The sequence below is a fragment of the Oncorhynchus mykiss genome, chromosome 15 (genome assembly GCF_057628025.1).
Source record: "Oncorhynchus mykiss isolate SJ-2025 chromosome 15, ASM5762802v1, whole genome shotgun sequence".
Lineage (NCBI taxonomy): Eukaryota > Metazoa > Chordata > Actinopteri > Salmoniformes > Salmonidae > Oncorhynchus > Oncorhynchus mykiss.
Genome location: NC_143036.1, coordinates 26,694,793 through 26,766,881, shown reverse-complemented (window position 1 = coordinate 26,766,881; position 72,089 = coordinate 26,694,793). Strand labels below are relative to the sequence as shown.

The following is a 72,089-nucleotide window of genomic DNA, read 5'->3' as shown; positions in this document are numbered from 1 at the left end:
TGATAGCCTGTCAATATACAGAGGGACTTACAATGAAATCAAATGTAAATTGACTCATAAACGATGAATAAATAGCATAAGTAGAATATGGGTCCATCCCATAAAACAGCAGGTTTTTAACCCTAAAAGCTCCAACAAGGGATCCTTCTGAAATTGTAGGACTTTGTCAAGCTGCTAGTTACTGACAAAAATGATAACGCCTGAGATAATATGGAGGAATTAAGAATAATATATATTTTGTATACTATTGGTGTGAGGCTAAACTGATAAAAGACCCAAATTTGACACAGAGGTAGATGTATGTACACTGAACATATATAAATATGCAGCCAATACAGATTTGGCACTAGCCACTATAACAAAAAAAAGAACAAAACATTGTAAATACATATTTAGCTTCCAGTCAATGTCTCTATACCAAGTTGAGAGTCATCTTTCAGATGCAATGGGAACTGTTGATAGCCCATAGTTAGTGCCAGAGTAAGTTCATTGGACAATTTCTCACCCTGAGTTTCACAGAAATGAATGACAGAAACACGTTCATGACAAGTTGCTATGGATGAAATTGACCAAATAACTGTAAAAAAAAACATGAAAATAAATAGGAACAAAACACATATTTTTAAACATAAATTCGACTATACATTTTTAAATATATTATTATTTGGGGGAATTAAAATATTTACTTGCATTACAAAAGATGAATAAAAAGATATTGCTTGACAGACAGTGTCAGTCACTATGAATTTGGGGGGAAAAATAACTAATGTTGCGCTTTTAGGGTTAAATCTTTTTTTAATGTTCTTTTATACTCTGTTTATGGTCCGATCTGATACAGTTTATCAGGTGTTATTTGTATTTGTATTTGTTCAATTTTGTATTTTTTTCTGGTAAACAAGTTGAAAGTTGAAAAGGTGTCGCAGTAAATTTCAAATAATGCATTTTGTTATCTGTTAATTGCATTGTGTGTCATTAGAATCAGTTCAGATTAATAATGGCTTAGTCCCCCAGTTTGCCAAATAACATTTTGGATGGCATTTTAAACCATGCCTAATATTGGATTGAGCCTCAAAGGTCATTGACAAGGAAGACATAGACTCAGTCATTAAAACGTGGATGTGCCAACGATCATTGGTCAACATATTCTTTATGACGCCGGTGATGACAGAAATTCACCCTGTTATCGTTCGGATGAATCATGTCAATGACAATATAGTCCTGTGTATTGGGATCCTCATGTCACCCTCATGTCAGTTCACCTAAAGACCCCTTTAAGCAGCTACTGAGAAGCACTCAATAGATAAGCTAGCTGCCTATCTTTACACTACATCTTATCAGTCCTGTTTGTATCACAGTACCTCGCACATCCATTCCAGGGCGTATTAAGTCTAAATGAAATATGGGGACAATTATTCAGTGCCAGATATTAGAAGTCTGTGAGATGTTGTAAGGAATGGGCGGCTGTAGTGGATGATCTTATACAGTAGTTTTAAGAGCCTCCGTGTAACACCGAATGACTCTGTCTCTGTTTCTGTTGACCTAGTTCAATTTTCTTTTTCAATTACCTGTGGTATATTACCATCACAGCCATTGGTATTGTGGTATAAATCACTGGGACTGAACCCTGTGGCTATTGCAGACAGGCAGGCACCCCACTGGGTGATGTAGAGCTCTGTCTTGTCTGGAGCCTGTCTCTCTTTAATAGAGTTGAGATTAAGAAAATAACACCAAGCACTGATGACCCACATTTGGACGACAACGAGGCCGTGCACAGCTGCTGTGCCACTTACACAGACCAAGTGTATACTTACAGCGACACCAGGTCGGGTTCAGAGAGGGAACATCTTAAATACGGAGCTTAATGTATGCTGGACTATCAAGGCTGCTCTTTTACCAGATCCTAATTCTCGGAATTAGGAAAAAAGCCTCCACACACTAGATCACCTCACTCATTTCAGCAGCTCCTATAAATTCTTCTAAGATGGAAGGGGGAAACGATTTCCTGACTCGAAAGCTTCTGTCAGATGTCGTGAGCTGAGTTTCCGTCAAGCAGTGGGAGGTCATTGACAGGGCTGAGGAGACCGTGCCGCTTTAACCTCTCACTGAGGTGTGAAGATTAATCTTCCCCCAAGAATGGATTGCCAACCCCGAGAACCATGGCAGAGAGAGTCACAGACTGAAAAGGCCAGGTGTGAAAACACCCTTTAATCAATAAGGAGCCTCTATCTGGTGTGTGCTCATTGTGTGAGCGCAATTATGCATCGTGAATATGACACGTTAGAGGGGCACAGCGCACCATTGACGTAATTGTTAACAAGCAAGGCCTCAGATCACTCGGCTGTATTATGTTAACAAAAACGCTCATGTATTTTGTGTGCAGGCGTTGGCGTTGTAACAGGAAGTTCAAATGGAGGAAAAGAGCTAGATTCAATCTGATCACCCCTTCTCAGCTGTGCAGCATTTGTAAAGGAAATGTTCCATTCGCGGAGATCGCCTTCATGGTAAACGCTGCATGTCGGTTCAATCGGAAATTACCTTTAAATGTCAATCGTGCCATAACACAGATCCTCTGTGGTCCAGGTTGAATTTGCAATCATTAAGAGTCTATTGACATATGTTTTTTTGTTGCATGAGCTGTGTCTCAATGCACCACATGTCAGTGGTCGAACTAAATCGGTGTTTGTCAGACCATCAGACATCCCGAAAATCGGTCATCGCAAGGAAATGTCTGTAGTGTCCGAACGGTTTGGCAAATAAACTAATATAACTACTCTATGGAAAGATGAGACTCACGAACACGATGGTCAACTCCACAAGTGTCGCGGGACTCATCTGAAGGAAATCTGTTACTGGTTTGAAAAGTTTATGGTAGCATGAAGGTAGTTTTGTGCATCCCAAAAAAGGGGTTAAAGGGATACTTCAGGATTTTGGCAATGATGCCCTTTATCTACTTCCCCAGAGTTAGATTAACTTGTGGATACCATTTTTATGGCTCTGTGTCCAGTATAAAAGAAGTTGATGTTGCTTTAATATCGCAGATAGATCGTATTGTAGCTTCCATCATTTCCGATCCCCCATATATTTTTGGGGTAAATACATACAGTACCAGTCAAAAGTTTGGTGTCATCTACTTATTCAAGAGTTTTCTTTATTTTTACTATCTTCTACATCAGCAGAATAATAGGGAAGACCTCAAAACAATGAAATAACACATATGGAGTCATGTAGTAACCAAAAAAGCATTCAACAAATCAAAATATATGTAATATTTGAGATTCTTCAAAGTAGCCACCCTTTGCCTTGATGACAGCTTGGCACACTATTCTCATTCTCTCAACCAGCTTCATGAGGAAGTCACCTGGAATGCATTTCAGTTGCATTTCAAGCCAATCAGTTGTGCTGTGAAAAGGTAGGGGTATACAGAAGATAGCCTGATTTGGTAAAAGACCAAGTCCATATTATGACTAAAACAGCTCAAACAAGCAAAGAGAAATGACAGTCCATCATTACTTTAAGACATGAAGGTCAGTCAATTAGTTTCTTGCAATCACAAAAACCATCAAGCGCTATGATGAAACTGGCTCACACGAGGACCGCCACAAGAAAGGAAGACCCAGAGTTACCTCTGCTGCAGAGGATAAGTTCATTAGAGTTACCAGCCTCAGAAATTGCGGCCCAAATACATGCTTCACAGAGTTCAAGTAACAGACACATCTAAACATCAACTGCTCAGAAGAGACTGTGTGAATCAGGCCTTCATGGTTGAATTATTGCAAAGAAACCACTACGAAAGAGCACCAATAAGAAGAGAATTGCTTGGGCCAAGAAACACGAGCAATAGACATCAGACCGGTGGAAATCTGTCCTTTGGTCTGATGAGTCCAAATTTGAGATTTTTGGTTCCATCCGCCGTGTCTTTGTGAGATGCAGAGTAAGTGAACGGATGATCTCTGCATGTGTAGTTCCCACCGTGAAGCATGGAGGAGGAGGTGTGATGGTGTGGGGTTGCTTTGCTGGTGACAATGTCAGTTATTTATTTAGAATTCAAGGCTCACTTAACCAGCATGGCTACCACAGCATTCTGGAGCGATACACCATCCCATCTGGTTTGCGCTTTGTGGGACTATGATTTGTTTGTCAACAGGACAATGAACCAACACACCTCCAGGCTGTGTAAGGTCTATTTGACCAAGAATGAGAGTAATGGAGTGCTGCATCAGATTACTTGGCCTCCCCAATCACCAGACCTCAACCCAATTGAGATGGTTTGGCATGAGTTGGACAGCAGAGTGAAGGAAAAGCAGCCAACAAGTGCTCAGCATATGTGGGAACTCCTTCAAGACTGTTGGAAAAGCATTCCTCATGAAGCTGGTTGAGGTAATGCCAAGAGTGTGGAAAGCTGTCAAAGGCAAAGGGTGGCTACTTTGAATAATCTCAAATATATTTTGATTTGTTTAACACTTTTTTGAATTTCTACATGATTCCATATGTTTATTTCATAGTTTTGATATCTTCACTATTATTCTACAATGTAGAAAATTGTAAAAATGAAGAAAAACCCTTGAATGAGTAGATGTCCCAACCTTTTGACTGATACTGTACTTACAGGGGTCGTACAATTCTAAATCAAATAGCTAAAGGATCCTTGTTAAAACAATTCCATGTGTTAGCTTAGTAGAACCCCCCCACCCACTCCATACTTGCCATGTTAAGTAAAATTTTATATTTTTTGTTCATATAGTTTAAAAAACAATATCATTTAAAAAAGACAAGTCGTTAGGTGCAGGCAAGGACATAAACAAATAGGTAAACAGGGATATGACTAAAGAGTTCATTCCCCCCCTCCCAGTGGCTTAGACTTTTAGAGGTAATTAAAGGTCAAAATTGACTTGATTTCCAACCTCAATGGATTGCTATTTCCGACATCTTTACAATACTATCCTACTCATGCCATATGTTCTTCCTGTATTTACTTTATGGCGATACATTTGGAAAAAAATCACACAAGGAATGTTTTGTGCAATAATACATTTGAAAAGTGCTATGTCCTTGTGATAGGAGAGCAAGAAGAGGAGAGACTCACTTTGTCAGTACTTTGTTGCTTTGAAAAGCTAGTTAAATAATGAAATGCCTCGGTTGACTTGCCTGAGTTCCCAGCTTTAATGAGGTGGATAACTGTGTTCTTTTTAATTAAGCTCCATTTTCTCTGACAACCTGGAAATAGATTTCTTGCCAATGGTGAGGGAAATGATTACAAATGGACTGTGATGGCCTAGGCCCTTTGCCCAAACGCATCACCCCTTAGTATGTTCAAAAAGTAAGATAAAATGTGACTTACTCCCAGTGTCTAATTATATTTATTTCACAACATTTAAGAGGATGCAAACTGTATCTACTGCGTAGTTTATCTGTGTGCAAAAACTGAAAAAAATAGCTCAACGTAACATTTCAAGACAGTGTTGTGATTATGTACGACATTGCATGTAGACTCCCACAACCCTGTCCACCAAAACACTATTGTATCCTCGCTGTTCATCTCAAATAGCTACACATATGACTGCTTGCATTGACCTTAAGAAAATAACTGCTTTCAGTAGATTTTCAGCATGGACAATTATATAGCATGGCACTGTATTGAGATGACGATCCAATACTGATAAACAATCCAGTACAATCCAGAGCAGTATTGTGCTCCCTTCGCTCTCATTCACTACACTCAGTGAGGTTAAGGTTTTATATTTTTACCTCTCTCTTAATCTCACTCGGTCAATTTGAGTTGAAATCAGTCAAATACACATCTTTTTTCTATTTACCACATTTTATTCCAATCACTTCCTGAATTGAGTTAAATTCAAATGGACCCCAACCCTGACACGTACACACACGAGGTGGAGGACACTGGATACATTTAGGCTGCACTAGCAAACTGCTCCTAAGCAAAATGAAACAAAACAGGCTTAACCCAGCCATCAGAACACAACAAAAACATTTTTTTTTGTTTTTTTCAATGTGTCAATCATTCTCGGATCATCTGGGTCCCACCACCTAAATCCAAAAGACTGACTTGAACATTCTCAATGTCATTCCAAAAAGTGATCAAATTCAACATCTTCTCACAGACTCCAACCGTGACTTCCTCTGCCTTTCAGAGATATGGATTCATGTAAACTCTCCAGCTACTGCTTTGATTGTTTGTGTCTGGCTGCAATGTTTTCAGGATAGACAGGATTGAAGGAGGGGGTCTGATGATTTACATTAAAGAACATATGTAAAGTAATTCAGTGGTCATGTGATAATGAACTAGAATGTTTGGGCCTAAACGTTACACTGTCTCCCCAAATTTATTTGACCCTTATTGGAATGTATAGACCATCTTCCACCAAAGTGATTTTTGATCAATTTTGTAACATGCTTAGGGAATGTGATTTTGGGAAAGAGCACATCTTAAAATGGGAGATATGAACAAATGTTGAAGACAACTATTGTAGTAAAACCCTCAAATGGATCACTAATACCGTTGACCTTACACAGCTAGTTACAGGGCCAACCAGGGTGACTTGTTCTAAAACACAGATTGATATTGTGTTCAGTAATAAACCAGAGTGACTAAATCCTTCAATGTGGACACTGGGCTGTCTGATCATAATCTAGTCAGAAAGCTTTCCAAGAACAGGTTTAACCTCTACTGTTAGAAAGCCTGATCAGCTCAGAATACCTAAGAGAGAATTAAATGATTTTGAAAACACAATTAAGGGAATTAACTAGAATGATCTCTTGTCCTATACAAAATGTCAAAGTTGATAGTCAGGTTTTTTTAAATTCCCAATACAGACTACAAAACAATTGCTTCTGATTTCTAAACTTTGAATAATTTGTCATTCTAGAGACATGAGGGTGCCATAGTCTAGGGTCTACACCAGAAGTTAATGGTTATAAGTAGGAGGAGTGTATATGGTGGATGCAGTTAAGCTTGGAATGTACGGAGTGCAGGGAAGACGGTCACATGTTGGCAGTCACTGATAAGGGTGGAGAGCTGTGAATTAGTGAGGAAGGGGATTGAGGTTAGGTCAGGTCAAGTTAAGGGAGAAGGAACAGTTTATTGCCAGTGTCAATTTCCTGCCGAGCAACAAAGATATGTTAGAGGAGATTCCACCCCAAATTGGGGAATGTATCCTACCACTGGTGGAACAATATCTGTCTTATGCCGCTGTATCAACCCAATGGGTGAATAAACTTGTTTGGAGCTTTCAGTGTTTCCATCTGATATTTAGAACCTAACACTTCCTAAAGAAAATCAAAAACAAACCTGGTCAAGAAGCACTTTTCCTTGGCTAAATGGAGAATTCTGGAAACTGATGAAAGAGATCATGCTCTAAATACTGCCCTAAGGTTAAAAATAGAGCATGCCAGATGTAGGTTTACCATGTTGAGAAATAAGGTGAAAGAAATACAGGCATACAGTGAGGGAAAAAAGTATTCGATCCCCTGCTGATTTTGTACGTTTGCCCACTGACAAAGAAATTATCAGTCTATAATTTTAATGGTAGGTTGATTTGAACAGTGAGAGATAGAATAACAACAAAACAATCCAGAAAAACGCATGTCAAAAATGTTATAAATTGATTTGCATTTTAATGAGGGTGTAACGGCTGTTTGAAGAAGTGGACCAAAGCGCAGCGTAGTAAGTGTTAATGATTTAATAATAGAACTGAAAACTGAATAACAAAAACAACAAAGAGAACGAACGAAACCGAAACAGTTCTGTCTGGTGCCGACACAAAAACAGAAAACAACTACCCACAAAACACGGGTAGGAAAAGGCTACCTAAGTTTGGTTCTCAATCAGAGACAACAATAGACAGCTGCCTCTGATTGAGAACCACACCCGGCCAAACACACAGAAATAGAAAACATAGAACACAAAATATAGAATGCCCACCCCAACTCACGCCCTGAGCAAACCAAAATAGAGACATAAAAAGGATCTCTAAGGTTAGGGCGTGACAGAAGGAAATAAGTATTTGACCCCCTTTCAGAAATATTTCTGGCTCCCAGGTGTCATTTATATAGGTAACGAGTTGAGATTTGGAGCACACTCTTAAAGGGAGTGCTCCTAATCTCAGTTTGTTACCTGTATAAAATACACCTGTCCATAGAAGCAATCAATCAATCAGATTCCAAACTCTCCACCAGGGCCAAGACCAAAGAGCTCTCCAAAGATGTCAGGGACAAGATTGTAGACCTACACAAGACTGGAATGGGCTACAAGACCATCGCCAAACAGCTTGGTGAGAAGGTGACAACAGTTGGTGCGATTATTCGCAAATGGAAGAAGCACAAAATAACTGTCAATCTCCCTCGGCCTGGGGCTCCATGCAAGATCTCACCTCGTGGAGTTGCAATGATCATGAGAACGGTGAGGAATCAGCCCATAACTACACGGGGGGATCTTGTCAATAATTTCAAGGCAGCTGGGACCATAGTCACCAAGAAAACAATAGGTAACACATTACGCAGTGAAGGACTGAAATTCTGCAGCGCCCGCAAGGTCCCCCTGCTCAAGAAAGCACATATACATGCTTGTCTGAAGTTTGCCAATGAACATCTGAATGATTCAGAGGACAACTGGGTGAAAGTGTTGTGGTCAGATGAGACCAAAATGGAGCTCTTTGGCATCAACTCAACTCGCCGTGTTTGGAGGAGGAGGAATGCTGCCTATGACCCTAAGAACACTATCCCCACCGTCAAACATGGATGTAGAAACATTATGCTTAGGGGGTGTTTTTCTGCTAAGGGGGCAGGACTTCTTCACCGCATCAAAGGGATGATGGACGGGGCCATGTACCATCAAATCTTGGGTGAGAACCTCCATCCCTCAGCCAGGGCATTGAAAATGGGTCGTGGATGGGTATTCCATCATGACAAAGACCCAAAACACACGGCCAAGGCAACAAAGGAGTGGCTCAAGAAGAAGCACATTAAGGTCCTGGAGTGGCCTAGCCAGTCTCCAGACCTTAATCCCATAGCAAATCTGTGGAGGGAGCTGAAGGTTCGAGTTGCCAAACGTCAGCCTCGAAACCTTAATGACTTGGAGAAGATCTGCAGAGAGGAGTGGGACAAAATCCATCCTGAGATGTGTGCAAACCTGGTGGCCAACTACAAGAAACGTCTGACCTCTGTGACTGCCAAGAAGGGTTTGCCACCAAGTACTAAGTCATGTTTTGCAGAGGGGTCAAATACTTATTTCCCTCATTAAAATGCAAATCAATTTATAACATTTTTGACATGCATTTTTCTGGGTTATTTTGTTGTTATTCTGTCTCTCACTGTTCAAATAAACCTACCATTAAAATGATATCTAAAAAATCTAAAAAAAGTTACAGGTTAAGACCATAGTAACACTGCAAAAAGACTATAAATCAATGTGAATGACAGTGTAACAGAATGCAGTCGAAATAGCAACAGCCTTCAATTCTTACTTTGTTGACTCATGGTATTGACCGAACACCTCCACTGGTTTCTTTGGCTCAGCGCCAATGAATGACACTTATCAAGACTGTCCACGAGAATAGGTGAGATCAGATTTGCAATGAATAACTTCAATCAAACCCACTCACCATAGAGGGGGAAGGAAGAATCAGTGGGGGTTAACAACTCACACCCTGTTGTCAAGGGAGAAGTTTCAGGTCTGTGCTCTCAAGATTCAAAGGGAAATTCTTTGTTTCAACAAGTAGCCTAGTGGGGCATCATGACTAGTGGTTAGAGCGTTGGGCCAGTAACTGAAAGGTTGCTGGATCGAATCCCAGTTCTGACAAGGTAAACCTGTCATTCTGCCCCTGAACAACAGTGTTAACCCACTGTTCCCCGGTAGGCCGTCATTGTAAATAAGAATTGGTTCTTATAACTTCTTGCGACTAGTAATCCCATATCCGGGAGCGTAATCATAGCCTCAAGCGCATTACCATAACGCAACTTTTCCTATTCTTGAAAATCGCAAATGAAATGAAATAAATATATTCAAACACAAGCTTAGCCTTTTGTTAACAACACTGTCATCTCAGATTTTCAAAATATGCATTACAGCCAACGCTAGACAAGCATTTGTGTAAGTTTATCATGACATAATGCCATGCTAGGCTCTGCTGGCAGCAGGCAACATTTTCACGAAAATAAGAAAAGCAACCAAATTAAATAATTTACCTTTGAAGAACTTCAGATGCTTTCACTCAGGAGACTCCCAGTTAGATAGCAAATGTTCCTTTTTTCCAAAAATAATATTTTTGTAGGCGAAAAAGCTACCGTTTGTTCATCATGCTTGGCTGAGAAATCGACCGAAAAATACTTAAACTATAACAGCAAACTTTTTTCAAAATTTGCTCCATAATATCGTCAGAAACACGGCAAACGTTGTTTAGGATCCATCCTCAAGGTGTTTTTAACATATGTATACGATAATATATCCGTCGAGGCAATTGGTTTCTCATAAGAAACGATTGGAAAAATGGCTACCTCAGTATTTTACGCAAGATTTTCTCCGGGAGACACCATGTGACCACTCGCTATATATGGTCCCTTACAGCCATTCTCCAATGGAAATGCCTAAAAAGACGTCACAATGCTGTAGACACCTTGGGTATGCGTGGAAAACGTAAGCTCATTCGTAGCTCATTCACAGCCATATAAGGAGTCATTGGCATGAGGCGGTTTAGAAAAATGCGGCACTTCCTGATTGGATTTTTATCTGGGTTTCACCTGTAACATCAGTTCTGTAGCACTCACAGACAATATCTTTGCAGTTTTGGAAACGTCAGAGTGTTTTCTTTCCAAAGCTGTCAATTATATGCATAGTCGAGCATATTTTCGTGACAAAATATCTTGTTTAAAACGGGAACATTTTTCATCCAAAAATTCAAATAGCGCCCCCTATATCCAAGAGGCTTGCCTAGTTAAAAAGAAGAAAAAAAAGCTGAAACTGACACGTTCGAAAGCAAATTCTGGAACAATATTTCTAACATAGAATGTGGGGAATAGTCAAAGGGTTCTATAGAATGCTAATGTTATTTTGTGATGTCATTAAAAATGTTAAAGGAAATACTGTAACTTGGAAAGTATACCTACTACATATACAAAGTTTCAATACTATGCATTGTGCATGTAATATGAAAAATGTGTTTTTGTTAAAAGAAGGATGTGATGAGAAGATAAGAGAATTGTTTTCCATAAACGTTGCACAGTGAGTAGTCCCCGCCCCAAAGTGAGGTTAGTGAGCTAACCGGCCAAAACCGCCCCTTTCAAGCAATCTGTATAAATAATGGGTTAAAAAACAGACCAGAAACACACGAAGCTGCACGTTTAAAGTGTTAAAGTGGTTTGATCTTTGAATCTCAACACGAGGTTGAGACGATAAACTCACCTCCCGGACAATCACTGGCTGATTAGCTGTCCTAAGTGAAGCATCTTCAAAAGCTAATTTAAGTAGGACCATCCTGTTACTCTGCTCAAACCATCGATAAGGCTGGCTAGCATATCTTCAAAGAAACCTCTTCAAGAGTGAATGGAAGGAAAGTAAAATCTGTAGTTCTGTTCAGGACTACACAAGTCACCGGATACCGGACAACAATAGAATACTTTTTGGTAGAAAAGTCAGAGCCTTACAAGCGTGCCGCAAAAAGGCCCATCCCTCTTTCCAAGGCTGCCCTGTTCACCGAGACACCCCCGGCGAACCCAAGCATTTTACTTAAAAACATTCACGATTTCTTACTCAAAGCGGGCGGCAAGCGTGTGCAAAGTAAATGGTTACAGTAGGTGAGAGTAGTTTCTGAATGTACCTATGTTGTGTCTGTCCCACTCCCTCCACTTTAACTTCTTGGTGACGGGGCAGTATTTTCACGTCCGGATGAAATGCATGCCCAAATTCAATTGCCTGCTACTCATCCCCAGAAGATAAGATATGCACATATATATTTGGATAGAAACCAATCTGAAGTTTCTAAAACTGTTTGAATCATGTCTGTGAGTATAACAGGGTCACTTGAACGAGGGTCACTTGAAGTGTACTGTTAGATAGAGGCGCGTGACCAGAAAGCTTGCTTCAGTTTGTTTTACTCCTGTATTGAACACAGATCATCCCGTCTTCAATTTTATCGATTATTTACATTAAAAAATACCTAAAGTTGTATTACAAAAGTAGTTTGAAATGTTTTGGCAAAGTTTACAGCAAATGTTTGAGAAATTTTGTAGTCACGTTGAGCAAGTTGGAACCAGTGTTTTTCTGGATCAAACACACCAAATAAATTGACATTTTTGATATATATCGACGGAATTAATCGAAGAAAAGGACCATTTGTGATGTTTATGGGACATATTGGAGTGCCAACAAAAGAAGCTCGTCAAAGGTAAGGCATGAATTATATTTTTACTTCTACGTTTTGTGTTACGCCTGCAGGATTGAAATATGCTTTCTTTCTTTGTTTACTATGGTGCTATCCTCAGATAATAGCATCGTTTGCTTTCGCCGAAAAGCCTTTTTGAAATCTGACATGTTGGCTGGATTCACAACAAGTGTTGCTTTAAGTTGCTATCTTGCATGTGTGTTTTAACGAAAGTTTGGTTTTTATAGTAATTTATTTGAATTTGGCGCTCTGCATTTTCCCTGGCTTTTGGCCAGGTGGGATGCTATTAAATCACACATGTAAGATACTCAATTAAAGCTACACTCGTTGTGAATCCAGCCAACATGTCAGATTTTAAAAAGGCTTTTGCCCATCAGATAATAAGAAGCTATTATCTGATGATAGCACAACAGTAAACAAAGAGGGTAGCATATTTCAACCCTGCAGGCGGTACACAAAACGCAGAAATAAAATATAAAACATGCCTTAACTTTGACTAGCTTCTTTTGTTGGCACTCCAATATGTCCCATAAACATCCCAATTGGTCCTTTTGTTCAATTAATTCTGTCCATATACAGCGGGGCAAAAAAGTATTTAGTCAGGCACCAATTGTGCAAGTTCTCCCACTTAAAAAGATGAGAGGCCTGTAATTTTCATCATAGGTACACTTCAACTATGACAGACAAAATGGAGAAAAAAAATCCAGAAAATCACATTGTAGGATTTTTGATGAATTTATTTGCAAATTATGGACAGTGTGTGCAAATTAAGTAAGATTAGGGAGGTAAGGCAAGAAATAGGTCGCAGTGGCAAAATAATTTCAATTTAGCAGTAACACTGGAGTGATAGATGTGTAAGTAGACATACTGAGGTACAAAAAACTGTAAAAATAAAGAGTGATCCATCACAAGATCACTACAGGACATAGGCAAACATAAATAATTTAATGGATTATCAAACTGTTCGGCTATGTGTTGTGTAAATTCCGTTATGACCGTAGTGTCAGCACGGCTCATAGCATGAGTCACATTGCATGCAGAGAATAGCTCAGAGAATCTCTGTACGTTTTCAACGATAATCCCTAAATGGGATTTGAGAAACCACCAGAGGAGATGTGTAACAGTATAACATTGGTCCGTCCCCTCGCCGGGCTCGAACCAGGGACCCTCTGCACACAGACAACAGTCATCCACAAAGCATTGTTACCCATCGCTCCACAAAAGCCACGGCCCTTGCAAGGGGAACCACTACTTCAAGGTCTCAGAGCGAGTGACGTCACCGACTGAAACACTATTAGCGCGCACCACCGCTAGCTAGCTAGCCACTTCACATCGGTTACAGATGCATCATCCCAGACACGATTACCGGCTAAGTTGTTACCCAAAATCACATTGACACCGTCAACGGGCAGAAAGAGACGCACTCCAAGGGAAACCTCACCTTGCACTAGGTCAGATATAAGTTTGACTTTGTGCAAGGGTACAGACAATGTGTTCAAACCTGTCCTTAGAATCAGGACACTGGTTTCTATATGTGTCTCCAGAGAAAAAGGCAGAACTGACGCCAAAACAAACAGTTCAGAGGCACCAGTGTCTCACATAATCTTTATTGGCACTTGCACATCACTTCCCAATTGGGAAACATAACCCTCTGACAAAAGGCAAATAATCCGTACTAAAAGGTTTGGACAAGTCTTGAGCTTGCACAAAAGGATTACATGAGGAACAGGCCCAGCTAACGCAACAGGTTTTACATTTGTGCTGACCAATCTGCTGACCTTTTTACCAAGGACAAGACATTCGTTCTTCCAGTGGCCTTAACCTTGACAATAATTACAGATTTTACTTACATCATTCTGTTCACATGAACCACGTTTGGATCTAGATGGAAATGTGTCGTTACCAGAACCAAAGGAATTTGCTGAACGAAATCCACTTGAACTGTTCCTCTGCCCCCAATCTTGCACACGGGACCCTCCAAAACTGCCGTTGTGGGTCAGTACGTACTCATCTGCCAAAACATCAGCTTCAGAGGCAATCTGTATTTTGTTCATTTATATAGGTAGAAAGATGATCAGGGTCAGATTCTTTAATATTGTTTGAGGACAACCAGGTTGCACAAATCTTCAAAACTAGCGACTACTGACGCAATAGTAATTGAGTTAACAAATGCCGTGAACTCAACATGGGACTGTTTTTCACCTTTCTTCAACGTTCTGAAACACTGTCAATACGCTTCAGGGACCAACTCGTAAACATGCAGGACAGCAGTTTTAACCTTTACGTAATCATCACTATACGTAGAGCTAAGAGACGAGTTAACCTCCTGAGCTTTACCGGTCAAAACACTGTAGCATCAAAGCACGGCCTGCATCAGGCCAAGCCCGGGAGTCTGCTACACGTTCAAATAACGTAAATAGATCAGGATCCTTTTCAGTAAATTTAGGCAACAACCAGAGATTACCAGCAACATCAAAAGGCAGATAATGACCAAGGGAAGAGCATCTCATTGGGGAGCTTGAGTCGTCATTCTCAAACGAAAATCCACCTGAAGGCTTGCCTTCTCTGACAAGTTCTAACCGCTGATGTTGCACCCGCACTTTAACTTCTTCTGTATCCTGCTTCAACCTTTCCAAATCAAGTTATTTTTGCTATTTCAACCTTTCCAGATCATAGTCATGATTTATCTGCAATAAAAGTAAATCCTTTTCTGCTCAAATGCACTAGACAATTGGTACAGCCAATACAGCTGGACTAGGTTCACTAAATTCTGACTTCAGCAGCTGAAAGCAAATTAACTGACAGAATTGACCTCACTATCCTTGAGACATTTGTCACTAATCTCAACATGATAATATTCACGCAACTTCAAAAACTGTTCCTTCATAAACTACATAAGCAACTCTTCAGGAGCATGGACAAAATCCTTAGTCAACCCCATAATGCTACTACCAAATGAACAAATTAGTAGCCCAAAATATGAATGGCCCTAATGAGCACATCGACTACAGAAGTACATAGCTGACTTAACAGTGCAAAAACAGATGAGTATTACTTGAGTTTCCCCCAAATGCTATTCAACTTAACCCTAGTCTTCGGTGGCTAACAATGTTTCTCCTGTGTTCCCATTTAATTAGCTAGTAAATAAATAATTAAACCAATTTGTGTAGTACTGAACAATAAGTAAGGCTCTGTTTTTTGCAGATGCAAGGAGGTTACGACTGTTCACAATGATAATATGATATGAGGTTAAGTTGACTGTTCATTGATGTGATAGGTAAAGACCTTTTAGCGTTTCATTCTGAGAAAGTAACTCTTTACAGAACCGCTCTCGTGGTGCCCCAGATACAAATGCGTTAATTGTTACATGATTAATTTAATCGGGTAACAATTAAACATAGTTAAATAGATAAATAACAGTCTTCAGATTGATGAAGTCGAGGCATGACACACTCATACTGTCTTCATCATAAGGGAGGTTTCTAAGTCAGAGGTGAACAAGGTGATTAGCTCATTAAGAAGTCTAAAGCCAAAGATGTGTATGGGCTGGACTCTATCTTTCTTCAAAACAACAAAGAGTCATTGGCCCTATTACTAAGGTCACCAACAAATCTATTGGTCATGGTGTGTTTCCAAGGGTCTGGAAGTCGGCCATAATAATGACCATCTTTAAATCAGGTGACTCTGCTGACATGAGTAACCACAGGCCAATTAATATACTACCTGTGGTGTCAAAGGTAGCTGAAAAGTGTATAGCAGAGCAATTGATTGCCCACCTCGACAAAAGCCCCTTCACATTACACTCCATGTAATTTGGCTTCAGAGCAAAACACTCTACAGAAACGGCCAACTGCTTTCTTCTGGAAAAATGTGAAGTCCAAGATGGACAAAGGGGGCGTTGTTGGGGCTGAATTTCCAGACATAAGGAAAGCTTTTGATACTGTTAACCCTGAGGTTCTCATCACAAAACTGTCCAAATTCACATTTGTGCCCCGATACCTTGAGAAGGATGAATTCATACCTAGAAGGCAGAACCCAGTGTGTCAGAGTGAGCAATGAGCGGTCACCCACTCTCAGTTATGATGTGGGCGTGCCCCAAGGGTCAATATTGGGACCCATCTTGTTCAGTTTGTACATTAATGACATGCCTTCTGTCTGTACTTGGTCTGAAGTTCAAATGTATACAGATGATAGTGATACAGTATATGTGCACGCAAAGAGCAAACAAGCTGCACAATAACTCACTACAGTAACTCACTGCTCATGTTCTTCGCAAAGAGGGCAACTAATGCTATTGAGCCAGACGTCTATGTGTCAGGGGAGAAGCTCCAGGTGGTATCTCATTTTAAGTACCATACATGATTCGAACCTCTCTATAAAGCAGGTGAAAAAGGTAACTCAAATAACCAAATTCAACCCAGCTAATTTCCTATTCATACGAAATTGTTTGACTACAGAGGTAGCAAAACTGTACTTTAATGCTAAGATACTCCCCTACTTAACACCGCCTGGTATAGAGGTCCTGACCGCCTGGTATAGAGGCAGGAAGCTTGGTCCCAGTGATGCACTGGGCCGTACGCACTACCCTCTGTATCGCCTTGTGATCGGAGGCCGAGCAGTTGCCATACCAGGCGGTGATGTAACTAGATGGTGCAGCGGTGATGCTCTCGATGGTGCAGCTGTAGAACTTTTTGAGGATCTGAGGATCCATGCCAAATCTTTTTGTCATGTCTCCTGAGGGGAAATAGGATTTGTCATGCTCTCTTCATGACTGTCTTAGTGTGTTTGGTCAGTTTTAAATCACCTTTGGCTTGACCTGATCTTCCTTCCTCCTACTACTCTCCCCGTTCCTCTCAGTTGGGACTTTAAATGGTATTATTTTGAGTTTGAGTTTGAGTTTCAATTTAGTTTTACAGGTGCCTGTTTTAGCCAGCCGGCTAATTTTCAACCGCAGTATAAGGGCACAAGGTGAGACCCAGATGCGGACACGGGAGGCAGATGGTTTGAGACTTGATATTTATTTAGCAATACAAAAGGGATAGGCAAGAGAATGGTTGTGGACAGGCAAAAGGTCAAAACCAGTTCAGAGTCCAGGAGGTACAGAGTGGCAGGCAGGCTCGAGGTCAGGGCAGGCTGAATGGTAAGGCAGGCGGGTACGGAGTCCAGTAAACAGGCAAGGGTCAAAACCCGGGAGGACTAGCAAAAAGGAAACAGAAGCAGGAGTACAGGAAAACCGCTGGATGACTTGAAAAACATACAAGACAAACTGGCACAGAGAGACAGGAAACACAGGGATATATACACCAGGGATAATAAGTGACACCTGGAGGGGGTGGAGAAGATCACAAGACAGGTGAAACAGATCAGGGTGTGACACGAAGTCCCAGGGTAGGTTATTAAAAACAATTACAATAACAATACACACAAACAATGAGCAGTGAGCACATGCAGAGCAACATAGGACAAGCAACACATAGCACGCAGACAGAGCAACATGGGACAGGCAACACATAGCACGCAGACAGAGAAACATAGGACAGGCAACACATAGCACGCAGACAGAGCAACATAGGACAGGCAACACATAGCACGCAGACAGAGCAACATAGGACAGGCAACACATAGCACGCAGACCGAGCAATAGCACATAAAGCAACAAAACAAAATACATAAAAGCAACAAAGTGTTTCCACACCTCACAAGCTACAGAGAACAGATAACATGGAATGTAGATATACACAGATAGGAATTATGTTCACAAGTCTGATTGTCGTTTAGCCATGTTTTTTTGTGAAGGCGTGATAGGTGGCGCAGTTGTGTGTCTGATGGCCATGTGTTCCAGACGTGGGAAGCTCTCACAGAGAAAGCAGATTCACTAAAGGTGCTTCCCCCTAAGGCAGTCACCTCTCATGGCAGACCTTGTGGATCTGCTGCCATGGGTTTTGGTTTTCTGTGCAACAGAAGTACTAAGTGGATGGGGAGCCAGGCCATTTAGGATCTTGAATACAAGACATGCGTCTGTGTAGTGCACAGGATTTTCCCAACTCAGGAGCTCATACTTGCTGAGGATGTAACAATGATGGTGGCTCTTGGGCTTTCTTTCAATCAATTTGAGAGCCTATTTGTAGACATTGAATGGGTTTTAATATTGTACAGCAAGCTTGGGCCCAACAAGTCAAACAGTATTTTAAGCGGGGGACTACCATAGCATTGAAGTACAGTTTTGCTACCTCTGTAGTCAAACAATTTTGTATAAATTGGAAATGAGCTAGGTTGAATTTGGTTATTTGAGTTACATTTTTCACAGTTTTCTTAAAAGTGAGGTTGGAATCAAAGTGAGGACTGAGATAATAGTAATATAATATTCAGTGCTGTCTAATTTGAGCGTCATGAAGTCTGTTTCTTGTGATGTCCTAAGATACAGAGAGCTGTGAAAGCATGTCTACAGATGAAGAGATACCAATGATGAGCAGTGGTTCTCAATCCTGGTCCTGGGGACTCATTTCTGTTTTTGCCTTAGCACTGCACAGCTGATTCAAATGATCAACTCATCATCAAGCTTCAAGTGGTATTTTTTTATTTTATTTGTGATGCTATCCTTGATATGATCCTGCTGTTGTCACATGCTACACACGCACATATGGGTGCACATGCATCTATCTATTCAATGTTATCCCGATATGTTATAAGAGATATTATACTTCAGTAATCCACAATGACCTGGTGATGTAAAATATTTTATATTTGAGATTCTTCAAAGCAGCCACCCTTTGCCTTGATGACAGCTTTGCACACTCTTGGCATTCTCTCAACAAACGTGCTTTTCCATGCTTTTCCAACAGTCTTAAAGGAGTTCCTAAATATGCTGAGCGCTTGTTAGCTGCTTTTCCTTCACTCTGCGGTTCAACTCATTCCAAACCATCTCAAATGGGTGATTGTGGAGGACAGGTCATCTGATGCAGCACTTCATCACTCACCTTCTTGGTCAAATAGCCTAATGTTCGCTAGCTGGTTTGTTAGCTACCTGCAGATTCATGCAGGGTAGTAACGTCATGAGTTGGGATTATAGTTCATTGTTTAGTTAGCTAGCTACATGTCTTAACAAAAGACTCCACAATGCAAGTAACCATTTCAATGGAATATTAATGATATCACAGTGACAACTTTTAATAGATGTAGCTGGTAAATTCGCTCTGGCTATCTACTCTGATTTCAGAGCAATCTCGTCTGAGTGTGCAAGACCGCAGAATAACTTACGAATTTACGAACGCTCAACACCCGTTGAGTATGGCTGGTGTCAGTAAACGTTGGCAAAAAATAGTAAATTGTTGCCAGCGGCACAGTTAAAGCCACCAACGCTCTGGGTAACATAAAAACAGCCCAACCAGCTCTGCTAGGGCGAGTTAAATGGTCAGAGTGAGCTGTTCTCTCATTTGTGTCTGGAAGTAGCTGGCCAACGTTAGCCAGTTAGCTTGGGTGCTTGACTGCTGTTGTTAAGACAGAACTCTCTGATCAACCCTTAAAGAGATGGATGGGGATAAAGCTTAAGAGGGTGTGAACAATGCTGAATGGGTGTAGACAAAGAAGAGCTCTACAGTATGTACCAAAACATTGTTAGGCCATTTTCTCAAAAGTGAGGTTAGAAGTTTATCAACTTTCAAAGCGGAATTACTTTTCCATTGTTTCTCAACTGTAGTGTATGATATACCATTTTCTAGCTTGGAATCTCTACTTTTATCGAATGTAAAAAACACAATTTCAAATTTTGCTACTTATTAAGACCGAATGGAGACGGTCGGTCACATATGCTGTCTTCCTTGCTCCTCTGTTCTTACCTCTTTCCCTTTCTGTCTTCTACACTCTCTCACACCTCTCTTTCCACCTTCTCTTTTAAATGGACACCAGATGTGCATTGAAGTATATATTGAACTTGTATTATTAATATTTTTCATGATGCATAGGAAGTGTAGTGTACAGTTTTTGATATTCTGTTTCTGTGTATGAATTACAAATCAGCGTTTTACTAGTTAAACCATGTATCCAGTGTATTGCATAGTTGCAATGTGTAACCATTGATATCCCAGGATCAGGATTGGTAAACACTGTTGAAGTATATAATTGTAATACATACATGCAGACACAGCATCATTCAAAGACTGGAGTTTGACACTCCTGGTATTGGATATGACTGAAAAAGAATGTCTCACAGACCTTCATACCTGAACTGCACCTTTATTTGCCAAGGTAAAGTACATGATCAGTGAATATATTCTATGTACAGGCTACAATGTGGGGATCTTAAGCTTGGTAATAGCTAAATGTATACACGACTTGCATCCTTGGCACAAAGTGATATTATATTCTACTCAATCCACAGGCTTCATTAATGTCATTCAGACTGTTTTGAAGTTGATACAACTGGCAATGGTAGCGGAGGTTCCTAGCTAGGTTCGGAACTATTATTTATACCAAGCATTTTAAGGGCCATACACAGATCGGCTACATAGCTAGCTACACAGCCATAGGCATACATTTTTTTTTTTTATCCTCCACTGCACAATAAGCAAGAAAATAGTTAGCTAGCTACATAACTTCAGCTGCCTTGCATGGCAAATATCGTTTGTCTCTACGTTAACTGAACATATTTCTCTCAACTGTAATTTTTTTTGCCTGGTTCGTTATGACGTTATAATTACTTCTATTTGCAGTATTCTTGTAAGCCATCTTTGCTGAAGAAAGTCTCCAGCCTTGGGTAAAATAGCGTCAAATTCATCATGGGAACCACTCAATATGATTAGTTATCGCCCAGCGGTCGCCGCTGGTGATTTGCATAAAGTTGGGAAATGTTTAACTTTTTCACCTCCTCCCATGCCACCTTCGCACCACCCAGAGGTTCCTAGCCCTCTCTGCTTCTCACCACATTCCTTCCATTGAAAATGAATGGGAAGCGGTGTTTCACCACACGGCCCCGCGTGCTAGTGTATACGAAGGGTAAGCCTCCTGAGGCTCCAGTGTATGTGACCTCTATTTACCCCAGGTCACAGGAACATCTTGCCTTCTGGCCTGTGTACAGACTAACCTCTCTCCTCAAGTCCTCAGCCATGTGTAAGTGTACTGTAGGAGTGTGTGAGTGTGCCCGTCCTATGGAAAGCGCCTGCGTTGCAGTTACACTATATTGCACTAGAGTTTGTCCTCAACGGGGCAGGGTGACAAAGTCGGCATTCCCACGGATCTGCTGACGGATCAATCTCACAGCTCCAGTCTCTCTCCCGCTCTCCTTCTTCCTGGGAGAAACCCTTGCGTCAACTCGGTGGGACTGCTCTGGCTCCATCAACCTCCTCTTCTAATAAATAAGATCACGGTCAAAATGAAGAGCATTATTACCGCTGACATTTTTATCCCCTGCCTAGCTTATTTAATATCCAATTTGTTTCAAGGGATTCCTAGTGGAGTTGATCCTTTGGGTGAGGCTCACTGGGCTGCTAAAACTCTGTTTAGATATGTATGCTCTGTTTCTAAAGGAAGGGAACTACTTTATGGCTCAGGGCCTTATTGTTGCACATTCCACTGCCACTGTAATGTGATTAGGTATATGCTTGTATAACTCAGGGCAGGTTTTTCTATTTCCCAGGGAAAAGCACACACACAAAACAGAGGAAGAAAAAAGGCTTAGGAAAGCAGAGTTTTTTTCAAAGGAGGTTGCTCGGTACGTAGTTAAATTGACATTGCATTAAATATATTAGAGCGAGTGAGCAAGGGCGGGGGTGGCTAATCGAAAATGAAGTGCCCTGTCTCTTTATCAACATTATGCACCATTCACCTTTATACTGTGAACACTGTGCCTCAATAGAAATCTTGTCCTCTTGAAAATAAATACAGGGTCATACATTTCTTCCGTTATATGTGTAGGATTCATGCACACATGTTATATATATGAAGATGTGTATAATTATATGCCCGCCGTTCAAGTTGCTTTGTTCAGATTGTATCTGCTACTATTTACTTTTGTAAATGTGTGTTTTGTGTATGTGTGTACTGAATATGCATATACTTTTTCTCTTTGTCTACATCATTATTATATATATATATTTATATATAATGTGCCTAGACCCATTATGCACTCTAAATGATAATGCAACAGTGGAATCAAATTATTGATTCTTAATTTTCATATTAAATCAATGTTGAAATGTGTTCTCCTCTGCTTAGCGTGCAGATCTTGACAGCCCTAAGCCTATTGACCACCATGACTAAGGAGCTCCACTTTGGCTTGCAACCTTGACCTTTCAACTGTTCTTTCAAATAGCAGAGAGTATCTAAACACCCCTGGCTAAAACTCTGTCATTAAGGTCTTGTGGTGTCCAGCACTGTCTACTGCCGTCTTATCGGAAACCAATGCGGAACTCACTGATGAATTAAGTTTTAGTTTTAGAGTACAATCTGTGCAGTGCGGACGCGGTGATTGGGAGAGGATTTACAATTAATGGTACAGCAAAGGAGATCAATTGCAATTAAGTGTCTGAAACACACTCTGCGGCTGATAAGCATCCATGCTATCGATCACCATGCCGACTTGCGCTCTTGCAGACCCGAGGCAGTCTCCTCGCGGCAAACCTAATTGACCCCATGAGGTCAATGAACCAAGCTCATGAGCCGTCATGGCGGTGCAGTGCTCCATGCTGGAGAGGCATATAGCAGCACCAGTGTAGCACTACCTTTCCTTTGTAGTGCTAGCAGAGTCTGACTGAAGAAGAGCTTCAACTCAGGATGAATCGTTTACAAGGGGAGGGTTATGAGCATGGTGGTGACCACCATTTTGAACAGTTATGTTGAATGCCCGCATGTTGCATGAGGAAAAACATTGCTTCGATTCTAGATTCTCTGCAAGACTCATTTAGTCTCAAAGACTAAAAGGCTAGATTAAATCCGAACCACGAATGATCCTTGTTATAGTGCGACTGAAATGTTAAGGTCATTTCCAATTGAGCTGACATATGCAGTGTTTACCGTAAATGTAAATGCAGTCTCCGCGAACGCGCGAACATTGCCTTTACGTTTTTTTTATTGCGCTATAGTGAGGATCTTCCGCGATCCGGATCGAATCTAGGTCTAACCGAAGTCTGAGATTATCCCCCAGTTTAGGTTAAATCTCACATCTAGCCGTCGGATATTAAGTGAAGAATAACGCTCAATTCCTCTTTGCTGACTTTGATGCTGCAGAAGTTGACACACTTTAGCGAGTGTGTCCAGCCATGGGCTAAACTGCCCTTTGAGCGGCCCAGTTCTCTCCTTTTAAGACCGCTGACCTTGAGAAAAGCTTTGGCTTTTTACTAGCACCCCCTCACACGCTGGATCCTAGAACGTCACAATGTTGGCTGTTTTATTTTCTATCCTCAGTTCAAATAGTTATGTCAGGGCTTTGCAAGCTTTTTAAACGTCCTTTCTTTTCAAAGCTTTCTTTATGTTGGAGGACTTTGATAGGAAAAATTGCTGGAATTAAAAGCATTTTGTCAACATACATATCAATTGTAATACAAATACTTCATGGGTAAAAACTTCAGAAATAAAGAAAAATAAGCCTGAAATCTGAGACATGATGTCGAAGAGGAGATGGCATGTAATGTGTCTAGCCTGTAAAGAGTGGAATGTACAGATTAAGCTTAAAGGTTCATGAAGGAACCAATTCCAGGCATTCTCTACACTTTATTTGACACGGAATTCTATTAATGCAGATAAACAGTTTCATGTGTGCTACAGTACCAGTCTTTGCATGCAGATAAACAGTTCCCATGTGCTACCACTCTTTGATTGCACCCCAATGGGCTCCCGTTCCGATGTGCATCCTGACACTGTGCCGCCTTATTGACTTTGATTTTCCTCCTGTGGGAGAGGAAAGAGAACAGAGATCATCTTTTAAATCATCTTCACAGAGCAGTTTCCCTTTCATTTGGGTTTGTGCTCTGCTTGTAGCAGACAGGCCCTGGCTGTCTTCGTTATCTGTCCTTGTCATCATGGGGTTGCTATCAGAGTGTTCTAAATGGCATTATGCTACTTTCGGTAATACCAGAATTCACGCCGACAACACAACTATTGCAATTACCATAATTATTCTGATGATTGTGATGTTTTATTATTTGGTCCTTTTGTTCTTTGGCATCTATGATGCAACGGTGCAAAAGTGCATGGATAAAATATCCCAGTGATTAACTGTGCTTGTCCATTTGACTAGGATATTGCTAAATTCTAGCTAGTGTTGTCAGGCCATGTGCAATATACATATGATGTGATCAATCAGTCTTAAATTTACATGGAATATTTCATGCAATATCACAGCCATATACCCCCTACCACTGAAATAGCATATAACCCCTACCACTGAAATGTAGCTAGCCTAAGTGATAATCTAAGGCATATACTTGATGGTACGGTTGAACATGTCCACCTGTCTTTACCTACATAGAGAACAACGCCCCAAGCCAAGAGCTACTCCCCCGAAGACAGTGAACAAGATGTAGAACAGAGAACAGACGAGGCCTGGGCTCAGATCAAAAGGAAAGTTAGAATGGGGTAGGGATTTGCAAAGTCAATCCTTGCCACCCTGTTGGATTCAGATACACTGCTTGATGAGGTCTCTGGATCAATAAGTTGATGGACACTGAGATGAGGGGCAGGCCCAGTGGTTTTATGGACCCAGGCTCCTTTGAGAGCTATGGGGGAGGAACTCGATAGGGTGGCCGCCTAACTGTTTTTAGGATTACCCCACCCCCACACCACCTCTCACGCCTCCTAGATTTATTTGAATTAATTTGGTGCACACTATCGATCACCCAAACAACTCACCATAATGTAGCAAAGTAGTATTTTCTTATCTGAAAATTCCTAAAGCAGCCAATCAAATACATTATGCTGTTGTTTCCGCATGTTGTTAAAATCAAAGTCGGGATATCAAAGATTTCTTCACAGCCAACTGAGCATCCACTAAACTCGTTCCCTGATCTTGTTAAGCCAAGTGTGAATATAGATCTATCCACTTATCATAAACACAGATTGAGAGCTGTTGAGGAGTTTTGTTTACTTAGATGACAAAATTGCTCTGCAAGGCTTCAAGAAACCTAACATAACCTTGCCTCATCTTTTGTGAATAGACAATACAGTGACTAATCCAGATGTATTTATCACAATAACAGAACTCTGGTGGAGGTAAGGCAAGGATTACTTGAACTGCTAATGCACTGCAGAGAAAGTTGTTTTCGTTCTCAACATAATGGAGATTCTTCAGTTTCTGTCACCAGACTGTTGTCCCGTGTAGCTCAGTTGGTAGAGCATGGTGCTTGCAATGCCAGGGTTGTGGGTTTGATTCCCACGGGGGACCAGTATGAAAGCGTATGCACTCACTACTGTAAGTTGCTCTGGATAAGAGCATCTGCTAAATTACTAAAATGGAAGCTAAGAAAGTTCCTCTCAACCTCCCTCTGTCTGGCCTTATGAGGATGACTGAAAGCTCCAATTGGGTTTAACATATCAACTGACACTAAGTTTTGGGCCTGGCGCTACAGTGACTGCCAAAGGGACAAACATGCTATCCCTTTCCTGTTTTCTTTAACATTTTGTCCAAGTCTCTTAAACCCAGCAGTTGGATAAATATTCTGTTACAGCATAAAATGTGGAACTAAAGCAATTTCAATGTGTAAATTGCTGAATCAGGTATAGTATATTTCAACAAACTATTTTAAAGCTGATCTAGCATGAAATGCTCCTCAGTTTCAAACACACCAGAAGTTTTCCTATATCAATTTGATCTATAACCATTCTTTGTATAATTTATACAAATGAGGACTATATCTGGCCATGGCCAAGAGCATGAAAGTGCATACATTAATGAGACAACTGAAAGATTTTGTATCAACTGCTTAGTCTTAAGACCTTCTACTCTATCAAAATAGAATGTATATAATTCAATGTGATGATTGAATATCCATTCGAGAGTAAATGGGAAGTGTTTTCATTCTTCATCTCTTATTTTCATGCATACACAAATCCAGTGGCGGTTCTTGCTTGTATGGCTCCTCCACTCCCAGACATTTGGAACAACACAAATAAATAATCATAACATTTAAAACTATATATATATATACAAAAATAAGACTCATAAATATCAAAAAGAAGTAAGAAAGACAAATATATATATTTTTTTGTATATAAATACAAAAGAGATTCAAATTATTACACTATTAATTTATTACCTTGTCAGCTCTGGGATTCGATCCTGCAACTTTTCAGTTACTGGCCCAATGCTATAACCACTAGGCTACCTGCTGCCCTAAGCATGAAACACCACAAAAGACTCAATATATCACAAAAGATACAAAATATCAGCATATTATCTTTTAAGCAGAAGCATACCTATTTTTTGTGCATTTCTCCTCTTGTTCTTTCCTCTTTTTTTCTAACCTGATGGCTTAGACCTTTTCTTATCCGTTTGTGTGTATTTTGCACTCGAGCATCAATACATTACCCATCCCCCAACTCTGTCAACCAAGAGTCAAGACTAAACCAATTCACGTTGGTGGTGTGCAGACTGGTTTTATATTATTCTCAAACTATTTTGCACAAACTGGAAAACAATGAAACAATAGGTCTGTGAAACTATATATTCAAAGTATTATGACTGATTTGTGAATTATTTAGTAGCATTTCGTAGTGTGACTGATTTTACTAATTGCATTAGTACTGTACAAAGTTAGAGGTGCGCTATTTGATAGATTCCTCCGCTCCCCCTACCCCGGGCTTCCAGTGGGGAGACCTGAGGTCAACCTACCCCCGGCACCCTCCCCATCTCGTACTTCTGAGTGGGAGACCTTCCCAGGTAGTAGCCTGCCTAGCTCACAAACTAGAATCAGGGCGCCCACTCCGACAAGATTAATTGACCCACAGTCCCACACGGTGACATGATATCATTGATGTGACGTGCAAATAAGAGATAGAATAAACCAATCGTGCAAATGTCACCATTCAGAATGTTTTTTGACCAGGTGCCCCGTGCCACCCCCGGCAAGACGCCGCCCTTGGCGCCTGCCCATGTAGCCCATACCTAAAGCCACTACTGCACAAATCCCACTGAAGTGGCACCTGCAAGAATGATAGGAGTCCTGCATAACCTGAGTTTCAATATCACAAGCAGAGCCTCACACTGAATGTGACACTGTATTGTCAGGCAAGATCAGAATTGTAGCCAAGATGTTGACAGCCCCATGTTGTTCTCACATTACACCTACCACATAACACTTGTCCAGGGGCCTCACACTTACAGAATAACTGCTATTTTGTAGCTGTTATGTCTCTGTGGTATAGCTGCTTCTCAGACATTGGGTAGAGGGCATTGGCGGGACACGCTGGCTTATACATGTTAATGTCCCCTTTTCCCTATTCCAGTCTTGTTAGATTGATGGCTCAGCAGTGGTTCTCATTGATCAATCAGACACAATCTGCGTCTCAATTGAACCCTGGCCAGGGGGATTGTGCATTCTTTCAGGGGAAGCACATCCCTTTGGGCTATGACAGTGCTCCGCGCTGGATCGATTGTTTTCAACTTCTTTGTGTAAATACTTTGTAACCTTATCCATGAATCATCTACAGTCGCCCCGTGCCACAGAGTAGGTGACAACACAGCTACAATACATATAAACTGGAGGAGTGACAGAGCCTCAAAGTAATCTAGGTGGTCAAATCTGGAGAAGGGATTACGGAAACGATGAGGAATAATTATGTATTTCATCACAATGATGGATACTACCACACCCTCCTCTGTACAATATTTCCCCTGAGATCATAGAGAGGCTATAGCTTTTTGCTTGTATCTACTTTTGAGAGCTATTGTCCATGGTCCTTTTTCAATGCAATGACACCGACATTGAACATGGGAAGTAAATTATTCTCCTTGAAATTGATTAAACCTTCAACTGCAAATTCTTTACACCATGTATGATGGGAGGCCTTCTTGTTCAGAGGTAGATATACACATGAATTGGTATAGGGCCTTTTTCATAACTGTTGTTATACTCTTGTTTTACTGTATGTTTCTTACTCTGGTGACCTTTAATAATCCCATTTAACCATTAACAAGGTCAGGTGAATAATTTAAGAAATGCCTAAATCTAAAACTGGCATTGTTGTTAATGTTGTATCACTGTAAATGTTACATCTAACACAATGAAGAGAATGACCCCTAGGCTGCTTCAGCACTCTGTCCTGATTTGTCACACGTGTCTGCTGTTTCCCAGGGCTGGATACAAAGGCCAAGAAACACACAAGGAACACGCATTCTTTATGTGACGTCCTCATCATATTCAGTGCAGTGGAATGAATGGAATCTCAATGACTTTTTCAAAATTCTTCCCTCAGAAACAGCGGGACAATATGAATGGAAATCATAAAGGACAGCTCCTCTCCCTCCAGCAATGGGGAAAGGACCTTTTTCCACTGACCCGGACATGCGGAACTTGTGCACTCAGTTGCTCATTAACAATATAAATGCATCCCTTCAACCTCTGCGTTTTGGGGTTAGAGCAGACTTGTGAAAAGAATGTGAACAGATTATCTGTGTGATAACAGTAATTTAGAGCATTCATTGTGTGAGCCCAAAGCAGAAGTCAGTCATCGCAAAATAACATTGTTTTGCTTCAATCATAATTATTTGTCTTATAACAATGTTTGTCCAGGACCCAGCCTTGGGCAAGGTGATTTTTTCCTACAAGATGAAAAAAAGCTTGTTCAAATTCAACCCTGTTGCTACTCTCAATACAGCATCATATCATGTTTTATGTTAATATTACACAATATAATACCAATATCAAACCTTGTGATTCTAGTTTATAGCAAAGGATAGCCAAAGATAGAATAAAACTACATTCTGACAATGCAGTCATATTTCTATATTGATGTATTAATTATAATCTTGTGAAAGAACAAGAGTAAAAACAAAAGTGTTGGGCTAGCATTAAATGGTGTTGTTGTTGGCCCACTCTCTGTCATTCTAATGAGGGAGGCTTTATTAGACCCAGTCTACAATGGAGGTTGGAAATGTCACAGAACAGGTCCTGACATTTCTGTGTTTGATACGGAATCAAAATGGGAGTCGTGGAGTTCACAGCGACTGAACTAATCTGCAGTTACAAAATAACAAAATCATTGTGTTACGGCCTCAGAGGGAAGAATGCTGTTAATGATGCTGGCTTTTCTACTTTTTTAATGATGCATCCATTAACATTTTGGAATGCTTCCCTGTAGGTCTAAGCCCTTAGATCGCCATTTCTGCTAAGCTAACATATGGAATTGTTTTAAGATGGTCATAAAATGTATCATTTAGCCATTTGATTTGGAATTTTAGGACCCCTGTAGGTATAAAAAATCATTTGATAAAACATTGAATTTGGCCTTTACTGCTATAGCCATAGAAACACATTGAATAACACATTTGTACATGGCCAAAAAAATAAATAATAAGGAACAAGGTTTTGAAGTGTCTGTTGTCATGACATTGGCCTGGGGGTAGGTTTATGACAGTCATAAATACCTCTTCCCCCCCCCACCCCTTCCTCTCTCTACCCTACTGATGTGAAATTTGAAAACCCCTTGGTTAATAACATAGAGATTCTGGGAACATCAGAAGGTGGGGGGAAATGAACTATATTCTGGTAATCCGACCAATTGAACATATGGGGTGGTACTTAATTAATATTGTGTCAGTTCGGTTGTCATCTGAGACATTCTCATCGATAATAGGATGACATAAACTCTACAGTGGAAAGTCTACACATCAGAGTTATTGGATTCACATGGAATTGTTGTTCAATTTAAATGTTTGAATATAAAATTATTGGTGAAAAGATGAAACGTAATGTTAGCTTCCAAATAAGAGATTTGGGTTTTCACAAGGTTAGGGCTCTGCTCAATCAGTGGCCCGCCCCTGTGAAGAGACATGGGTTATAAAACTTTTCAAACACACCCTTCTCGCTCCACTATATAAAGCCTTGACGAAAATGTAACCTCCTGTTCCAAGTACATGAGGTCTGCAGCCTCTGCGTTAAAAGGACTAACATGTCAACTACAGAACTAAGCCAACCTCAGCTTGAGCTTTGGTTGCGAATGGAATGAACTTTGAACTCTTATTCACTACAGAAGTGATACCTCCTAGCCGTTGAGTTAGCAACAGTAGCTGCAAACGTGGGCTAGGAAAGAACAGACAGAGTATCCCGTCTACCACACAACGACGTTACTACAACGTATGCAATTTACCACCAGAGACATTCTTCAAAGGACTCGGTTGGGCAACACTGCCTTCCATCTACCACCAACCCACCGACGCGCAGCTCAGAGTAAATATTTATTGCATTTTCCTTTTCCAAATGGGCGGTAATTTAGAATACATAAGATATTTACGATAGCACAGCTTCTCCCTTTTGTTCTTCACTCTTCCAGCATCTTTCACTCAAACCCAGACCCCTTTCTTTTGTGTAACCAGCTGTCATATCTGTTCCGCTCGCTAGGGATGTTTTCCTTTGACGTAATTTGTAGTCAAGGTATAATTAATTCTGTGTATATGTAATTCTGTGTGATTAGTTAAGTATTCAGTAAATAAATAATTAAACACAATGTTTTATTGCTGATTCAACTTGTTAGCTAGGGTTTGTGAAGATAACCAAGAATTTACAACTTTCAGATGAGACTGAATTAAGGTGACGATAATTATTCACTGCTATTGATGTAAAATATTACTAGGTCTTTAAGAGTTTATTCGGAAGATAACAGCTCTATAAATATTATTTTGTGGTGCCCCGACTCTCTAGTTAATTACATTTACATGATTAGCTCAATCAGGTAATATTAATTACGGAGAAATGATTTTATAGAATAGCATGTCATATCACTTAATCCGGCATAGCCAAATACACGACACTGTCATATATCTGAGAGATATAATATATACAGTACCAGTCAAAAGTTTGGACACACCTACTCATTTAAGGCTTTTTCAATTAAAAAAAAAGTTTTCTACATTGTAGAATAATAGTGAAGACATCAAAACTATGAAATAACACTTATGGAATCAAGTCGAAACCAAATAAGTGTTAAACAAATCATAACATATTTTATATTTGATATTCTTCAAAGTAGCCACCCTTTGCCTTGATGACAGCTTTGTACACTCTTGGAATTCTCTCAACAAGCTTAATGAGGTAGTCATCTGGAATGCATTTCAATTAACGGGTGTGCCTTGTTAAAAGTTCATTTGTGGATTTTTTTCCTCCTTAATGCGTTTGAGTCAATCAGTTGTGATGTGACAAGGTAGGGGTGTCATACAGAAGATAGCCCTATTGGGTAAAATACCAAGTCCATATTATGGCAAGAACAGCTCAAATAAGCTAAGAGAAACGACAGTGCATCATTACTTTAAGACATGAAGGTCAGTCATTTCGGAAAATCTTAATAACTTTTAAAGTTTATTCAAGTGCAGTTTCCCAGACCATCAAGCGCTATGATGAAACTTTCTCTCATGAGGACCGCCACAAGACAGGAAGACCCAGAGTTACTTCTGCTGAAGAGGATAAGTTCATTACTGTTAATAACTGCACCTCAGATTGTAGCCCTAATAAATGCTTCACAGAGTTCAAATAACAGACACATCACAACATCAACTGTTCAGAGGAGACTGCATTAATCAGGCCTTCATGGTCGAATTGCTGAAAAGAAACCACTACTAAAGGACACCAATAATAAAAAGAGACTTGCTTGGGCCAATAAACATGAAGAAATGAACATTAGACTAGTGAAAATCTGTGCTTTGGAGTCCAAATTTGTGTCTTTGTGAGACAGGTGAACTAGGTGAACTCCGCATGTGTGGTTCCCACCGTGAAGCATGGAGGAGGAGATGTGATGGTGTAGGCGTGCTTTGGTGGTGACACTGTCTGTTTTTTTTCAAGAGGACAATGACCCAACACACCTCCAGCCTGTGCAAAGGCTATTGAGATAGTTTGGGGTGAGTTGGACCACAGAGTGAAGGAAAAGCAGCCTACAAGTGCTCAGCATATGTGGGAACTCCTTCAGGACTGTTGGAAAACATTCCAGGTGAAGCTGGTTGAGGTAAGAGTGTGCAAAGCTGTTATAAAGGCAAAGGGTCGCTACTTTGAAGAATCTAAAATCTAAAATATACTTTTTTGGTAACTACATGATTCCATGTGTGTTATTTCAAAGTTTTGATGTCTTCACTATAATTCTACAATGTAGAAAATTAGTAAAAATAAAGAAAAACTCTTGAATGAGTAGGTTTGTCCAAACTTTTGACTGGTACTGTATATATTTTTTACATCCAGTAATGGGTTACCTTCAGAGACTCTGCTGAAGCTTGTGTGCTTCGTAGAGTAGAACAACCGACACGTTCATGTTTATGAGAGTCTCCCCTTTCAATATTGTTATTAGTTTGTAGCTCCAATGGTTCGATCTGGACAGTCCATTTTGTAAGACCTCTTCGAAATGAGTTCAGTCTCTTGTGGCTGTTGTAGAGCCAATCAATGTTTGTGAGTCTCAACTTTCGATGGTGGTGACTAGGACTGTTGCGTGACCGTATTATCGCCACACCAGCGGTCATGAGTCATGAAGGCAGTCATTTTCCTTATGACTGTTTGGTCATGGTAATTAGGCTTCTCCAAGCTCTGTTTTTGCTGCTGGTCATTAGTAGCCTACCAAACTTGCTAACTGCCTGGTACTCAGCATTCTATTGTCCCTTTAATCACTCTAACATCAATGCAAATGTAATCAAAAATTGAATCAAACACTTCATGATCCCATGAGCACATGTTGCGCAACATTTCTATAGGCTATGCAATTGCGGAGATGACAGAGTGATGGCCTCTACTAAGAAGAGGAGGATCCCATTGGCTTTCTATGCACTAAGTGTACTGTATTTATTTATCAACTTTCCTAATAAGCCCATTGCTTATATTTAAAGCATGAGTATAGCCTACCTGGCTGGCATGAAAATGAATCACGTGAAAGTGTCCTCCATTTACTATTTAAGTGCATAGATTACTTTTTTTTAAAGACAAGATTAAATCTAACATAGTCTGATGGGTGACAATGTTAGCCAATCACTTGTGAATGATTGTGTAAAAAATGTTTTTTTTATGCTAGTGGTTGTATTAATTTGCGATCTATCGCATCTCACAATTCTACCAGACTATGTTTGGAATATTTGTTTCACAATGGGTGCGAGACCTAGAAGCCACAGTGTCTCGCACCCACTGTGAAATTTGGTGGAGGATCGGTGGTGATCTGAGGGTGCTTCAGCAAGGCTAGAATCGGGCAAATTTGTCTTTGTGAAGGATGCATGAATCAAGCCACATACAAGGTTGTCCTGGAAGAAAACTTGCTTCCTTCTGCTCTGACAATGTTCCCCATCTCTGGGGATTGGTTTTTCCAGCAGGACGATGCTCCATGCCACACAGCCAGGTCAATCAAGGTGTGGATGGAGGACCCCCAGATCAAGACCCTGTCATGGCCAGCCCAATCTCCAGACCTGAACCCCATTGAAAACCTCTGGAATGTGATCAAGAGGAAGATGGATGGTCACAAGCCATCAAACAAAGCCGAGCTCCTAGAATGTTTGCGCCAGGAGTGGCATAAAGTCACCCAACATCTATGTGAAAGACTGGTGGAGAGCATGCCAAGACGCATGAAAGCTGTTATTGAAAATTAGGGTTATTCCACGAAAAATTGATTTCTGAACTCTTCCTAAGTTAAAATATTAGTATTGTTTTGTTTTAAAATGAATATGAACTTATTTTCTTTGCATTATTCGAGGTCAGACAACACGGCATCTTTTTTGTCATTTTGACCAGTTATCATTTTATGCAAATAAATGCTCAATTTTTTTATTTGGAATTTGGGAGAAATGTTGTCATTATTTTATAGAATCATTTTAATAATAATAATTAATAATTTTACCCAAACACATACCTATAGATAGTAAAACCAGAGAAACGGATCATTTTGCAGTGGTCTCTTCATTTTGTCCAGAGCTGGATTTCCTTGTTAACCTCTCAACACAGAACAGCCGCATGTGCGCACTCCCTCAAATCGTTTGAAGAAAATATCCTTTCTATTTTTTTCAATTGTATTCTTCATACTATAAAATAACTGTGGCTTGTAGTCTATGTGTGTAAGCAAGGAGATGCTAAATGTGTTTATGTTAATTAACGGTCAATTACCTTGAGACCGACAGTTATTTGCTTGATAATCACCAGCTGTGATTTTGTGACCACCACAGCCCTAGTGGTGACATGGTTGTGGCTCACATTGTTAGAGTTTTACAAACTATTTTGTGATGATTTTCTTCTCCAGATCCGCTCATGTAGAAAAAGGCCACTTTCAAGAGCCCCATGTTATGGAATAGTGTAACGGCCGTCGTTGGTGGAAGAAGAGGAGGACCAAGGTGCAGCGTGGTACAGTGCCTTGCGAAAGTATTCGGCCCCCTTGAACTTTGAGACATTTTACCACATTTCAGGCTTCAAACATAAAGATATAAAACTGTATTTTTTTGTGAAGAATCAACAACAAGTGGGACACAATCATGAAGTGGAACGACATTTATTGGATATTTCAAACTTTTTTAACAAATCAAAAACTGAAAAATTGGGCGTGCAAAATTATTCAGCCCCATTTACTTTCAGTGCAGCAAACTCTCTCCAGAAGTTCAGTGAGGATCTCTGAATGATCCAATGTTGACCTAAATGACTAATGATGATAAATACAATCCACCTGTGTGTAATCAAGTCTCCGTATAAATGCACCTGCACTGTGATAGTCTCAGAGGTCCGTCAAAAGCGCAGAGAGCATCATGAAGAACAAGGAACACACCAGGCAGGTCCGAGATACTGTTGTGAAGAAGTTTAAAGCCGGATTTGGATACAAAAGGATTTCCCAAGCTTTAAACATCCCAAGGAGCACTGTGCAAGCGATAATATTGAAATGGAAGGAGTATCAGACCACTGCAAATCTACCAAGACCTGGCCGTCCCTCTAAACTTTCAGCTCATACAAGGAGAAGACTGATCAGAGATGCAGCCAAGAGGCCCATTATCACTCTGGATGAACTGCAGAGATCTACAGCTGAGGTGGGAGACTCTGTCCATAGGACAACAATCAGTTGTATATTGCACAAATCTGGCCTTTATGGAAGAGTGGCAAGAAGAAAGCCATTTCTTAAAGATATCCATAAAAAGTGTCGTTTAAAGTTTGCCACAAGCCACCTGGGAGACACACCAAACATGTGGAAGAAGGTGCTCTGGTCAGATGAAACCAAAATTGAACTTTTTGGCAACAATGCAAAACGTTATGTTTGGCGTAAAAGCAACACAGGTGAACACACCATCCCCACTGTCAAACATGGTGGTGGCAGCATCATGGTTTTGGCCTGCTTTTCTTCAGCAGGGACAGGGAAGATGGTTAAAATTGATGGGAAGATGGATGGAGCCAAATACAGGACCATTCTGGAAGAAAACCTGATGGAGTCTGCAAAAGACCTGAGACTGGGACGGAGATTTGTCTTCCAACAAGACAATGATCCAAAACATAAAGCAAAATCTACAATGGAATGGTTCAAAAATAAACATATCCAGGTGTTAGAATGGCCAAGTCAAAGTCCAGACCTGAATCCAATCGAGAATCTGTGGAAAGAACTGAAAACTGCTGTTCACAAATGCTCTCCATCCAACCTCACTGAGCTCGAGCTGTTTTGCAAGGAGGAATGGGAAAAAATTTCAGTCTCTCGATGTGCAAAACTGATAGAGACATACCCCAAGCGACTTACAGCTGTAATCGCAGCAAAAGGTGGCGCTACAAAGTATTAATTTAAGGGGGCTGAATAATTTTGCACGCCCAATTTTTCAGTTTTTGATTTGTTAAAAAAGTTTGAAATATCCAATAAATGTCGTTCCACTTCATGATTGTGTCCCACTTGTTGTTGATTCTTCACAAAAAAATACAGTTTTATATCTTTATGTTTGAAGCCTGAAATGTGGCAAAAGGTCGCAAAGTCCAAGGGGGCCGAATACTTTCGCAAGGCACTGTATGTGTCCATATTTATTCAATGAACACGGAGAGAACAAAACTAACAAAGAGAACGACCGAAAACAGTACTGGCTGGTGCAGACACACAACAGAAAACAGAAAATAATCACCCACGAAACACAATAGAAAACAGGCTACCTAAATATGGTTCTCAATCAGGGACAACGATTGACAGCTGCCTCTGATTGAGAACCATACCAGGCCAAACACAGAAATAGCAAATCATAGAAAAACTAACAGAGACAACCCACCCAACTCACACCCTGACCATACTAAAACAAAGACATAATAAAAGAACTAAGGTCAGAAAATGACAAATAGGCACAAACTTTGTATTTGCGGAGAGGGTGGAATGAGCTACAGCTACTATAATAAAAGTTAAGTCATAAACACATGGGGAGCTATTTAATATTCAAAATGATTTCACCGCGTGATGTATCAACTCTTGTATTTTTTTTTTTACCTTTAAGATTAGTTAGCATGTCAAGTTAGTGTGCATGCCAAGAAAGAAAGTTCTGCCTCAGAGCAAATCTACAGATATCTTTTGCATGCATAGTTTCCATCAAGCTGATTTCTAACCTGCTCCTCAGTGCCAGTGCTAATTTATTGGTCAGGGAGCAAAAAATGTATTGTGTAAAACATATTTTATCATAGTGTTATTTACGTTTGCCCTAAGGGGCAAAGTAGCTTTCAGTTATTGAAGTGAGCACCATTATCATTAGGGATAATCATTCGTCCACAACAGTTAGAGTAGTGTGAACTCTCCACAGTAGTCCCACAGTGTCCACAGAGGATTCACGTCCAAACACACATGAATTCAAAACTCGTGTCAATATCAAGACAAGGCCTACGTCGAGGGCTTTCTCCGTCTTTCTCCTCGGGCTTAAATGTCAAAAACAGACTGAACCCTCTTATCACTAGCAGAAATAGTCTCCTTGGATTCATTGCCATCCTGCCACACAAGCAAGATTCTAATAAGTGCTGGATTGTTCGCAAACAGAGAGGGAGAGAGAGAGGGGGGGAGAGCAAGCGAGAGCCGGGTAGAAAGATAGAAATCCTGTTGTATCTCCAGGCTGGGGCTATTTGCATGGCAATGAAGGCCGTGAGTGTTCAGCACTGTTCAGATGTGCACCCAGACAATAGTGCCAGTGTTTGTTCTTTCAAGGGAAGTTTGAGAAAGAGAGAAAAAGGGAAGAAAAGAAGAAGAAGAAAGGGGGAGGTCGTCAGTGGAAGGGATTACGCATTGTGAGAACCATGTCCATTTGCTGCTACTATTATTGGGTCTGAAAAGCAGTATCTGCAGTACCAGGGCCCTTAGTTAACCAGACTGTGTGTTTTCTTCCACACCATGATGATCTCTGTTGGTAGCAGCTGTTGAAGAGTGGCTTAAAGAGAGAACAATCACGCATGAAGGTGGGTGTAGCTAATGTTTCTTTCAGAATGTGAAATTAATAAAGAGTACAGACATAGATCTACTAGAGATGATTCAATTCTAAGTCGGTATGGTTTATTTAATTTAACATGTAGGTATTACATGTAACTGACTATTGATGCTGGATTATGTGAAACTGGGACCAGACCAACTTTTTTTGAAGAAATGCTTTCATCATTGTTCATGTGCCGTTATTAAGTATATCCCATCAAGTATATCATATGCTCTATAAAGCCTTAAACATTATACATCTTGAAATAAAAGCATGAATACAGTTTTATAAAAATGAATCAATTGAATGGGCTTTCTGTAAAGGGATGGTCATTCCAAGGATCATTTAACTATTTGATTTTGTATTGTGAGACCACTTAAGGTATAAAAAAACATATATAAAAAAAATATTGGATGAAACATTGAATTTGGAATCAATGCTATTAGCCAATAGAAACGCATTGAATAAGATATTCACTACAACAGATAGTCCCCCAAACAATCTAAAGCAAGTTTGTTCGGAAGTTTCTGTCCTATATCTAAGAGATATAAGAAAGATCAGATAACTATTATTATTCATTTTTTTACATGTATTTATCCCCTTATTTTAGGCACTAAACTATCTCCATATATACTTCAATATATTATTTGAACTGGTACCGGGACCTTCAGTCTTGTGAGTCTTGTGGGCGTCCTAGAGCGAAACGGAGAACACCATCGTGGTTGTGAGAATCTCAGCGTTCACTCGGGTGGTCAGAATAGAGTTGTCATGATAGTTTGTAGGCCAAACCATTCGGATGCTACAGGCGTTTTCGCGAGAAGACCACATTTTGGTCTCATGGTCTGACAAACACCGCTCTAGCTCTGCCACAGATGTGGAAGGGTGATATCGGCAGATGCTGTGGATTGAGACGCAGCCCATGCAAAAAAAAAATATCTCTAGTTTAAACAGACAAAGGTTGATGGGGATTTTTTACATTATGTTAATTCGATTTCCACAGGGGCATGACCATTGAAGACCAAGGGTTAAACACCCAGATGTCATATCTATAGAATGACCTCACTGTTGCTCAATGCATCTCAAACTGTTAGTCCCTTTTGTCTCTACTGGTTAACACATATCATTACAGTTGCCTGTATAAGACAGATGATCAATCAGTATAATGTATGTTAATGAAGAATTGCAATGTAAACTGGTGATATTGTGGTCTTAATTAAGAACTCCTCGGGAACATGTTGAACTCTATAGTGTACATTGTCATTCTTCATTAAGATGCGTTATTCTAATTGCTTATGAAACCAACGAGACAAAACAATTTACACATAGAAATATCAAAGTGTGAATGTACAAAGAATGTCTTCAAAAAAGATAACAATGAACTTTTTTTCACTCTAAAATTACCACGTTAGTGATACATTGTAGACACTAATGACTAACATAACAACACGCAAATACAGTAAGACTTCTACTAAGTAGTACATGGTAGCGTGACATTCTGCCATTGTTTTTGTTCAGCTTGGAGTATTCATGTTCCTGATTTAGGAGAGGTAGATGACATTGCTTTCTGAAGCAGAACAGTAAACAACATGTCCCAACATGGGCTCCCCAATGACCAATTAAAATGCATTTTAGTTTTGGTGAAGTGATCCAACGATGGTTTGGTTCTTCACAGGGAGATCAACCATTCTATCTGTCTGCTGGAAATAAAAGGGGGATCATTCAGCAGGCTGGCTATCTATAGGCATACAACTTTTCTGAAATTGACTAGTTACACAATTGTTGTACTGTTACTTTGTTCCACTGATTGCATGCCAAGGATGAAAGTACAGCATGCTCTGCACACGGACAACACATTTACTCTGTGATGGACATACCCTTACTGGAGTGTTACATTGTTATTACATGTCTTATTACACTGACGTTACTCTGTTATAACTTCTTTGTCTACTTAGACTACCTTGTGTTACACATACGGGCCTTATGGCACATTGCACACATGTTTAATGCAGCCAGTTCTGAGAAATGGCAGGTAGGTAGTTTAACAGAATGTGAAGCGTGATGTGGAGAATGTAAATATCTCAATGAGATCACATATAGGAAAATAATGTGACTAGTGGAGATGTGTACATGTTCCTGCTTGCTGCAGAAAAAAAGGTCTGCCAGCCGGAAAGTTCTACACGCAGTGATCCTATACGTCAAAAATACATTCAAATTGTGCAGCGAATGGAAAACAGACCACTTTCTGGGGTTGCTCAGATCAACACCCCAGCGCAATTTGCATTTTTGACAGATTCTAGAATAAGTCATCCACCACCATCCACACCATTTTTCAATGTGCCATCCATGCATTCATTGTACTACTTTATTAAATGTTTAATTACTTTTTTTTGTATCCTTTATTTAACTAGGCAAGTCAGTTAAGAACAAATTCTTATTTTCAATGACAGCCAAGTGGGTTAACTGCCTTTTCAGGGGCAGAACAACAGATTTGTCAGCTCGGGGAATTGAACCTTCCAGTTACTGGTCCAACGCTCTAACCACTAGGCTACCCTGCCGCTCCTGGTTGATGAGCCAGATGCCATTTCAGTTGAATTACAATGGGAAAAAAGCTATTGCAAAAAAGAATTGCTAATGGACATGCATAGAAATATTAGCATACAATATGGATTGGTAGGAAACCTGGCGTATTCATATCAGTCTGTTGTCATGGCATTAGGTATTTCTAAACAAACGACACAGCACTTATGAGTTAGGACAGACTTCAGTGAAAGACCTGCCTATAGCACCATATTTTTATGAGCCTTTGTATGAAAGCATGGGTGCTGTTTTTCTGTCTAGTCTATGCACCATCTTCTATTGCATCTTGCTAGCCAGCTATCTCTAGATCTGTTGGGCAGTGTGTCAGCCAGTCACGGTGGTGTGTGACTTATCTGGCACTGATATTTATTGGCGTACCTAGTTGGGAGATGTTAAACCACTGGGAGTTGCCTCAGTAACGTCGGAGGCTGTTTTCTAGTTCTGGCCATCAGCGTTCAGTTAGCCTGCTTGGCAGCCCTATGAAGGCCCATCATTACTTTACGATTCACTGGCCACTAATTGGAATTTCCTTCCGCGAGGCTCGCGCTGATATGAATATGCCCAGTTAAAGACGCACTTACACACAAACATATACACTTTCACTCACATTGTGCGACCAAATTGAATTTCAAAAAGAAATTGGGCAATGGTAATAGATTTTTACCATCACATTGTAATGTATGGAGCTTGACAGTAAATACTTTCACAAGATTAAATAGGACCATTAGGCAGTCAGACTACTTCCATGGCTACTACAGCGACCACTACTTATTTCAAAATGCAGACAGAATGATTGTGTTATTTAATATTGTTGCACACAGCATTATCTCTGGTGACGTTGACTAGCCTATATTTCTGAATGTACAGAAACATACAAAATGTTAAACTACTAGAAGCATTTCGCTGATGGTGATGACATTTTGATGAAACTACTATTTCATATCTTGAATTCAAGGTCCAATGCAGACTTTTAAAAAAAAAATCTCAATATCAAATCATTTCTGGGTAACAATTAAGTGTCCTACGGTGATTCTTAAAATGGTTTAAAATGAACAAAAATAGCTTCTTAGCACAGAGCAATTTCTCAAGCTAGAATTTTGCTAGGACTGTTTGGGAGTGGTCTGAGTGGGCAGGGGAAAACAGAAAACGAGCTGTTATTGGCAGAGGTTTAGAACACATTTTTCTTCTTCTTCTTTACTGGTGTATTAATTCATCAGGCAGGTCACCCATCATAAAAGTCAGTATTCGACGTCTATCCATGTCTAAGGACATGGAAACGCGAAAACCAGCCACCAGGGGCAACAGTGAGCTCTTTTACCAATAGGCTTTGGTTTTGCTATTGTGTTGTGGATGGGGATGGCAGATGCTGGTACGCATCTGGTTCCAAAGGTTGCATGTTTGAATCCAATGATAGTAAGTTGTTTTAGATATTTTAGTTGTAAGCCTATACCAAACCTTAACCCTTACCTTAACCCTTTGGAGTTAATACCTAACCTTAAGAATTTTGAGTTAATGCCTAAACTTAAACCGATACAGAGTAACCAAACACTTCAGACACAGTAACCAAACACTTCAGACATTTGGAACAACTTCGAAATTTGACGTTTGAGAAAAATGTATGAACGTCTAATTCTGAGACCAGATTATGAGAGCTTTTTTGTAATGAAATTACTGCCTGTTAATTTCTCCAGGCAGGCCAAAACTCCATCCCAACAAAACAGGCTGAAATGTCATGCAGGATTTTCAGCTCTTACACTAAAATGGCATTATCATCATTTTCACAATTTCACAGTATTATTCCAACCCCCAAGATGTGGATATATATATATATAACACATGAAAATCACATGTTTGACTGCACTGAGCCTTTAAGCCATTCTCACCACAAAATAATTTGAAGAGTTTCTCTGAACAGGAGACACAAAAGGAATCGTGGGGCAATGTTTGCATCAGGAGAGAATAGTCAGACAGCAACTATTTGACTCAGTTACACACCTGATCTCTATGAGACAAGATTTATATTGGGAACAGCATGAAGACAATCTGAGGGAAACGGTAGATTAGCAAGACACTAAAATAGAAACAAGCCATTATAATGACAGAGACACCAGCTGTTGGTGGAGTATCACTATTGGTTACTATACCAATGCAAAGGGCTTCATATTGGTTTCTCTGTCAATGGCAGAAGCGACCAGCAGATATATTGCATGGTTGCCATGATGGCACTGTCAAAAAGTTTATTAAAAAAAACAACTTGATTTATCAGCTCAAACAGAAAACCACTAAAATGCTCTAGAATTGTCAGTTCAGTTTTTGTGTACAAAACGTTTTACATTTTATTAATATAAGATAAGTAAAACATGGACTACAGTTCATGTCTCTTTGTTTCCATTGTTAATATTGACCAGGCCTGTAGCCGGGTCTCTACATTCCCTAAACTCCCCCTTCCGGAACTACTATTAGACATGTAGTCATCCTGCGATGTCCTAGACTTGACCGAAGCTCCACATTTCAAATCAAATCAAATTTTATTTATTTTCAGAGGACATTTTATGCTCTTTCCAGGCACACGTGTCTCTATTGTCCATGTCTGACCAATTATTGATTAGTCAGCTGCAGAGAGCTGTATCATGCTGAAGGAATGATGTTTGGGTCCTACTGCTCGCCCATGGCATACAATACATGGCCTTGTTTCCTCATAAAACAGAGGAGGCTTTTTATCCTCACAAGTGTTCAAGTCAAAATCCCAGCATTAGACCATCCTTCCAAGAAGCAGAAACACACAAACTTTTCTTGGATATCTCTGTTGAAGCTGCGCTTGTCAATAATAGCTGTTTAAAATGTATTTTCATGCCTCTAAATGCAGTGTTTGACAAGGGGTTGATAGAGGCCAGGGCTGGTATTTAGATTTGTGTCAAAGCCTGGTAAAAAATACTCTTTCATCTTGTCAGCTAGATAAACAACAATCAAATATGAAAGATGACTTGCTTCTCTTCTTATTAAAAATTGATCTAGGTTGTGTATTGTTCAGATGAGGATTCCATCTCTCAATGTGGTCAAATTGCTTTGACCAGAATTAATTCTCCCATCATCTCCATTTTGATAAATCATTACAAAATCTTGTGAATATGTTGGAATATTCATCTTATGAAACAAGTTCAACAAGTCATCCATTCCAACCACCCTTGTCCCTTCCACAACAGAATGACTGTCTACAGCAACAGGCCAACAGCAGGGTGGCCAGCCACCTCTCTGAGGTCCTCGCCATATCACTGTGTCTCTCTGATGCTCAGAGGAACCTTTTTAATGAACCAGTGACATCTGTACCTCTGTGCGCTAACCACGGGGAGAGGCTCAGAAAATGGATCAGCGGACTATCACAATGCGGTGTCCTTGTCTGCTGGACTTAGTTATTATCCTGTCCTTGACATCATGCTGCATGTTGAGTGAGGCGAGAGCTCCACACAGTCTGGAGCCCGACCACCAGCTTGGCCAGGGGTCTCCCACCACAGCTCTACACCAGAGACTCAGACGAGGCTGGATCTGGAAACAGATTTTTGTCCCAGAGGAGGACCCCACTCCAAGCGTGATTGGCCAGGTACCAGTTCTCCCCTAAATGAAAATGTCCTACATTATAGCAGTCAATGGCTTTTGACTCAATTCTCAGTAGATTTGTTTTCTTTTCTCCTTTCCCTCAGCTAAAATCAGACTACGACAGAGGGGATTTCTCTATCAAGTATATACTGTCGGGGGAAGGTGCAGGGGAGATGTTTGAGATTAATGAATATTCAGGAGAGATCCGTACATTGCAGAAGCTGGACCGCGAAGAGAAGGCCTTCTACCTCCTGCAGGCTCATGCCCTTGCTCGGAAGTCCAACGAACCCGTGGAGCCCCAGTCAGAGTTCATCATCAAGGTCCAAGACATCAACGACAACATCCCCCAGTTCCAGAACGAGCCCTATGTCTCCAGCATCCCTGAGATGTGTCCCATGGGTATGTTTGACACATCAGTATGCGGAAACTACAGGTCCATATTAGGACAGCCTCAGTCCCAGCAGAAGTTTGAAATAACTCCTCCTGAGACTGTCCTAGTATGGGCAGTGACACAGTCAATTACATTTAAATTACGCATACGGTTGATGAAAAATCTTAGTTGAGGGATCTTGTGAATTTTACCGAGCACATAAAGTTACGATTAAGTCCCTCAAGTCAAATGGCAGAGGGGATTTTATGCAGGTTTTAAATGTTACCTGCACCTGTACCTTGAAGAGCATTTGAAATTAAAACAAGTACATTTCCCGTATGAATGTATTTTGCTTAGCACCTGGAGTTGTGATTTGTGAGTCCCTCACATGGTCCAGGGGATTTCATACAGGTTTGAAATGTACCTTGAAGAGCATTTGAAATAAATTAATTGTTTCATCTCATTTGAAATGATAAAATAATATAAAGGCTATATGTCTGTCGTCAGTCGCCCTTTCAGGAAGTTGAAAGTATTGGTTTGTGTATCGTACCTCTGAATCCCTCATATGATTTATTCTTATGTAAATAATGTTATCATTACTAGTGCCATTTCATAGCGCAAGCATAACCATTTCAATTTATATGTAATCTGCCTTTTCAGAGTAATATCTTTCTTGTAATAAATCATAATGCATTGGACTTGGATAGAGAGAGAGAGAGAGAAAGAGTAGAAGAGAGAGAGAGAATGAGAGGGAAAAAGAAAAGGTGGAGACACAAACAGAGGTGGTCATAGTGAATGAGAGATACAGAAAGTAATACCCCGGCTAATAGAGAGAGAGAGCAAGAGAGAAAGAGAGAGTGGTCGCTAGAAGAAACAGATATAGACATGCAGACTGAAAGAGAGGGACAGAGAAAGATAGTGACAGAGTGGTGGAGGGAGAGAAACGAGGAGAGAGAACGATAGGGAGCGAGAGACAAAGAGAAAGAGAGATGTCACGGTGGAGGGTGGAGAGGTTGTCACGCACACCTGCCCAGCCTCAGTGTCTAGTGAAAGGCCACGGTGAGCGTTGGGCACCCAGCCTTATCCCATCCCTCCTTTGCCCACCGCCTCCCTCTGCACCCCTGAGCCAGACAGACCCTGTGGGAACGTGGCATAATCACTTTATTTCCCAGTTGGCTGCTGGAGGGTGGCTGGGAGGCTGTAGCCTGAGCCAAACCTGCCTGTGTGATCCTCTCCCACTCCACAGGGACTATCGTGGCCCAGGTGACAGCTACAGATGCTGACGATCCCCTGTTCGGAAACAATGCCAAGCTCATCTACTCCATCCTACAGGGGGAGCCCTACTTCTCTGTGGAGCCCAAGACAGGTATAGTTGAGAGATAGATAAACTACAAGGCAAAAAGTATGTGGACACCCCTTCAAATTAGTGGATTGGGCTATTTAAACCACATAGCTGACAGGTGTATAATATTGAGCACACAGCCATGCATTCTCCATAGACAAACATTGGCAGTAGAATGGCATGTACTGAAGAGCTCAGTGACATTCAACATGACACATTCATAGGATGCCACCTTACCAACAAGTCCGTTCGTCAAATGAATGCCCTGCTAGAGATTCCCTGGTCAAATGTAAGTGCTGTTATTGTGAAGTGGAAACGTCTAGGAGCAAAACAGCTCAGCCGCAAAGTGGTAGTCCACACAAGCTTACAGAACATGACCAACCTTGTGCTAAAGTGCATAGCGCGTAAAAATCATCTGTCCTCGGTTGCAACACTCATTACCGAGTTCCAAACTCCCTCTGGAAGCAATGTCAGCAAAATATCTGTTTGTCGGGAGCTTAAAAAAATGGGTTTCCATGACCGATCAGTTGCACACAAGCCTTAATCACCAATGCCAAGCGTCGGCTGGAGGGGTGTAAAGCGTGCCGCCATTGGACTCTGGAGTAGTGGAAATGCGTTCTCTGGAGTGATGAATCACGCTTCACCATCGGGCAGTCCGACGATGAATTGGGTTTGACAGATGCCAGGAGAGTGCTACCTGCCCGAATGCAGAGTACCAACTGTAAAGTTTGGTGGATGAGGAATAATTGTCTGGGGCTGTTTCTCATGGTTCAGGCTCCTTAGGTCCAGTAAAGGGAAAACTTAATGCTACAGCATACAATGACATTCTAGATGATTCTGTGCTTCCAACTTTGTGGCAAAAGTTTGGGGTAGGCCATTTACAGTTTAAGCATGACAATGACCAACCTTTATACAAAGCGAAGGTCCATACAGAAATGTTTGTCGAGATTGGTGTGGAAGAACTTGACTGGTCTGCACAGAGCCCGGACCTCAACCCCATCGAACACCTTTTGGGATGAATTGGATCGCCAACTGCGAGCCAGGCCTAATCGCCCAACATCAGTGCCTGACCTCTTTAATGCTCTTTTGGCTGAATGGAAGCAAGTCCCCGCAGCAATTTTCCAACATATAGTGGAAAGCCTTCCCAGAAAAGTGGAGGTTGTTATAGCAGCAAGGGGGGGGGGGCAGCAACTCCATATTAATGCCCATGATTTTAGAATGAGATGTTGCATGTGTCCACATACATTTGGCCATGTATTTTTTATAGGTTTTATTTAACCTTTATTTAGCTAGACTACTAATGTAGTGTATACTATAGAGACATTCACATGGGTCCATGAATACAAAATATGTCATGTTCAACATCTTTAAAGAGCAAGTACTTGATTTACATAAGAAAGATTTGTGTGTATTCACCCCTCTCTCTCTGGGTGGTATCTCTCTCTTCACCCGCCTCCCCCCTCTCTGTCTCCACCTTCCTACCCCTCTCTCTCTCTCCTCTCCCTCCCCCACCCTCAGGCATCATCATGACCTCGATGGCCAACATGGACAGGGAGGCTAGGGACCAGTATCTGGTGGTGGTGCAGGTGAAGGATATGCTGGGACTGAGCGGTGGTTACTCTGCTTCCACCACTGTCACCATCAGCCTCACGGACGTCAATGACAACGGACCCACCTTCCAGCACAGTGAGTCACATCAGTCACTTCCACAGAGTCAATGTGCCACTTCCAATCCTCTCGCACATGCTGATTCACATCACAAAAGAGGAAAGGAGTATGAGTATTTTCAGCCTCTTTAGTTTGCATGACACAGTTGTATTCTGCTCTTACTTCTTGTTGTAAACTGCAGTTTAAACACACAAGCAGATGTATATTCTGAGCGAACGTGTGTGCCCGCGAGTGCGTGTGTGTGTGTGTGTGTGTGGCGCGGCTGCGCTCGTGTGTGTGTGTCTGTTTGTGAGCCCGCTGGATGAATTTAATCATTCACACATGAAAGGACATTTGTCATGACCTTTGGAAACAAACCTGGCTTCCTCTGAGATAAACCTCTCTAAATGAATGCCAAGGGAAGAAATCAATTTCTCTCAAATGGGAAAACAGGGACAGCACTTTTAACAAAGTACGACGTTCTTTTTTTTCTAAATCTACTTATGCTATTTGAGATGCAGTATGCTTCAAATAGTTTCTTACAAGTTTATGACATAAACTCAGCAAAAAAAGAAACGTCCTCTCACTGTCAACTGTGTTTATTTTCAGCAAACTTATTAACCTCTCTGGGGTAGGGGCCAGTATTTTGACATCCGGATGAAAAGCGTGCTCAAAGTAAACGGCCCGTTACTGAGGCCCAGAAGCTAGGATATGCAAATAGATTTGGATAGAAAACACTCCCAACGTTTCTAAAACTGTTAAAATAATGTCTGTGCGTATAACAGAACTGATATGGCAGGCGAAACCCCGAGGACAAACCGTCCCCCCCAAAACAATTTCAGCTTACCACTTTTTTCAATTGTTATTACTTTAATTATAAGGCCAATTCCTCCCAGATTGCAGTTCCTAGGGCTTCCACTAGTTTCAGGATGTTTTTTGGAAAAATGACCCAGAAATGTTAGTTTTTCTAGGTGGCTCCCTTTTTGGCTGTAGTGTTTCCAAGCGCGTGGAAGAAAGCGCGTTCTTTGGTATTTTTCTCCGGTAAAGACACTAACGATTCTCTGTCTTAAATTTTATCGTTTATTTGCAAATTACGATACCTAAGGTTTGATTATAAATGTTGTTTGACTTGTTTGGAAAAGTGTATTAGTAACGTTTGGGATTCATTTTGTATGCATTTTGATGGAGGGAAAATGGGTGGATTATTGACTGAAGCGCGCCAACTAAACTGAGATTTTATGAATATAAAGAAGGACATTATCGAACAAAAGGACCATTTGTGATGTAACTGGGACATTTTGGAGTGCCAACAGAAGAAGATCATCAAAGGTAAGGCATATTTTTATATCGCTATTTCTGACTTTTGTGTCGCACCTACCTGGTTGAAAGATGATTTTCATGTGTTTGTATGCAGGGCGCTGTCCTCAGATAATCACATGGTTTGCTTTCGCCGTAAAACCTTTTTGAAATCTGACACGGCGGCTGGATTAACAAGAAGTTAAACTTTATTTTGATGTACAACACATATTTTCAAGAATGTTAAATATTTGAATTTAGTATTTTTGAATTTCGCGCTCTGCAATTTCACTGGATGTTGGCCGCTGGCGTCCCACCTACCCTAGATTAACATGTGTAAATATTTGTATGAACATAACAAGACTCAATAACTGAGACATAAACTGAACAAGTTCCACAGACATGTGACTAACGGACATGGAATAATGTGTTCCTGAACAAAGGGTGGGTCAAAATCAAAGTAATAGTCAGTGTCTGATTTGGCCTTCAGCTGCATTAAGTACTGCAGTGCATCTCCTCCTCATAGACTGCACCAGATTTGCCAGTTCTTGCTGTGAGATGTTACCCCACTCCTCCACCAAGGCACCTGCAAGTTCCTGGACATTTCTGGGGGGAATGGCCCTAGCCCTCACCCTCTGATTCAAAAGGTCCCAGGCGTGCTCTATGGGATTGAGATCCGGGCTCCTCGCTGGCCATTTTTATTTGTATTTTTTTTAACCTTTATTTAACTCAGTTAAGAATAAATTCTTATTTTCAACGACGGCCTAGGAACAGTGCCTGTTCAGGGGCAGAATGACAGATTTGTACCTTGTCAGCTCGGGGATTTGAACTTGCAACCTTCCGGTTACTAGTCCAACGCTCTAACCACTAGGCTACCCTGCCACCATGGCAGAACAATCACATTCCTGTCTTGCAGGAAATCCTGCACAGAACGAGCAGTATGGCTGGTGGCATTGTCAAGCTGGAGGGTCATGTCAGGATGAGCCTGCAGAAATGGTCCCACATGAGGGAGGAGGATGTCTTCCCTGTAACATACAGCATTAAGATTGCCTGCAATGACAACAAGTTCAGTTCGATGATGCTGTGACACACCGCCCCAGACCATGACGGACCCTTCACCTCCAAATCGATCCCGCTTCAGAGTACAGGCCTCGCTGTAAGGCTCATTCCTTTGATGATAAAAGCGAATCTGACCATCACCCCTGGTGAGACAAAACCGTGACTCGTCAGAGAAGAGCACTTTTTGCCAGTCCTGTCTGGTCCAGCGACGGTGGGTTTGTGCCCATAGGCGACGTTGGTGCCGGGGATGTCTGGTGAGGACCTGCCTTACAACAGGCCTACAATCCTTCAGTCCAGACTCTCTCAGCCTATTGTGGACAGCCTGAGCACTAATGAAAGTATTGTGCGTTCCTGGTGTAACTCAGGCAGTTGTTTTTGCCATCTTGGTGTTGGTGTTTTTCAGAGTCAGTAGAAAGGCCTCTCTCGTGTCCTACATTTTCATAACTGTGACCTTAATTGCCTACCGTCTGTAAGCTGTTAGTGTCTTAACGACCTTCCATAGGTGCATGTTCATTAATTTCTTATGGTTCATTGAACAAGCATGGGAAACAGTGTTTACATCTGTTTCAATGAAGATCTGTGAAGTTATTTGGATTTTTACGAATTATCTTTGAAAGCCAGGGTCCTGAAAAAGGGACGTTTCTTTTTTTGCTGAGTTTATATCTCACAGACTGACCAATACGTGTAAGGTGGTTTGGAACCTTTGAAAGTCATTATCAGAGAGTAGTCGTTTGTTGTTTTTGTTTTGGGTAGTCTGTTGAGCGTCCACAACTTGTGACAGTCATCCAAATAGACTCACTTAAAGACACAATCACATTTTCTTATCATTAGAGTTGGGCCAGGATTATGTAGACCCATCACCTGTCATGACTTATCTATGCCTCACCACAATCGGTTCCTACAGACCGCTAATGATTTCTGTTTATAATTTTCCACGCTACTACAGACACCCTTCACTGGCTATTCACAACTTAATCGCCACACTTCTTCAGCCGCACAGGAAACGCCTAGGAACGTTGTATACAATATGCAAAAGGACAGTCCTTATTACTTTCTTGCAGGCATTTGAAAATGTGAAAAGTTATATGTTTTCACAAATGTTCCTTATCCAACACACTGTATCTGTCTGTAGCAGCAGAATCAATTGAACAGATGTATCCATTCATCGATTTCCTTGCACTCTCCTTGGGCTCTTGTTTCTCTAGACCTTTACACCTTTGCTGTTCTGGAGTCTGCTGCGGTGGGCACAACCGTGGGCAGGATCATGGCAGACGATGGTGATGTGGGCATCAACGCCAGGATGAACTACAGTCTAGAGGACCTGGAGGAGAGCGCCACCTTCAAAATCCAAACGGATCCAGTCACACAGGAAGGAGTGGTCCTCCTGGCCAAGGTGAAGATAGTTAAAACACTGTACTTTACTGTACTTTAGCCACCAATGCAAAGTGTTACATCCTTGTGATGCTGGCCTAATATGGACACCGTACTTACATCTTTTGACTTCTTTATGCTATTTGTTTTTCATATTGTCTATGGTTATAGAAACGTATTTTTAGGTTAGTTATGTCTTTGAATGGCCTTTTCCTCTATTGTGCAAGTCATTTACAGTAGACTTTGTGTTCTTCTCGATACGCTGTTTATTCCATTCAAGACACAGGGGAATTGAATGGGGCTGAAATCGGCTTGTTATTAAAATCATTGGCTCATCATTGACTGTCAATCTAAATACTGCATCAGTTAAGTGCAAGACCACAGCTGGTGGCTCAATGACTTTGAATGATGCATTTTCCTCGTCCAATCTGATAGAATTGGGGGAAATGGGACTTCAAAGAAGACAGGGTGCTGGTTTTCAGGGTTTGTGAAATGGTTATGTCTTTATAATACTTTGGCCAATTAATCTAAAGTGGCATACTGTATCACACTGCTGGAAAATCGATCAACAAAAGAGGTATTTTTAGTTGTTCCATACCAAAAAGTGCCTTCCAGTAAGAGCTTAGCTACAAAGAGCTGTTATTGATTTTTTTTACTTTTTTAGCCTCTGGACTATGAGAGCAAGCGACGGTTCGTAATGTCTGCGAAGGCTGTCAACGATCACATAGACACCCGCTTTCTGAGCTACAACGAGTTTCAGGACAGGACGACCCTAAAGATCGTCGTCGAGGACGTGGATGAGCCCCCTATCTTCATGGCACCCGATTATGAGTGGAAGGTTCTGGAAAATATGGTGGCGGGGACCGTGGTTGGTACCGTTAGCGCCAGAGACACTGATGCAATCAACAACCCAATCAGGTAAAGTGACCTCCATGACTGTCAAATAGGAGATAACCTGGACAGATGTCCCGCCTCCTAACCCCAGCCATAGGTTGCACTTAGCACTGCTAAGTTAGAAGTCTAAGCTGTTCACATGTAGACAGATGCCTAAATGGAGTAAAACAATGATTATAATTCTAGTAGTATCACTGGCTAGGTTTTAATCCAATTTGCGACATATTTTCATGCAAATATAATCAAATCAGCATAAAAAAGTAGCACATTTGCATTTTCCACTCTATCAAGGACTGTCAGACAAACTATTGCAATTAATGGCAGACAACTGTTCACAGATAAACTTGACAGGTTAGGTTATATGATTTGATCACAGGATGTTGGTGGCACCTTAATTGGGGAGGACAGGGTCGTGGTAATGGCTGGAGCGGAATTAGTGGAATGGTATCAAATACATGGTTTCCATGTGTTGGATGCCATTCCATTTGCTCTGTTCCAGCCATTATTATGAGCAGTCCTCCCCTCAGCAGCATCCACTGGATGAGATGGATAAGAGCAAGATCTTTCTTATTTGTTAATTGGTAGCTAAGCACCAATCATCATACAAATTAATAAGACCCTCAATATTTATAGCAAAGGAACATCACCAACCTGTGAAGTTCATTATAACTTATTTCATCTGTAGCCTAATAAACAGTAGATGCTTTTTTAAGTCGTAGTCTGAGGACCACATAACATAGTATCGCATGACTGCAAATGAACCTTGATATGACGGTTATTATATCAACAATTGCGCAAGAAATCGTTTCCTACGCAATTTGTCGCATAATTCACTTTACAGACACCAAAATATCACAACATGACAAACTAAAAAATTGTCGACATTTCTGAAATTATACTGACACCTTCCTGTTTCCTTTACAACTGTGATCATTTTTTTTATACGGTACGACTGTGGATGGAAATGTGCTTACTGACTGCATTTTATTTGTTTTTACCCTTGATTTTAGTGGATAGCCCGTACATGGTCATATTTACCTCATATTACTTTAGCAGGAAATGAGGCCTGTTGAATAAATCATGGCTATTCTTCATACCTCACAGGCTTTTCTATCTATTGCTGTGGTATTATCACAAAGTGACTCGCAGAGGACGCTAGAAATGTAATAAAGCGCCGTATGAGGTGGCATATGGAATTCAGATTTAGAGTCATTTGCAAGTGGGGCACGTTGCTGCGGAGACAGTGCTGTTGCCTGTAGCCCAGCAGTGTTAAAGAGTGGCAGGTGCTGCATATCACTCACAGTATGCTGTAGCTTCTATTGGAGGCCTTCACAGGAAGGCAAGTTGGAAAAAAAAACACTATCTGATTTTACTCAGATGTTTTGGAATGGTATTTTATTCAGATATACAGCATTCTGAGAAACATTCACCTGACAATGTCATTCTCGACAATTCTTCATACTGTTTTGTTGTATTGCTGTTCTGTCATACCGGGCTTTGTTCGAGCCCGTTGAATTTGTGTAGGTGGAAACAGAAAAATGAACAGTTTCCTCAAAGGATCTCTCGGTGGAATCGCTGTGCTTTGTCTGCTCAGCTATGAGAAACCAGCGCTTTGCATTGCTTGCTAACTGTGTGTCCTGGTGATTTCTCTTGCAGATATTCCATTGACAAAAGCAGTGATATCACAAAAGCTTTCAAAATAGACCCAAACAATGGGACTGTAACTGTTGCGAAACCTTTGGACCGTGAGGAAGCAGCCTGGCACAATCTAACCATAAATGCCAAGGAAACAAGTAAGGAGAATTTCTCTCGTTCATACAAAATACAATAAGGTATTGATAATACAGAGAAAAGCACATCAATCCACTATGATGGCAAACATGCACTATGACTGGCAATAGCTTACAGGTACACTGAACCATCTTCAACTAGCCTCAAAGGATGTACAATATTCAACTCTCCAGGAAATGCTCTAAACTGTTTTTATAGCTTTCATTTTGTCCAATATCCCTTCTGCTTTGGGATTGAGTGATGATTTGAGCCACCGTTGTAATTCAAGGAGATGTGACTATTACAGTAAAATTTATCACGTTAAACTGCCTTTGTGACAGAGCTTTTCCAAAGCATTTATGATACATGTGTCCAACGGACTCCAACAAATGTCTATCTTGACAACTGCAGAGCAGAACCATCTATCCTCATCTGTGGTGGTGTTCATCAAAGTGCTGGACATAAACGACAATGCGCCAATGCTTGCCAGAGAGTACCAGCCATATATCTGTGAGGGCACACAGTCAGGAGAGGTAGGATGGACCCCTCACTAGTTTAACTGAGAATAATGCAACATTTGCCTTCTGTACAGGTTATAGGCTGTATCCCGGAGAGGACAATGCTGAGGCTATCTCAGTTAGTTTGTCAGTTACCTTGTATTGACTGTCGTAGATAAATGTTGGGATATTCCCTAGGTAGGACTATCAATGCTATTTTGTATTTTCCGATGCTCATTGAGAGTCACTGTCAGTCAGAACCATGGTCTGACAGCTATGTCTGTGTGTCTTGTAAGCTCATCCAGCTGATCAACGCTGTGGATCTGGACGACCCTGTGGAGGGACACCACTTCTACTTCTCCATGGTCCCTGACAAGAACATCAACCCTAATTTCACAATCAGGGACAACCAAGGTCAAGTACAGATAGATCCTATAACTGTTATTCAAACTATTTATGAACACAATCCGGCATCACTTAAGCATCTGTGTAGCTATGCACTGAAAGAAAAGATAGACAAGCTTATATTTTTACGGTGTCCATATTAGGACATCATCACATGTCTAAAGCAACTTTCATAGACCTGTGATGCTGTCCTAAAATGGACACCATACATATCTATGGGACCCTTAATTTTTAATTGTTTTGCCAAAATGACATACCCAAATCTAACTGCCTGTAGCTCAGGACCAGGAGCAAGGATATGCATTTTCTTGGTGCCATTTGTAATGAAACACTTTGAAGTTTGTGTAAATGTTAAATTAATGTAGGAGAATATAACACATTAGATCTGGTAAAAGATAATAGAAAGAAAAAAACATGAGTTCTTTTGTATTTTTTTGGTACCATTTCTCTTTGAAATGCAAGAGAAAGGCCATATTGTATTATTCCAGCCCAGGTGTTATTTAGATTTTGGCCAATAGATGGCAGCGGCATATGGGCAAAGTTTTAGACTGATCCAATGAATCATTGCATTTCTGTTCAAGACTGTCCAAATGTGCCTAATTGGTTTATTAACACATTTCCAAGTTCATAACTGTGCACTCTCCTCAAACAATAGCATGGTATTCTTTCACTGTAACAGCTACTGTAAATTAGACATTGCAGTTAGATTAACAAGAATTTAAGCTTTCTGCCAATATCAGATATGTCTATGTCCTGGGAAATTATCTTGTTACTTACAACCTCATGCTAATCACATTAGCCTACGTCAGCACAACAGTCCCGTGGGGGACCCACCGATCCTGTAGAGGTTTTAAGCTTTAAGATCAGGTTCGCTCCTCAAATAAAACCTTCCCATCCATCACAGACAACAGTGCTAGCATCCTGGCACGGCGGAGCTCATTCACCCGTAGGGACCGTGCCCACTACCTGCTGCCCATGGTGGTGGCGGACAGTGGCTCCCCAGCCCTCTCCAGTACCAGTACCCTGACCATCAGCGTGTGCAGCTGTCAGCCCGCCGGACACTGCCCCACAGGCGGGGTGGAGGCCCTGGCCATCTCTATTGGGGTCAGCCTACAGACCCTGCTTGGCTTCCTGGTCTGCCTGGCAACACTCACAGGTCAGTGACACTGTACTCTTGGAATGGGCATATCTGGTATTTTCTCTTTTATGCGTTATTGCATTAAAATGCTTTGGATCTGATATGAGGTTCTTTGAATGTGTTTATATGGAAACATATCCTGATTCAAATAAACTGTTTCAGATCTACAAGTTACACGTGACTCTTTTTCAACAGACTGGTTGTGTTAGTGTGATCTAGTGCAATTCCACTTCAAATCGACTGGGCAAGTATGTAGTGTGTGGCTATATAGTTGGATATCTCTGAAACTTATCCCACTCTCATTAATAACAGTCATAATTTACTCAAACTCACTGGTGTGCCCTTAACACAAATGTAAAACTTCTAAATGCTTAGCAAAGCAAAAATAATGGTGTCCCTTTTCAGCTAGTAATGTGCTTATTTGTGGCAATGCATCAATACCAATGCTTCATGGGACATTGATGGGTTTGCAATAGTGTAGAGCTTTATAATGACCTCTGTTGCTTTGGGTAATCCTTATGCCCATCACATTAAATATTGATAGCTATGCTTACTGGGCTAACATCCCCTCACATGAGTGCAATACCCCATGAAAACAATACAAAAAGCACTCCAATACTAGCCTCAATAAGCACTCCGCTACTAGCTCTCCAGTACTTGCTTGCGAGACATCCGGATGGTTGTACTAGGTTACTCCACTACCGCTATCGCTAGTTCCCTTAGGCTTAAAAGCACACTAAAGAATGTATTTATTTGGATACTGTATGAGGCTAAATATGAATGATGACTTCAGATCAAATATTATTTTACAGTATTGGCAGAAATGATGGCACAGATGTAGGATCTTAATGTGAACCAGTTTGCTACAGCAGGAAATAATCCTGCAGCAACAGGATATTTTAATTATTATGTGGATTATAACAAAAGGTAGACTCAGCGAAATGAAGATGCCACGAGCAGCACCACAGTTATTGAGATGAGCGACATGCAATACTTCGCTCTCACACAGAGTTCGCTTTATGCTGTTTAAAGCATGGTAGCCAGGCCACTAAAACAGCTGAGAAGTTGAGCATCGCACTTCAATGCTCGTAGTTGTTGCGGAAATTAACCCACTATGCTGTCAACCCTCTGCGTCTACGTCATATTACTACCTTTAATGGAGATTGTTGCAGGGGTTGATGCATTTTTCATTAGGGAAATCAAGTCTGACATTTTCAAGTGGAAACTGCAAACTTTAGAAGCATTTTTAAAACTAAAATACTCTACAACTTTGCATTTCCTGGAAGATCTCAGCAACAAAATAATTAAGATCCTACATCTGTATCTAATTTTCTCAATTGTTTCCTCTCAATGTTTCCCCTAAAGAATTTCACATTAACCCCAAATAATAGAAAAAATCAATGCCCGCCCTATTACTTGTCATTAAAGAGTGCACATACTTAATCCAGACCTGTTTGGATTTTGCCAGCATGTGTGTTTAAAGCACACAATCATCTCCTGTTGGTTTGTGTCTCCAGTGCTGGGCATTGTAATGCTGATGCTGAGGAGACACCGGAGGAAACAGCTGGAGGGGCTGGGGAGAGCGGAGAAGGAGAAGGAGCTGGAGCTGCCTAAGGGGGTCTCAGAGAAGGTGCTGCACTACGGAGAAATAGGAGGCGGAGGAGGGGGTGACCTGGGGGGATTCTGTCAGCCTGCTGTCCCCCTTCGTCCCCACCCCCGCAGGAGGGACAGGAAGCTCCGCAGAGAGGAGGTGGCAGCCAGTATCAGAATGTCGATGTCTCTCCGCCACTCCCTCCTCATCGGCCCCGAGGACGATGTCTTTAAACAGTTCATCATGGACAGGCTAAATGAAGCAGATCAGGACCCCTACGTGCCGCCATTTGACTGCCTGAAGACCTACGCCTTCGAGGGCACAGGGTCGCCCACGGGGTCCATTAGCTCCCTAGAGTCATGGGACTTTGTGGATGCTGACCAATGTCCCCGGGACCCCGGATCACGCCTTGTCAGACTGACTCTCTGGCATGGGGGAGCGGAAGAGGAGACAACCTTCTGAACGGCTAACATTGGTTTTACATTTTTTTATTTAATTAATTTAACGTAATAACATATATAATAGTACAGCACATCCCTGAACTCAATTTTGACATCCTGATGGAAGAGACAAATAAGTTCCTGTTTTCTTCCCCCGTATGGTTGAAAACAGTGGAGCTAGCTGTAATAAATATTATCAGTGTTATGACAGTTATATGTTTTTGTTGAACAGGCAGTTTCTTGATATTTTTTTAACAGTATTTAAATCAACATAACTTTCTATACGTGACCTCATTCTGCATTAGTTCTAAAGATGGGTAACACATTCTAGTATTTGAACCTTCATGACAGTGTCATAAGCGCATCATAAGTTTCTTGACACATGCCAGAACTTTCTTGGCAGATGAATTAGATAGGACCTGTAGCTACACAGCCAATTCTCCAGTGTGAGAAAAACCAAATGAACACTGAGAGTGTTACATCAACACTTAAAGTGGTCAGTCTGTGGAACAGTGTTAAAATAACACACTGCTTAGTGTAAATCCTTATTCCAATATTTCCCAGGGTGCCTTGTCTTTCGAGTAAATTGTATAGTTACCACCCATGACTGTATTTGTTAGTGACAGAGACATGGTTGTTGTATTCATCCATTTTTGGTCCTATAGGCATCCAAGTGACATCCTATGCAAATATGTTATAAAAAGTTATCTTGAACACAATAGCATACATATATCATAAGGCCTTATTTTGAGAGTTTCACCCTAATACAAGTGCCTGAAAGTCCTACACATCGCTTTAAACCAAAACCACGGCCATCATTATCATATTGTTTGTTTCAATATCTGTTTGTGGATGTACATTGATTGATTGATTAATTAATTAATCTTATGCTACTCAAATATGAAACCACAAACATTTTCTAAACTAATCCAATATGTTACTTGGGCTTATTGCACCCCTAGGGAGTGTCATGGCTTAGTTTTTCCCAACCAGTTATTCTTAATCCATTTTGAGGGTGACAAGAAAATGCAACAGTTGGATATCCCCACACTGGCTGGATTCCAATAGGAATTACACACACTTTGCAAGCCAACATAATGTGACTTGCATACCTAATGTGGCCTGTAAACCATGAGTTCCAGGCCATTGCATTACACACTCATAAAAGGTTGTCACTGTAGTTCAAGAGTGTCAAACTCATTCCATGGAGAGCCTAGTGTCTGCAGGTTTTTCTTTTTTCCTCTCAATAAAGCCCTACACAACCAAGTGTGGGGAGTTCCTTACTAATTAGTGACCTTAATTCATCAAGTACAAGGGAGGAGCGAAAACCCACAGACATCGAGTTTGTACCCTGTAAGGCAGAACTCAGTATCGGTAGCCCCTGTATATAGCCTTGTTATTGTTAGTTTATTGTGTTCCTTTTTTAAAAACTTTTTTTACTTGAGTTTATTTAGTAAATATTTTATCAACTCTATTTCTTGAACTGTTTAAAAAAAAATAGAATAAAATACATTTACCCCTTTTTCTTCCCATTTCGTGGTATCCAATTGGTAGTTACAGTCTTGTCTTATCACTCCAAGTCCCATACGGACACAAGAGAGGCAAAGGTCAAGAGCCGTGCGTCCTCCAAAACACGACCCAACCAAGCCACACTGCTTTTTGATATAATGCCCACTTAACCTGGAAGCCAGCCACACCAATGTGTCTGAGGAAACACTGTACACATGGCGACTGTTTCAGCGTGCATGCGCCTGGCCCGCCACAGGAGTCACTAGAGCGAAACAGGACAAGGACATCCTTGCCGGCCAAACCCTCCCCTAACCTGGACAACGCTGGGCCAATTGTGCCCCGCCCAATGTGTCTCCCGGTTGCGGCCTGGCTGCAACAGAGCCTGGACTCAAACCAGGATCTCTAGTGGCACAGCTAGCACTGCGATGCAGGGCCTTAGACCACTGCACCACTCGGAAGGCCGCAGTGTTGGTTAAGGGGCTTGTAAGTAAGCATTTCACGGTTAGGTCTACACCTGTTGTATTCGGCGCATGTGACAAATAACATTTGATTAGATTTTCCCAAACTCAGTCCTCGGGACCCCAAGGGGTGCATGTTTTTGTTTTTGGCTTAGCACTACACAGCTGATTTAAAATAATCAACTAACCATCAAGTGATCATTTGAATCGGCTGTGTAGGTCCCGAGGACAGAGTTTGGGAAGCGCTGCTGTAAGGTCATCCTTTGTACCTTTAGTTCTAAGTGTATAATTGCACTCCAGTTCCAGTGGCAGTCGGTGCAGTTTAAGATGAGGACCATTATATTTTTTATGATCATGGCCTTATTTCTATTGCAGCAAATTGGATGATATTCCTTTCACCCAGCTCAATGTAACATTGATAGTTTTAGACAAAGGTTTCCCAAACTCGGTGCTGAGGCCCCTGACCCAAGTACTACACAGCTGATTAAAATAACCAGCTCATCATCAAGCTTTGATTATTTGAATCATCTGTGTAGTGCTAGGGCATAAACCAAAATGTGCACCCAGTGGAGGCACCAGGACTGAGTTAGGGAAACCCTGGTTTAGGCCACTACATGATACTTGACATTTCCTTATACCCATGAGGTTGCTACAACCTAGCCTATGAATTAACGTTTACTAGGTAGATGCACAGGTCGAGAGATATTTGAGTAATCAAGGTGACAGACATTGACGCGTTCAATACTGTGTTGCACACTCTTGCCTGCATCTAGCTGATTTAGGGTGTAATCGTTAGCCATCAGTTGCAAACAATAGTGTCTATTGGACAAATTCTGGTATGTTCATCCCTGTTTCTTTTCGTTTGCTTCCGTTTATGAAAATTTTCCAACAGAATCGGCGGAATGAATACACCCCTGATCACACTCGAGCGTAGTTCCCTTTCATAGCAGCCACATACAAACTGCATGATCCCTTTGGTTGAAGGACTTCAAATTTCCAGCTTCCGTTTTCAGGAAAGGACGCCTGGAAAAAATGGACATTTCTGGAAAGTTGCTAGAATTTTCCAACCCTACCTGCAAGTCACATTATGCTGGCTTGCAAAGTGATGTGTTAAGTCCTATTGAAATCCAGCCAGAGTTAAGCGATCCAACAGTTGGACTTTTTAGCCATTTGCAACCTGCATTCAAAATGACTAACAGTGTTACAAACGTTTTGAGGAGACTATCTAACGCTTTTAAACTGAAACAAACAGTTCAGTAACGGGTGCAAAAAATCTGTCTGATTGGATCAGTTTAGAAAAATGTAGGTTATTTATTTTGTGTAGCATACGATTGATAAATCAATGCAAAATAAACATTTCCTCAAAAATCTAACTGCTGGGAAATACGATAATTATGGCAGTGGTTTTGGATCAAAGTGATGTTCCGACCACTGTATTAGGGTCGAATACACCCTCAAAATAAGGCCTTATTAAATACATATTTTTTTCATGATGACATATTCACGTAGGATCTCACTTGGTGATGTCGATAGGTGTGCAGATGGATGAATGCAATGACCATGTCTATGTCGGTAACAAGTACAGTCATGGGTGGTAACTCTAGGATTTACATGAAAGGTACTCTGGGAAATATTTGAACAAGACTTTACAATAAGCAGTGTTTTAATTTAACACTGTTGTGGTGTCCCTATGGGTCCACAGACTCGACACGCTCAATGTTCATTTTGTTTTCTGTTAATGCTTGAGAATTTTCTGTGTACGTTATAATATACAGGTAAACACTACCTTTCATTACCTTTGTATTGTTCTACGAATTACAAGCTGTGCACTTGTGTTCTGTATTATGAATTTACAACTATAAAACAGCCTTAAACAAATATGGTAGTTTTACTTTGCAAACTTCAATACAGCCTTTAAACGTTTGTTTAAATATCTATTCAGAAATATGAGTATTCACTTCTATTCAGAGGCGTCACCCCTACATTCCTCCCTTGAGAAGGGTGAGATCAAGCTAGTCCCCATCAGAAATGTGAGACATGCACACACGGCATATGTAATAGTTCTCTGTGCTTTTTGGTGAGTCATCCAGCGCCTCATCACTGCCCTGTCATCAACTCAGAGGACAGACAGACAGCAAACTTCACTACACCCTTTAGACAACATGTATACACCGTAAGTGGTAAAGTAAAAGGGGAAAAAAGCAATGAAAAGATGGACACAATGTCTCAAGGAGAAAGTAAAACATCTGCGAGTGCCCTATTGAAGCCTGAGGTTCTGATATATGCTTGAGGGATTCAATTCAAATTCATGTGAAATACGGAAACTGTCACTTTCTTTAGTTCGGAGTAAAACATTGCTGCTAGGAGCTGTTGTGTGGGTGAATGCTGCAGTAACGGTTAGTTCAAGGCAATATCCAGGTGATAAGGTCTCTCTCTCCCACCACCTCCTCATCAACTAATTGGACGGTTTTCTGTCTAAGAAGGTCAATGTGGAACTCACAGGAGCTGTTTCGCTCCAGATGATGCAATGGAATTTTGAAATCAAACCTTTGTTGTGGCAAGAGGGCAGGATAGAGAAGGCCCTCTTAAAAGTTGTGATTGTTTATATTCATCTCAAAAAATCTAATCAAATCAAATGTTATTGGTTACATACAGATGGTTAGCAGATGTTATTGCGAATCTAGCGAAATGCTTGTGCTTCTACAGTAGTTCCGATAGTGCAGCAATATCTCAAATGTAATTTAACAATTCCACAACAACTACCTAATACACACAAATCTAAGTAAAGGAATGGAATAAGAATATATACATGTACAGACATGGATGAGCAATGACAGAGCGGCATAGGCAAGATGCAATAGATGGTATAAAATACAGTATATACATATGAGATGAGTAATTCAAGATATGTAAACATGATTAAAGTGGCATTATTAAAGTGACTAGTGATCCATTTATTAGTGGCCAATGATTTTTTATTAGTGGCCAATGATTTCAAGTCTGTATGGAGGCAGCAGCCTCTCTGTGTTAGTGATGGCTGTTTAACAGTCTGTTGGCCTTGAGAAGGTGTTTTTCAGTCTCTCGGTCCCAGCTTTGATGCACCTGTACTGACCTCGCCTTCTGGATTGCAACGGGGTGAACAGACAGTGGCTCGGGTGGTTGTTGGCCTTCCTGTGACTACGGGTGCTGTAGGTGCCCCGTAGGGCAGGTAGTTTGCCCCCGATGATGCATTGTGCAGACCGCACCACCCTCTGGAGAGCCTTGCGGTTATGGGTGGTGCAGCTGCCGTACCAGGTGTTAATACAACCAAACAGGATGCGCTCAATAGTGCATCTGTAAAAGTTTGTGAGGGTTCTAGGTGACAAGCCACATTTCTTCAGCCTCTTGAGGGTGAAGAGGCGCTACTGCGCCTTCACCACACGGTCTGTGTGGGTGGACAATTTCAGTTTGTCTGTGATGTGTACACCGAGGAACTTAAAACTTTCCACCTTCTCCACTGCTGTCCCGTCGATGTGGATAGGGGGGTGCTCCCTCTGCTGTTTCCTGAATTCCACAATCATCTCCTTTGTTTAGTTGATGTTGAATGAGAGGTTGTTTTCCTGACACCTCACTCCGAGTGCCGTCACATCCTCCCTGTAGGCTGTCTCGTCGTTGTGTCTAATCAAGCCTACTACTGTTGTGTCGTCTGCAAACTTGATTTTTGAGTTGGAGCGTGCATGGCCACACCATCATGGGTGAACAGGGAGTACAAGAGGGGGCTGAGCACACACCCCCACTGTTGAGGATCGGCGAAGTGGAGATGTTGTTTCCTACCTTCAACACCCGGGGGCAGCCCATCAGGAAGTCCAGGACCCAATTGCACAGGGCAGGGTTGAGACCCAGAGCCTCAAGCTTAATGATGAGCTTGGAGGGTACTTTGATGTTGAACGTTGAGCTATAGTCAATGAACAGCATTGTTACATACAGTAGGTATTCCTCTTGTCCAGATGGGATTGGGCAGTGTGCAGTGTGATGGTGATTGCATTGTCTGTGGACCTATTGGGGCGATAAGCAAATTGATTTGGGTCTAGGGTGACAGGTAAGGTGGAGGTGGTATGATCCTTCACTAGCCTCTCAAAGCACTTCACGATGACAGAAGGGAGTGCTACGGGGCGATAGAAAATTAGTTCAGTTACCTTTGCCTTCTTGGGTACAGGAACAATGGTGACCATCTTGAAGCATGTGGGGACATGCACTATGCACTTCCTTTATAAACTCACTCAAGTAATCAGCGTATACGTCAATATTATTATCTAAGGCTACCCAGGAACATTTCCCTGTCCTCGTGATCAAAACAATCGTGGAGCTTGGATTCTGATTGGTCAGACCAGCGTTGAATAGTCCTTAGCATGGGTACGTCCTGTTTGAGTTTCTGCCTATAGGAAGGGAGGAGCAAAATGGAGTCGTGGTCAGATTTGCCGAAAGGAGGGTGTGGGAGGGCCTTGTATGCATCACAGAAGTTAGAGTAGCTGTGATCCAGTGTTTTACCAGCGCGAGTGCTACAGTCAATATGCTGATAGAATTTAGGTAGCCTTGTTCTCAAATTTACTTTTTTTAAATCCTCAGCTACAATAAATGCAGCCTCAGGATATATGGTTTCCAGTTTGCATAAAGTCCAGTGAAGTTCCTTGAGGGCCATCATGGTATCGGCTTGAGGTGGGACATACACTGATGTGACAATAACCAAGGAGAATTCCCTTGCGAGATGATTGGGAGGAATTGTAGGACTTGATTTCCTGTATGTGGTTACAATTACACCATGAGTCGTTAATCATGAAACATACACCCCCGCCCTTCTTCTTCCCGGAGAGATGTTTATTCCTGTCGGAGCGACGCACAACGAATCCCAGTGGCTGTACTGACTCCGACAGCATATCCCAAGAAAGTCATGGTTCCGTGAAACAGAGTAAGTTACAATCCCTGATGTCTCTCTGGAAAGTAACACTTGCCCTAAATTCATCTACCTTGTTATCAAGAGACTGGACATTAGCAAGCAATATACTCGGAAGCGGTGTGTGCGACTCCGAAGTCTGACCAGAAGACCGCTCCGTCTACTTCTTCTCTGGCGGCGTTGTTTTGGGTCAGGCCCTGGAATCAGTTGAAATACCCTGGGTGGTTCGGACAAAAGTCGTATTCCGGGTAATAGTGCTGGTAAGTTGACGTTGCTCTGATATCCAATAGTTCTTCCTGGCTGTACGTAATTACACTTATTAAGATCTTCTGGGCTAGCAATGTAAGAAATAATACATAAAAAAACAAAATACTGCAAAGTTTCCCAAGGACTAGATGCAAGGCAACCCTCTCTTTCAGTGCTATCTTGTTATCTCAGAAGAGTTGTGGGACAAAAGAGGGCCTCAAACTGATTATTAGCTGTTTTTACTGTCTTACTGGTCATGCGTAGCCTGGAAATACACCTTTTTCCGGAGTCTCAGAATTTCTCCGAAAATTCTAATTAAAGTTGAGTCTCACAATGGTATTCAGCAGACTGAGCAGGTGACACAATGTGTCACAAGTCTTTTCAAGTCAAACACCTCATTACCATTCAATATTTGAAATTTTTCTAAAGTGCCTTAGCCTCTAATGCCTTTCCGCTCATGTGGCCATTTAACCTTCCAGTTTTTTTTTTGTCATTACCCATGCTGCATATCCTGGCTAATTTAACCCAGTGCTCCCTTTATTTATGTAATGATGTCCATTTAATGAACACGTGAACGGTTTCACAATGTCAATGGTATCTGTCTGTTGATGCCATTGCTGCAGTCAGGTTATCAATTCAGCTCTTCTTTCAAAAGGAAGTGCCAATCTCATCATAGTAGCACTGTGTCAAAGTCGAAAGGTGTTTTATTATGATGGCTTTCATTGGAGAGACCAGGGACACCTGTTTGACTGAGAAAATGCAGTGCCAGTCCAGTGCTCTTTAAAGAAAAACTATTAAAGGTCATCAAATGGGAAAACTTTCAGGTAGGATTGTCTCCATCATGGTTTGGGATTGAGCAGGGAGATATTTACATTCATCATCACCTTCTCATAATAACGTGGTATATCCACTTCTGTATGTTCATATGTGTAATGAGATCTGGATGAAGAGCTGATGTAAACGTATTAGCGCCATTACTCAAATTCCACTCCGAGCCATAAAGGTGACACCCAGTTTTCAGAAATGTAGCTTGAAATGAATGGTAATGACCAGAGATGACATCTGCATATGGATGAGATTGTAGATGGATAGAAAAAGCTCTTAGCTTAATGAAAAAAGTGGAACTTCATCTATTAGATATTAAATGTGAACAATGCAAGAGCATGAAGCACAGTGTTTGGGGTTGGAATCCCTCTTATAAAAGGAACCAGGGTGAGAAGGAATGTGTCTGAATGAGGAATACTTTTGGATTTGATTGATTCTAATGAACATTTGACACAATGCAGTGTCTGCCATGTGGATTGAATATGAAAATGTCTGCATTGAATAATGATACATAATTGTAGGAAAAAAATGATACTTCTGCTTGTGGTATCAGAAGATACCAGTTGACCGTTAAATTGAATAAGGCTGATCAGAGACTTAAAAAGGTCTGAAGTTAAATGTCAATGGCATGACGCATTAAAATATTTATCCCCTAAATCAAAATGTAACTAGACTTGGCATACACTTTTGTTAAACTGACACCCAGAGCAATGTGTTCCTATGTGTTCCTCAGACAATCTTGTACGGTACCGCTCCTTTGATCCCAGCACGATGTGAGATGGAGTAATATCTGACAGAAAATGCAGTAGTACAACATCATGCAAACGTTACTATTTTTAGGCTTATCAGGATCCAATACCTTGGAGGGGGTTCTTAATGGTGAAAGCATTCACAACGTCCACATTGGTTTTCTCCCTTTATTTAATTTAATTTTTTTTACTGTCCATAAAACATAAAAATTAGTGGCGTAACGTGGAATTATTATCTGTTTATTGTTTAAAAACTGGTTTGTTTGTAATCGTCAATTTCCATAAAATTGGCTGAATAATCCATAATTGAAAGGCAGATGTCTGTATCCCTTTTTAGGCTCATAACTTTTGGTACCACTGACTTACAGTACCAGTCAAAAGTTTGGACACACCTACTCATTCAAGGGCTTTTCTTTATTTGTACCATTTTCTACATTGTAGAATACAAGTGAAGACATCAAAACTTTGAAATAACACATATGGTATCATGTAGTAACCAACAAACTGTTAAAGTAGCCATTGCCTTTATGACAGCTTTGCACACTCTTCACATTCCCACAACCAGCTTAATGAGGAATGCTTTTTCAACAGTCTTGAAGGACTTCCCACAAACACAACACTTGTTGGCTTCTTTTCCATCACTCTGCAGTCCAACTCATCCCAAACCATCTCAATTGGGTTGAGATCGGGTGATTGTGGAGGCCAGGTAATTTGATTCAGCACTCCATCACTCTCCTTAGTCAAATAGCCCTTACACAGCCTGAAGGTGTGTTGGATCATTGTCCTATTGAAAAACAAATGATAATCCCACTAAGCGCAAACCAGATGGGATGGTGTATCATTTCAGAATGCTGTGGTAGCTATGCTGGTTAAGCATTTATTTGGGCTGCAATCTGAGGTGCAGTTAACTACTGATTTCGGTGGCTGATAACTCTAACAAACTTATACTCTGCAGCAGAGGCAACTCTGGGTCTTTCTCTCCTGTGGCGGTCCTCATGAGAGCCAGTTTCATCATAGCGCTTGATGGGTTTTGAGAGAGCATTTGAAGAAACTTTTAAAGTTCTTGAAATGTTCCGGATTGACTGACCTTCATGTCTTAAAGTAATAAGGCACTGTCCTTTCTCTTTGCTTATTTGAGCACTTCTTGCCATAATATGGATTTTTTTTTTACCAAATAGGGCAATCTTCTATAACCACCCCTACCTTGTCACAACACAACTGATTGGCTCAAATGCATTAACCTCTCTAGGGTAGGGGGCAGCATTCAGAATTTTGGATGAAAAGCATGCCCAAATTAAACGGCCTGCTACTCCGGCCCAGAAGATATGATATGTATATAAGATAGATGTGGATAGAAAACACTCTACAGTTTCCAAAACTGTTAAAATAGTGTCTGTGAGTATAAGATAACTGATTTAGCAGGCGAAAACCTGAGAAAAATCCATTCAGGAAGTAGTTTTATTTTGGTTTTGTGGTTTTCTATTCAATGCCATTACAGTATCCATTGACTTAGGACTCCATCTGCAGTTCCTATGCCTTCCACTAGATGTAAACAGTCTTTAGAAATCGTTTCAGGCTTGTATTCTTATAAATGAGGGAGTAAGACCAGTCTGAACGAGTGGACCCTAACGTGACACAGAGTTTTTTCAGGCGCATGTGCATTTCTTGTTTACCTTCTATATTGACAACGTTTTTTTCCTGTTGAAATATTATAGATCATTTAGGCTAAAAACAGGATTGAATATAAACATCGTTTTACATGTTTCTATGAACTTTACGGATACAATTTGGATTTTTTTGTCTGATTGTTTTGATTGAGTTTGAGCCTGTGGATTACTGAAGAAAAGGCGCTAACAAAACTGAGGTTTTTGGATCTAAAGAGACTTCATCAAACAAAATGAACATTTATTGAGTAAATGAATGTCTTCTGATTGCCACCATATGAAGATCATCAAAGGTAAGGGATTAATTTTATCTCTATTTCTGAGTTTTGTAATGCTTCTGCTTGGCTGGTTACTGTTTGTAATAATTTGTCAACTGGGCTATGTTCCGGGCTAAGTATGTTCTGGGCTAGGTATGCTTTCGCCGAAAAGCATTTTATAAATATGACACTGTGGTTGGTTTAACAAGAAGTTAATCATTAAACCTATGTAAACTATGTTTTGTTTTCTGAATTTTTATAATGAGCATTTCTGAAATTGAATTTGGTGCTCTGCAACCTCACTGGATGTTGGCCAGATGGGACATTAGCGTCCCACATATCCTAGAGAGGTTTAAGAAGGAAAGAAGTTCCACAAATTAACTTTTAACAAGGCACACCTGTTAATTGAAATGCATTCCAGGTGACTACCTCATGAAGCTGGTTGAGAGAATGCCAAGAGTGTGCAAAGCTGTCATCAAGGCAAAGGGTGGCTACTTTGAAGAATCTCAAATATAAAGTATGTTTTGATTTGTTTAACACTTTTTTGGTTACTACATAATTCCATATGTGTTATTTCATAGTTTTGATGTCTTCACTATTATTCTACAACATAGAAAAAAAACTTTTGACTGGTACTGTAGGTCGCTGAGTGCAATATTTGACCATTTAGAAATGTCTTGCAAGAGAACATTGGCTTTGCAGAGATTACTTAAACATGATGCATGTACTAGCTGGTAGCTATTGGTGCTGGTGAAAAGTTGAATTGCCAAAGGCACCTACTTCTCTTGGCTTGCCCTCTATTTGTCATGATCCTTCGAGCTGCATTTGAAGCAGTGAAAGTTGTCCACACAAGCTTTTTCTCAACCATGATCAGAGATGAAGTCCTTGAAATACAATTTTCTCTTGAGAGTAGCCCTTGAAGATGGGAATTTCATGTAGTCCAATCATCATTCATACCACAGCTCCTTGTTCTAATTTAATATTGTTCTTACCTTTGGTTCTTATGAGAATACTATTATGGAAAACTACAGGCTCTACAGAGTCAAATGTGAATAGTCTTTTTAATAAAGTAGAGATTACTTTGTGTTGCTGTCAGGGCCTTCTCTCTCAGCTAAAGGATTGATACTTTCTCATTAAATTCACCCCTGAAAGGTCCTTACAAAACTGCTACTTTCCTTGGTATTTCTTCCCACTTTCTGGGCATGGTCTCTGCCTGGGGTATTCAAATCTTACCCTACGAGGCCCGAACTACCACTGGATTTCTGTTCTACCTGATAAAACATGAAGTGTCTCTTACAATTATACACATAACTAATATGTGTGTAATTGTAAGGGACACGTCATGTTTTATGGATATTATTTAAATGTACAGAGTGGGTGAGCTCCATTCCTGACAGGCTGATCAGAATCAATTTCAGCCTCAGAACATGATCAGATTCATTAGCAGCCATTCAGAGGCGGAGAAATCAGGATTCTGCTATGTAGGCTGTTTCATATGTAAAGCCCATTGAAGGCATATTAACAGTCAGTGCATTATGTATGTGATCAAGACGGGGTGTGCTCTATTCCTGGTAGGCTGATCAGATTCAAAAGTCATAATGCTGCCTTATAGGCTGTCTGCAAGGAGCCTTGCATATGAAATAGCCTACAAGGCAGCATCCTGACATCAGCCTCTGAGACTGCAATGGAATCTGATCAGCCTGCCAGGAGTAGAGCTCATCCCCTGGATCAGATATGCATATGCCTATAAAGCACTTTTACAGCTAATCTGCCTGCAAGGATCCTTACCTATGAAATAGCCTACAATATAAGGACAGATGCTGGGTACAGGGAGTACAGCAAGTACAGGGAGTGAACATTTAATAAATAACTGACAAGAAACAAACAAGGACTGAACAGGGGAAACATAACAACAATAATGCTGACACGGGAGTCCAGGTGAGTCCAAAGAAGCGCAGGTGCACGTAACGATGGTGACAAGTGTGCATAATGATGGGCAGCCTGGTGCTCGAGGGGGAGTGGGAGCAGGCATGACATACAAGGCAGAATCCTGATTTATCAGCTTCTGAGGCTCAAATGTAATCTGATCAGCCTGTCAGGAATTGAGCTCACCCACTGAGAATATAAATAGTACCCACAAAACATGGTGTCGAGCTAGCTAGCTAGCTCAGAAGACTAGCCAAATTAGCTGTGTTGTTCCTTGCATGTGATTGGCTGTAGTCTTGGGCGCGACACGCAGCCTGGGAGACAGAACTGCCTGTCGGGCATCATTCATGGCTTTAATGCCCCGCATTGCGATCAACGCAGCCGCAAGGCTCCTTGAGGAAGTGGTTATTGTGCATCTGAACAAATTAATGGATGATGCATGGTACTTCGATTATCTCGTCATCTCAACAAAACAACTATTGTTATGTAGTGATAATGAAATTAATACATCGTGATCTCAACATACTTTATTGCACCCACCTGGTTTCCTCACCCACCTGGTTTCCGCACCCACCTGGTTTCCCAGGTCTAAATCAGTCCCTTATTAAATTGAATAATTTTAAGAAAAGCAGTGGAACTGGTTTAAAGGTCCAGATCTGAATTTGAGGGGTCTATGCCATGCCCATAAAAGATGTTGATGTTGGATATTCTCTCTCTCTCTCTCTCTCTCTCTCTCTCTCTCTCTCTCTCGTCTCTTTCCCATTTTCTCCCTTCTTTCTCCATCTCTATATTTCACTCTCTCTCTCTCTCTCTCTCTCTCTCTCTGTCTCCTTCTGTCTCTCCCTCTCTCTCTCTTCCTCACCACAGGGTTTGCTGTTCACTTTTTCTTGTTTTGGCCATCACTCAAAATGCAGGGCTTTCCACTGACGTGCAGTGAAGCAGAGAAATGAGAAATTACTCTCACAAATTTGACCCCCTCTTAATTTCCACTTATAATTTGCCTTATTATTATCACACACACACACACGCACACGCACACACACACACACACACACATGCAGGTGACACATTACACACTGGAATTCGATCAAACCTGAAATTGCAATGTTTATGCAGTGTCTTTATTTACAAACTAGATCACATTCGATCAGTTGCGTCCCACTCCCAGTACTAAAATACATCAAAATCTTTATAAAGTGGGGTAAGGGATTTTGTCATAACGTGTTATAAATTATAAACTGCTACAATTCCAGCTTTGACATTGAGGGAGAAAATTATTCTGGCATAATACTAATTAGCTGCCATTCATAATTGATTAATAAATGGAAATGTCATTTTATTTAGGATGTTTTGTCATTTACAGTTACCTGAGGCACTGTTCAGGCTTGATGCAAAGATGCCTCTGTACTTGCAGATTAATTTGCCAATTCCATTTAGTTAATCACGGTAAAGGGCATGAGTACGGAATTCCAGAGAGGACATTATGAATACATTTTTTTTCCCCTCATTATGTTGAGATCACATCTTATTTATCTTATGGTCACGACATAACGAAAGATGTTTTGTCAAGACCACAAGATAAACTCTACAAATAGG

General features: G+C 40.9%; 1 protein-coding gene across 2 annotated transcripts; it reads left to right on the top strand.

The window, feature by feature from the left end:
* The first annotated feature begins 37,708 nt into the window (after positions 1-37,708).
* Positions 37,709-61,774, top strand: cdh19 (cadherin 19, type 2). 2 transcript variants are annotated; one of them, XM_090199699.1, is made up of 13 exons: positions 37,717-37,927; positions 43,719-44,113; positions 44,214-44,508; positions 45,726-45,845; positions 47,340-47,507; positions 51,029-51,216; positions 51,859-52,112; positions 53,745-53,881; positions 54,270-54,391; positions 54,652-54,769; positions 55,665-55,916; positions 56,094-56,146; positions 57,416-61,774. In XM_090199699.1, the coding sequence occupies exons 2-12, from the start codon at positions 43,877-43,879 to the stop codon at positions 56,105-56,107; spliced, it is 1,905 nt and encodes a 634-aa protein (XP_090055825.1). In that variant the 5' UTR covers positions 37,717-37,927; positions 43,719-43,876; the 3' UTR covers positions 56,108-56,146; positions 57,416-61,774. The 2 variants fall into 2 exon arrangements, with proteins under 2 accessions (XP_021418515.1, XP_090055825.1); XM_021562840.3 differs by lacking the exon at positions 56,094-56,146 and having other exon boundaries at positions 37,709-37,927.
* Positions 61,775-72,089: the final 10,315 nt, after the last annotated feature.

Coding starts and splice junctions, on each gene's coding strand:
- cdh19 (XM_021562840.3), top strand. CDS start 43,877: ATGGATCAGCGGACTATCACAATGCGGTGTCCTTGTCTGCTGGACTTA. Junction 44,114..44,213: donor CTCCAAGCGTGATTGGCCAG/GTACCAGTTCTC, acceptor CCTTTCCCTCAG/CTAAAATCAGACTACGACAG. Junction 52,113..53,744: donor GCAATCAACAACCCAATCAG/GTAAAGTGACCT, acceptor TTTCTCTTGCAG/ATATTCCATTGACAAAAGCA.